Genomic DNA, 72089 nt, shown 5'->3' on the forward strand with positions numbered 1-72089 from the left:
ACTGTAGCAAGTAAAAAATAATTGATAGCTTATATGTGCAAATCCAGACACTGAAATGCACTTTTATTAATCTTACGTTCCAATAATAATAAAGAAGCCAATGTGATTAGGAATTTTATGTAAATTATATCAGACAACATCAGCTCCAGTGTATTTGTTGCTTATAAGAAATCTTGCTTTAATATTTTGTAAGTTGGCCTGAATCACCTGTGTGTAAATTGGGAAGGAGGGGTGGAACTCTAGTTTTACTGGACTAGAAAGAGAATGAATATGTTTTAACTGCAGCAATCCAGGGTAAGTATAGTACATAGAAAAAATTGTAAATGATTTCTGCATATCTTTATTACTTTTGACTACAGGTAGCCCTTGACTTACAATCAATTATTTAGTGATTACATTACTGAAAATAGTGACTTACGACTGGTTCTTAAACTTACATTGTAATATTGAAATAGTCATGTGTTTAGAATTATAAAAATACTGTATGCTATTGAATTTTAGAGCAAAAGCTTCTTATGTTATATCTGTAACTATTGAAAAAAGTTGAAATTACTTTTTTTTTTTTTACTTTTTTCCTCATTTTTTGGATTTTTCCTTTTTTATTTTACCTTTTGTGGAAATTTAATAAAGTAACACACACATACACATACACAGTCACTGCAAGGAGATTGGTTGCCATATAAATTATATACATAAACCAACAAATTATATATGACAAGGAGAAATAAAATTTGAACCAGTTTGGTCTAGTGGTTAAGGCTAGAAACCAGTAGTCGGAGTTCTAGTCCTGCTTTAGGCATGAAAGCCGGTTGAGTGACTGGGTCACTCACTCTCTCTCAGCCCAATTCACTTCACAGAGTTGTGGGGAAAATTGAAGAAGGGAATATTAAGTATGTTCATCGCCTTGACTTGTTTATAAAAATAAGAAATGTGGAATAAAGAAAAAAAATCTACAACAGTGCTGCCCAATTTTTAATTAAAGAAACCTACCATCTACAGGAATATATTCAGTGCTTTTAAGATGGACAATTAACAATTACCTGAATTTGATGAAAATCTAAATCAATGTAGTACTGTTCCTTTAATATGAAGGGTCAAGACAATGATAAAACCAACAGGATTAGTCTATGTCCTGCAAAAAAAAACCCAACAACTTTGATATATTTATTGAGATGGGCAGCCATATATATTGAGTAAATAGATAAAAACATAAAAAGCATGGGTTGAAAATATATATATTTTTGGTACAATACTTTTTAAGTAGTTAATATAAATTTTCAGTATCATTTAGTCAGAATAGGGCAGGCACACCTATTGGTCTCTGTTATTTGATAAACTCAACTGTGCAACCCAATACTTCAAGGTTACTGAGGAATACAAAAATCAAGCTACAGCATATATTTCTTTTCCTCCTGCTCTTTTGAGCCAAGACTCTTTGACAGTTCTTTTCTCAGCCTTGACATTGAAGTGTACCTGTTCCACGTTTACATAATGATTCTGTCTGACTAAAAACAGCTCAAATGTGAGTCAATAATCTGGGTAGTTCATGCTGGAGAGGAGGAGTCCAGATTTGAACAATTTCTCCTCAAATGTACAAGCTCATGCCTGTGACTTTGGGAGCGTTTTTTTGCAGATCAGTAAAACAAAAAGTAAAAGAAAGGAGTTATAGAATTAGACCATATTTCATTCTGTTCAACATTAACTCATTTTATCATTTTCCATTTTTTATTTTTTCACAGGCAAAAATTATAAACTTGATTCATTTAAAATACACACACACACCACGCACAGCACAATCTAGGCAAGAAATATTCTAATTATTTTATTGGAAATTTAAGCTAGCTCTTATTTCTTTTAAAATAAATGCAAAATATCCACATTATATTGCAATTTCCTTTTAAAATATCTCAAATCACTTTTAAAAATGTGATTCCAAAAATTACTAAATGTCATGAATATAAACTAAGTCAGACCAGGAAACAGAAAAATGAGCCCAATAACTCACATCTAGTTTATTCTGTATGTAAAGAAAAAGTGGAGATGCTAAAAAAACTGAGTAATGCAAAATAAACAGCTTTGTCACTTATTTTAATGACACCTTAATTAAGGGTATATTCAGTTTAATAGTTAATATTGTCTATTTTGTAACACAAGTGCTGGATTATGTTAATACTATTGAAATATTTTTAAAGATGTTTCAAAATAAGTTGGAAGTAGATTGGGATGGTTATGTTTTAGTGAACCTTTAGAACTATTGACATACAATGATTTAATTTCTATTTTTACCTCATGCAGTGATTGACTGGCAGTGCTGTTCATTGTGACAGGCATCTGACTTAAATTTGTCACCAAAAATCAGGTTAGGGACTTGTTTAATATCACAGCAGCACTGTCATGGCAATTTCCCTAAGCACATTGAGTCTTCCATTATAGTATGCATTAGAGTGGTTGCTCTTACAACTATCTAACAGAAAACAGCTTGCCTGAAAGCATTGAGGTCTGGCCTTATTACATTATGGCTCGCCTATTTCAATCTGGTGTTACAAATCTGCATTATTTCTCAAATACTGGTGTTTTTTTTAAATGTAAACTCTTTGAAGTATAACAAAACTTTGTAGTAAAGTGATATTTAAAGTTATCAGGAAGGCTGTAGATAAATGTTTGTTCTTTAGAGGGAATGGGAAGATTAGTATTGTACAAAGAATTTCGTTCCCATGGTGACTGCTAAACAGAGCATACACCCCCAAGGGTTGTGAATGCCCACAAACATATGCTGCCAGAAGGCAGTGGGCTGTTCTTTGCCCATTCTTATGCTGGAAGCTGTTCTTATGGACATAAACTGCTTTCTTTTGTCTAGGCTTATTAATGTATATTATGTATATTGCAGGCAATACAAAATATCACTACAAATGATACACATATAAAAACAATGCTCACTTATTGTTCCAACGCATTCATTGGGTATGAAGTACATAAATACATAATTCATAGCAATTATGTTATGAACCATCATTGGCAGGCATACATGATGGCATGTATATTTTAAAACTCAATGAGAAAATAAACAATGGATTACAAATCATTATTGAATTTGAAAGATGGGAATGTACTGTTTTATCAAAAATATCTTTAATAAAAGGCAACACAAGTTCTCTTACAGCATTCATTACAGGCCAATCACCAAAGTGGCATCTTTATTTAACAAGATATAATACAAAATGAATCTGTACATTTCTCTATTAACAGATTTTGTTTACAGCTATATTACACTTTTCCAACCTTTATACTGCATCATCTTAAATACAAAAGAAAATTTACAAAACCCCTTATACACACTTAACAATTTATCCTTTTGCCAATGCATGTCAATCCAAGTCACACAGATTTATTTCCTCTCTGCAAATGCATTCATTCAAATCATACACATTCTTTGAAATAAAATTGTTTATTGTGCTGTTTAAAATATTAAAAGACTAGAAGAACCTGACACGGGGATCATTACAAATAGCAAGCGGAGCATTTTGGCTCAAGTCCAGCTTCAGATAGCCAGGACTTGCAGCATGTTTCTATCAATATTAATTTGCACTAAAGCCTTGTGTTCAGACAAATGCACCAAGCTTTCCACTCGTATCAATTGAATCATTTACACCAGGGATCTGTGGCATAGAGGTACATGGTCTTAGTATAATAGTGTTGCATATGCAAGTGCTTGCACCTGCTTGAAACCTTACAGATTCAGCTATTGGATCTAACAGTGATGGCTACACCTTTAGTCGGAGTGTGGTACATTTGATTTCTTAAAATGCAGAAAAACTTGCTCTCAGGTTTCTTACCACTATTAAGGAACAGAATTAATACACTGGAATACATTCTCATAGATCAATATTCATCCTCATGCACAGCCACATTACAAATTCTAGATTAAGATGCATTTATATTACAGAGGAGGAATGCAGATCCTAACAACCTCACCAATGTGGTAAAATGTTTGCCATAATTTCAAATACTTTTGACTAAATCCTCAAAACAGTTTGGCCTACACAGAATAAATTTTGCCATACATATGCATAGCATGTTAATGCAGCTAACAATCTGAACTGTAATGTTCAAACAGTATATAATTATATTCCCCAAAACATTCTTCTGATATTTTCATTTGGTAAAATAAAGAATATTTTTTTTAAAAGAAAGGTTGGGTAAGAAAAATTACGAAGTTTAAACAGAACTTTAATGCCTACTATAAACCAATTCTATGTTCTAATCCTATTTGGCCTGCTATAGCCATTTTGTTTTTGTAGTAACAGCCTTTAAATTCCAGTAAGTTTAGAAGAATGCCTTTCAATTATAACAATTTGTATTCAGAAAGTTGATTCCTGTCAACTAGCCTATTTAGATTAAGTTTAATTCACCCTCTTTCAGAAAGTAAGTGGGTTGCTTTCTAAACTACTGCATATTAAAATGAACTAAAGTACTTCTATTCTGGTAGTGTTCATTTTAATTAAAAATAAATGGTAAAAGTTCAATTAGAATAGATCAGAATAATCAAAGATACAATTGTCTAGGCAAACAACCTGAAAATCTACAAATTCTTAAATCCCTGAGTTAGCCTGATGCTTTTCAAAAAGCACATACAACTTAAATCAATATTTTTATATTGATGAGGCAACACTAAAAACAGGAAGCATGAATATTGCTTAACCTGACTTTTGAAAGCAAAAAGTCAAAAGGGTGTAAAATGTGGCAATTTTGTATTTTCTTTCAAGTGCTAGAAGCAGGATATTACATTAAGTGAAATTTAAGCATATAGAATCCATTGTTACATTCCTGTAATTAAGCAGCAGAAATAATAGCTCATCATAGTAATTAAAAGTAATGTCAGAAGGAAAAGTCATTGGAAATTTTTCATCATTTTGAAAAATTACTTATATTTCAGAAAAAAACAATTTCAGTATGATTTGGATTTTATTTATGTTAATAAATGTTTCTGGAGTTCATCACCAAAGAGTTTATACACAATATACACAAGGGCAGACCATTATTCAAACTAAAGACTTGGGACATTTTTTCCATTTGCACCTTTTATTAGAGAAGAGGCAAGGTTTCTTGAGACAAGGTTTTTTTTCTTCTGAAATAGCTAAGTTTTCCACAAATTATTTAAAAAAAACTACAGCCCAAATATCTGAACAGATTTTTGTTTCCTTTTTTTTGACATCTTATATTCATTGCAAGAAATGTTTCATCTTATCCAATGTGTACAATAGAAAGTTCTGTCTACACAACTACCTTTAGTAATACTGCTGCTAAGACACATGCCTTGCTGTTAAAACAGCTTCCTGTAGATATAATCAAGCCTGTTAAAAATATCCTTGTATTTTAGATTTATATAAACTCAATTTCTGTCTCCCCACTTTCATTATAAGGGGACTTTTGTTGTTCCTGTCATGTACTCTAAACTTACACAAGGGAGCCTACTGATATATACAGAAGTTGCATACTTCTTAAATGCACTTAATGAGGTTTAGTTTCCAGAGAACAGCATTTAATTATATTTTTCTAGGGTACTCCAGATTATATAATGATGCACTAGTAGCAAAAAGTATTTTTTTAAAATTAGGCCTTCAGCTAAAATCTGTTGTTTTCCTAGTATAGTACTTAAAATCTTCATAAATTAATATTACAGCAAAAATAATGTTATTTTCATGACATTGCAAGGGAAATTTTGGGATTAGATTTTCTACTGCAACTCATATAACTCATCACTGTTTTGAAAATGTCCATGTTTCAATCCTAGCCATGCGTTCTATCCCTATTTTGCAAAAGTTTAAAAATCACATGCATTCTACCCAAATCTGGTATAGCTGTAAGGTTGTTATAAAACAACACTGTTAGGATAGCCTACCATATGCATACTCACTGACTAGTTCTCAAAGAGCCATGTGCAGTATAACAGAGTGCATATTTTAAAGAGATATGTAGATAGCAGTTACATTAATAACACTTACTTGCACAATCTTCTACCCAAATAAGTCTGAATCATAAGAATATATTATGATGGACTGAAAAGCAAACCAATGATATCCAATGAGAAAATACTTCAGAAAAAAACCACTGAAATAAAGAGGTTGATTAACACTGGTTGTTTTTTCAGCCCATTGCTTGGATAACCTTGGCATACTTGTGAAACAATAAAAAAAAGGAAGACTAAACAAGCCGCCTTGTATACTTGGGAAAAGATATACCAGAAAGATTGAGTGTGCATAATTCAAGCAAGTCTGAATGCTAAACAAAAAGGTTTCATCTTATTTAAATAGTCATTGCACAAATGTAGTTCGTATTTTAAACCTGACCTCTAGAAAGAGTAGCCCATGAATATATATTTATTTATAAGTGGTCATTCTAAGTTAAAGCATCCAGACCCTCATGGCTGATGCCATTACAGAGGTTTATGTTGGTTTCAAAATAATTGGGAGAACCATAAAATAATCACAATCACAAACATCTGGAAAAGACAACAACCATTTACTATAAAGAGCACAAGGTCTAATGTTCTCATATTAAACCTCATAATATTTTTGAACAATCAAAAGACAGTTGAAAAGGGCACTGAATGAACTAAATATAGTAGGCATCACTTTTGAAGTAGCACACTTCTTTTTCACAAAATCTGTTATTCCATTGGCACTGAAATAACATTCCACTCCATTTAAAAAAAGATGCATATCCCTGAAAAAAGGCATAATTCTAAACTGCTTTCTCAATTCAATACTTTTCTGAATCTTGTGTGCATGTATCTATTTGATCTGAGTGGGACCTTTGTCATATGATCACAAAAAGAGTCCTAGCTAGAAATTCCAGTTCACTTTGTTGAATCTCCAGCTGCTACTATTGGGGTGGCTGGGGTTCTGGAGCAGGTTCTTGAGGAGGTACCGCTGGTCGTGGCCCCGCAGGCCTTGGGACTCCTTGATGTTGCCTCTGCCTGTAAGCTATTACTGTGCCCAAAAGTAAAGCAATGATGGTCATGAGGTAAAGGTCCCACTCAGGGCCGAAGAGTTGGTCCATGTCCAGGTGTGAGAATATCTCCTTGACCTAAATAGAAATATGAAAGGGGGGCAGTGGGGAGACACAATTAATTATTATAGTGTAACCACAATGTGTATGAAATTCCTCATGGTTTCAGCATCTTTCTAAATGACAAGAGTGCTATGTTTGATGGATAATAACAGTGCAGACATAGACATTTGATAAGGGACTCACTTTTACAAACATGTGAGAAAATAAAATAAAAAAGCATTATTTGAAAAGACCAAACTGGATCTCACCTATGGAAGCTATATTATATCCAAATACAAGGGACATTAAAAAATGATTAGATATAAAGAATTGGTAGATGAACAGGGGAATTAAAAACACTGGATAAACTAAAAGAACAAGAGATAATATTAGACTGGTGGGTATATTTGCAAATTCAAACTAAATTTAAGAAAGTTGTAAAGGAGCTAGGGATAAAGATTTACAAAAATTGGACCAAATCTTGACAGTCAAGGATATAAAAATTATAACACGAACATATAATTATTTACTGGAGGTAAAACTAGAGGAGGAAATTGTTAAGGGACCAATGATTGCCTGGGTGAGAAATGTGGGTCATAATATAAATTTGGATGAGTTGGGAAAAAACTTGGACCGAGAACTGGAAGCTGACTTTGTTGACGGAATTCAAAGAAAATCAATATAAAATGTTTTGTAGATGGCACTTAGCACCGGCACAACTGGTGAAAATGTATCCAACCTTGAAACCAGAATGCTGGAAGTGCAAACAAAAGAAAGGAACATTTTTCCATATGTGGTGGCAATGTATAGAGGTCAAAAAATACTGGAAGAAAATACAGAGATGGCTTTTTGAGATTACAAAATATAAATTGAATTTGGAACCCGAAATATTTTTATTAAGTATGATCAAAGGAAATTTGAGTAAAGATAAAAGATACCTTATTGTACACATCTTAACTGCAGCAAAAATCACGTTAACACAAAATTGGAAGAGTGATAAAATATCACCAGATGAAGTTTTGATTCAAAAAATAATGGACTGTGCTGAACTAGATAAATTCACTATGGAACTCAAAGGCAAAGAGGATCAAGAATACTATGCGACATGGGAGAGGTGGTACGAATGGGTGAAGGATAAGGATAAAAATAATGTATAGTCACAAAATAAGAAACATGTATATACAATGACACAATAACTGTTAATAGAAATGAGATTTTTGTATTTTTCTGTTTTTAAAGAATATTTTTTTAAAAAAAACAGTGCAGCAGAAATAATTCAATCCTGGTACGTTTGATGCAGGAAAATATTTAGTTTCAAATTAAGAACAAACCTAATAAATGAGTTCAGATCAGTCACAGTTAGGTGCAACTGATGCCCAGAATGTTTTGATTGTTCCAGATTTGGGATAAAACATCTGAAAGAGGTGAGACATGTGCACATGGCCTTCTCTTTTCTCTACAGAGCAGCTGCCCGAGCAGTGTAGGCCTAGTGTTCTCAGTATATCTCCAAGTTTTCCTTCAACTGCCACCATGGCTCATGGACAGCCTGCACATACGTCTGCGCATATGTCTGCACATATGCACTTCCCTTAACACTAAGGAAGCTTCCACTACAGCTGATCTCATTTGCTGGTCATCCCCTTCCTCTCTTCCACTGATTTATGTGCCTGTCTGCCTATTCTTCATGCTGATACTTCTGTTGATAAAAATGGGCTCCTACAATGGCATATTGCATTTTCCTTTAATTTCCCTCCCTCTCTTTGGCTGTCAGTATCCTTGGCTTTTTCCCCATTTCACCCAAGCCGCTTGTGCCTAAAAGAAATGACACACTTGTTTCCTTCTGTGGACAGGCTAAAATATGCTATTTTGCTAAAGCTTAATAGCATTCTATTTTCATGCTCACAGACATCCTGAATGTCTTCTGGAAGGATATACTGGACTAGATGCAATTTTCATACTCTGTGCTTTGATGGTAGGAAAAGTCTCAGCTGAGAACTTCCTTCTCAATATATTCTGAGGCTAGACAATTTTTGCAATACTTGGAATAGCATGTTTGGGTATCAGAAAAGTTTCTCACAAGGATTAATTAGAACAGCCAGTTTTGTGCAGTACAAGTAGTCCTTGGTTAAGGACCATTTGTTGAATGACTATTCCAAGGCACAACAGTGCTGAACAAGCGGTACTTACAATTGGTCCTTGAAGTTCTGGCTAAACTGAATTGAAATCAAAAGCATTACATCTGACCAAGAAATACAGATTTCACACCATTACCATAGAAATGGAAATAAAATTCAAAATATTTTCTCAGGCCAATCCTAGAAACTGTTCTGTTAAAAACCATTTATATTTTAGGTGTGTGTGTGTGTGTGTGTGTGTGTATGTGTGTGTGAAAGAAAAGCTATCACTACTACACAGATTACCTTAAATAACACCATTTTCTTCATCATTACTTACATTGGTTTCCTGCACATACTGGAAGGCATAAATAATTCCTAACTTGCAAAGTGCAAGGAAGACAGGAACCTGAGCATCAGGACTAGCATCAGCTGCCATATCATAGAAGCGTTTTGCAAGGTGAATGTCCTACAACATATACAATACATGAAATTTGCAAAAACAGAGCTAACCAAATCATATGAATATGAATACAGGGAATCTCTTTTCTTCCTTTGGTGTATATCTCACAAGAATTACTTACGTGAGTTAATGGGATAAAATTTAATATTGTTTTTTTATAATGCTTATGACAGTACAATAAAAAGTTAACAAGAACTTTGGAAATTATGGTTTGAAATTGTTATACCTTGTGATTTTGGCTGCCATTACCATTTTGCAATTTTATCCATCAAAATAATCTCTACTTGAAGAATAATATAATAATTTGATTATTTTGTTCAAATGTCTGAAATGATTACTTGCAGAATCTTCTGAAGCTTGGTTGAAAACCATATGTTTATTATACTCTTGTTTAAAAGCAGAGGATTCTGAAAGTCTTTTGAAACCTGTTTGTGTTATTCCAAAATATGGGAATAACTATGCACTTGCTTACCTGCTTAATCCCAAGTCCTTTTTCATGCATGTATCCTAGGTTGAACATGGCTTGGGCACTGTGCTGTTGCTCTGTTGCCAGGCGGTAATGAATAAATGCAGTCTCATAATCAACTTCGGTGCCAAAGCCGTAGAAATGATAATCACCAAGTTTTAGTCTAGCAGCAGTGTAACCTATCAAGAAAATAAACTCTATGAAAGGACTTGTGAGTAATACTGCTTATTTTCCATTCCTTTCAAGATGTTCTGATTAATGCGGAGAGAACAGACTTGCCCTGAAGACAGAATTTGTATCTGCCTCCAATTCCTATTATTTAGAATGTGATTTCTAGGTTGAATTACTTCAAAAATGATGTTTTCACTTCAAATTGACTATGGCAACTAGTACAACGAGCATATGGATGCAGAAGCAGCCTCTGATACCCCAAATCTATCAAATATATTTAGATTCAGTTTTCTATTAAAAGATGTGACACATTTCAATCAAGATCTACTTTCAGCTGTTAAACAAATACTACAACACACCTTAGTATAATAAAAAATCATCCATAACTGTTCAGTTCTTGCTATTGCTAGGAAACTGGACTAAATTCTGAAATGACTGACCTTGTGAGGCTGCTCTGTTCCAGTGTAATAAGGCTCTGGGATAGGTTTCATTCTCTTCTATTATGCTGGCTTCTTCTGTAGTGTGAGGAGAAAAAAGTGAGTCAGTAAAGGTCCAAGTTATTTCTTTTCCTGTCATTTAGTATTAATCATGTAACCCATTTTGCTGTTCTTCCAATGAGCAACACAAGAATAGGAGATGAACAGAACTTGAACCTGAATTACCTAAACATGGAATCAATACCCTTGTTTGCAAGCATGTTAATTAGTTGAGGGATTGTGGTCATCACTTGATTAAAACCCAGTAAAATCAGAGCTCACTAGTTGTCTCAGATGCCTGGACAGAGGATTTATCATCATCCTATTTTATTATGAGAAAAGGCCAAAAACACAAAATAAAAATAATAGGCCCGAAGTTCATAAACTGAATTCTTGGATGGAGCAAACAAAAACTTCCAGAAGTTTTTGTATATTTAAAAAGAAATGTGGAAAGGGAAATTATTGAATATGTGACTGGAGAGTTATCTTGGTAAGGTTATGTAATTCTAATTAAGTAGTAAAAAAAGTAAGTGAAATCTAATTTGGTTTCTGACTTTACCCTTAGGTCTCAACTGCCATTTAATGGTGAAATATAACTTTCAGCTTGGCAAAAGGTTGTGGATCCTGAATTTTAGGCATTTTGTCAAATGTATACAAAAACCAATTGCAATCCAGAAAATAATATTTTGGGCACATCTGAAATACACATTGGATTTAAGAAGGAATACCCTTCATTTCTACTCTAGTGAAGAAATGCAGAAATGCTTGTTCTTATACAAACTGTTTGGGCCCTTGTTGTCTGTGAATTTAATTTATATTAGCACTGCCTTGCTCATATAAGTCATGCAAAAACCATATCGCCACTGAAGTCGGTTATGAGATTAACTTTCATAAATTGAATGGGATAGAATGAATTTAGAAGCTGATGCAATATTAGATAACTGGCTAAACAGGTTTTTTTATTTTTTTGCAAATATAAAGTTATCTAGGCTACTTAAATTTGACCTAAAGGTTTACAGCACTAAATTTCAGCATTGCTAATAGACTCTGCAAACATAACTATTAGTTTTTGTTGCACGTAGGATGGTAGATACTGATAAGCAAAAAACAGAGGAGATGAATTCAAAAATATATGCATGTTAATTGATACCTTAATGTGTTTTGGATGAAATCTATTATTAAGGGGATAAGCAGAAAATTTACATTGGCTGAATCAGTTCAGTAGAGTTTGCTGTCTGTTAACAATGTTAAACATCATCTGTTTATGTATTTTCAACCATTCATTATTCAGTACTGGGAAGAAGTATTAATTATTAACTCTTGGTTATTTTTATATAGTTAAAAGTCTACAAATTTATGTTATTCAATTTTATTAAAATAAAACTTGATTTATAATTAGTAATTGATGTATTGACATCATCTATATATATGCATATACACATAATTGAAAAAGGAAATAAAATGAATGTTTTCATTTTGAAATGGCATTTAAATAGAATTTTTCACTTGAGGCTAAGAGTGTAATTGAGCAATCAAAGGGGAAAAAAGAAATATTTATAGTTTATAGTTCTAGAGTACTAATTTCAGGATTCTATTGAATTTTTCATTTTTTTTTTCATGGGGTTATGACTGTGTGGATTTATGCTTCATTCATAATTCATATGAATATTACACTGATATATCACATGCATTTGTGCATAGGCAAAAACAGCTAAGCAAAAGTAAGAATTGGATGCTAAAAATTACCACTGCATTATACTAGACCAATAACTCAAGGAACTATTTAATCCTTACTTTGATCAAGAATGAAAGCAGCATTGCTTTGTGCAACCTCATAGCCTTGTTCTGCCAAAAGGAGATACTGAACAACCGCAGAATTCGTATTGCCATCTTTATAGCTGTTGTAAGCAGTCATGAGTCTCTCAGACCAACGGCCCCGTTCACACACATTTTTAAACAGCTACAGGGGGGGAAAAGGTAATTTTAATTGCTTTAGTGGTTATTTGGAAATATATTGTAGTTGTAGAAACAATTATCTTGTTCATAGATTCTGCACCAACATTCAACAGTGATGCAAGAATGAGTAAGAATAATTCAAGCATTAGATAGAAAGATTATCAAACCTGTTTAAGAACTCACTCAACAGCACAAACTCCCAACAAAACTTATTTTAATGTTTCTAGATTACATTAAATTTTATAGCATTGAACTTTTTCAAACAAGTTCCACAGGTTCATTCTTGAGAAGCCATCAAAGGTCCAGAGTTTGGTGCATTTAGGGAAGAAGAGCGAATAGATTTCATCAGTAGATGCTGCTGTTTTAGTAAGCTAATTCTGTTGTTCGAATTCCTCTTAGAATTCATCTTACTTTATGTGAAACTTTAAAGAACTTGGAATAGCTCATGTTAATAAGCTGGCTGAAATTTAAGCCTTTTGTTATCCAAATCAACAGCAGAGACTTCAAATTTCTAGGTTCTATCATATCTCAAGACACCTAACATCAAAAACGTCAATGGACACCTAACATCAAAAACGTCATCAAAAAAGCACAACAAAGAATGTTCTTTCTGCGCCAACTCAGAAAGCTCAAACTGCCCAAGGAGCTGCTGATACAGTTCTACAGAGGAATTATTGAGTCTATCATCTGCACCTCTATAACTGTCTGGTTTGGTTCTGCAACCCAACAAGACAGACACAAACTTCAGAGGTTAATTAGGATTGCAGAAAAAACAATTGCTACCAACCTGCCTTCCCCTTAGGACATGTATCCTGTACGAGTCAAAAAGAGGGCTGTGAAAATATTTACAGACCCCCTCACATCCCGGACATACACTGTTTCAACTCCTACCCTCAAAACAATTTTACAGAGCACTGCACGCCAGAACAATTAAGACACAAGAACAGTTTTTTTCCTAAACGCCATCACTCTTTTTAAACAAATAATTCCCTCAACACTGTCCAACAATTTACGAAGTCTGCACTACTATTACTATTAATCTTCTCATCACTCCTTATCACCCATCCCCTCCCACTTGTAACTGTATAACTGTAACTTTGTTGCTTGTATACTTACAATTTATACTGACTGTTTCCTAGTATGATTTGATTGCTTATTTGTACCCTAAGACTATCATTAAGTGTTATATCTTATTATTCTTGATGAATGTATCTTATCTTTTTATGTACACTGAGAGCACATGCACAAAGACAAATTCCTTGTGTGTCTAATCACACTTGGCCAATAAAGAATTCTTTCATTCAAATAGATGACTTCATTCTTTAAACAGAAAACTGTATTCTTCATAGAAAGCCAAGCCCTGCATTTCATTTGAATATATTCCAATTAAAGTATTTCCATAGTAATACTAAATTATTTGAAACAGTTCATTGCCATTGTACATACTTATGTGGCCCCAAGGATGACCCACCTTAACACAGCATTCAGAATTTCATTAAAACAAGTGCAACACTGTCTATTGATTGTCCCTGCATTTAGGAAAACAACCGATTCTTACCTCAACAGCAGTATGACAGGACCGCATGACTCCAGTGCCAGTGGCATGCATCTGTGCTAAATTATAGAACGCCAGAATATGACCCCCTTGAGAAGCCAGGTTAAAATATTTATAGGCTTGCTTATAGTCTTTCTTGACACCAATGCCATCTACAAATAGAAAAGAATCAGCAGGAGTAATTGAACTGATGTCTTTTGATCTGTACACTCTAAATTTGATCAATGTTGCTATTTCATTTAGTTGACAATAATAAGATTCACCAGTTCAGTCTGAAATTAAAATACATAATACTAAATGAATTTATGAACCATTCAGTTTCCTATAATTTAATAATGAGTTTGATGCAAACCTGAAATCTTGCTTTCTGCTTGACACATTATATTTGGTGTCCTAAGTTACAGTTCAACTTAAAAGAGCTCAGCTTCCTGATCCACTTCCTGGATCAATATAATCAAAAGCAGTAAAGAAAGACTTTAGGTTACCAAATAAAACTTGTCAATTTCAGTCTATGAAAATATGAATTGTGGCTTCCATTTGCTTTGTAATAATTTTCCCATACTATTTATGAATGAGTTTTATTCTTAATATCTTCATTAACTTCATAATCTGTCCAAAGAGTTTCATTTATTAGGCAGTTCAGAAATAAAATCGTACATAATACCCCTCAAATAGCTATACACTTATATTTATTTTTCCAATTGTGAAACAGAGATACACTCTGATCTGTTATTTAACATTATTTAAGGATACATGTTAAAAGATCAATAATACACAGGCAAAGGAAACTGATTCAACAGTGATACTTTTTAAAATGACATGCTTTAAAGATTAATAACCTACATTATCGGCTATTTTTATGAGATGAAAGTTATAAATATTTCATTCTTAAAAAAGAAAACCAAACTCAATTATTCAATTACTTCTAACATCTTCCTATAAGAAAATGACATATCCAGTTCCAAAATGTAAATTCTGAATATAAGAAAGGTCTCTTACTATAGTACATGGAGCCCAATTGAAGCTGTCCATCGACCCATCCTTGCTCTGCTGCCTTCTGGAAATATTTCAGGGCCAGTTCATAATTCTAAAGGGGAACACAGATGATGGAGGATCAGTCAGGATTCTACACTGAAGTACAGTAAAAATCTTCACTATAGTCCTAAATCTCTTTTATTATATTTTAATGTGAACACATGTATTGATTTTAAGTGATGAGTAAAATATGAATCTGACTATGCATTTCATAGCTTCCATTTTCTTACACTTTCATTTGATCCCATGTTGTTTATTCTGCCAACTTTGCCACCCTCAAACATCCAAAATGTTCTTGGATACATTTCTTCTTTGCTACCTCTTATACTTGGAATTGTTTACCTGAACATTTCCACCCACCTAAAAGTATATTTTTTTTTCTAATTTCCATTTCAAATGGAACTTTTCTTTTTATACATTTAAGTGTAATGCCAAGGGCTATATAAACAATATGATTCTAATATTGCAAAACCACCCTCCTCTTTTTTTAACAGAGTTGTTACTGCCATTTTCCTAAGCAGACTTACCACTGGAACACCTCTTCCATATAAATAAGCCATTCCCAGACCACTCTGTCCTACTGGATTGCCCTGAAATACAAGAATGTGATTAAAATCTAACTCAAAACTAGTAACTTGTAAAGAGAGGATGGGAAATAAATATTCCAATCCTGAAAAGAAGTTTTTAAGTTCAAAACAATGTCATGTTTCCTAGGTTTTATTTTAATGTGTATTTGTTAAACTAGAAACCCCTTTTCCCAGGCTTGCCAATTATATTATTTGCAGTGGGAAATTTAAAACTGTTTGAAAAACTTCTCCAAGCTCCCTGAGGTTAAATTCATGAAATGTTTTGAGTTTTGTTCCATATAACAGGGGTCCTCAACCACCGGGCCGCGGACCGGTCCCGGTCCGTGGAGCACTCTGTACCGGGCCGCAAAGAAAAAATAAAATAAAAAAATGGCGGCTTTCTTCGCCTTCGGTGAATGCTGCTGGGATCGGGGATCAAGGACACAAATGAAAGAAGGGGAGGGAGGAAACAACCGAAGCCTGTCCTGCTCTCTGGCTCAGCAGCTTCGGTTTCCTCCCGCCTCGTTCCTGTCTCAGTCGCTCTCTCGCTGCTCCACCAGCCCAGGAAGAAACTGCTTCAAAGAAGCCGGGGGGTGGCTTTTCCTGTCACCGCAGCTCCTCCGAAGCGCCCGTTTACCCCCACCCCGCCCGCCCGCGTGCGCTTCAATTCAGTGCTCCGTTCTGCCTGCCTGTGTGGTTGTTTGGGAGCAGCTTCGGCTGAAAATAATAACTATTTGCCTCTTTTTATCAGCCGAAGCTGCTCCGAAACGAAGGCAGGCAGGCAGGCAGGCAGGCAGAATGGAGCACTGGGTTGAACCACGCGCGGGCAGGCGGGGTGGGGTAAACAGGCGCTCGGAGGAGCTGCGGCGACAGGAAAAGCCACACCCCCGGCTTCTTTGAAGCAGTTTCTTCCTGGGCTGGTGGAGCAGTGAGAGAGCGACTGAGAGAGGAACGAGGCAGACACCTGAGGGAGGGAGGGAGACACCTGAGGGATGGGGCTGAGGGAGGCAGGGCCGAGGCGCTCCCTGAACTTGGTGGTTTGCTGTCAGACGTTTTATTACCCGACTAGGTAACAACATCAGATGTTACCTAGTCAGGTAATGAAACGTCTGCAAGCAAACCACCAAACTCGGATTCCCCCCGTCCTTGAAAAGTGTTTGTGCTTGAAACTGGTCCCTGGTACAAAAAAGGTTGGGGACCACTGCCATATAAAACATAAAATATGCAAGATACTGAATCAATGGGGCAGTTTTGCCTTGAGCAGAAGACAAACATTCTCAATTTTGTTCACTTCATTACTAAATTGAAGAATGTCCAGTCTTAGCCTATCTTTAGTCCGGTAATACAACTATCATTAAAATAGTATGTCAGGACAAATTGGACATAAAGCCCTTGAAGAAAATAATCAAACTTGCACAAACAAATTATACTGTGTGGGACAAATGACAGACACCACGGTCACTCACATGTCTTACACATATGAGTAATCATCATGGGAAGACAATAGGAGAAACCACTTAGCTGGTTTAGTAATTAATGTGGAAGGTCATAAATAGAGAGTACTGAACGTTTGTGATTTTTGAAAAAATCATTTTTTATCTGGATTTTCTGAATATGTCAGAAACAACAATTTTCCTCAAAAACAAATACATTATGTGTTTGTTGTGTGTAGAACACTTCATTTCAAAATGATTGGCTTCCAGAAATGCGGTTGTATACATTTGAGTTCTTGTAACCAAGATTTCAGCAACCTACCATGTCAGCAGCTTTCTTAAAGTACTGAAGGGCTGTTTCATTGCTTTGAGGTACAATATCACTTCCTTCTGAATACATCTATAAAAACAAAACATAACTTAAAGTTATTAAGAGTCTAATTTTATAAAAAAATATTTATTCTTTGGCATAAGATCTGGCCCATTTAACGCAGAACTTCTTTTAATTATACTGAGATTAATAAAAACCATAATAATTTCATTTAAAAGTTGTTTAAATGTAAAACAATTTTGTATAATTGTTTTAGTTGATCAATGCATGTATCATTACAGGATCTTAGAAGAAAGATCCTTCTTTCGAGAGAAAGAACAGCCTATTGTCCTTTCTGCTAAGATTCCTTTTGGCTTGATCTAATGGAGACATCCAATAATGGACTAATATTCCCCTCTCATTCTGGAAGCAAGATTTGCATGATCCAGATTTGCCTCTAGGATCGGTTTTCCTAGTCTAACAACTTTTATTTTGTGATGGGAAAAAACAAGTGAAGGGTCCATTAAAAAAGAAAGAGAAGGGAGAAAAATCTCCTTTCAACCCATGTCTCAAAAACTACAGTGCAGAAGAAACAGCATCTCTGTATCTATGTACACTTTCCTGCAATTGTTAAAGGTCAGCCAGCCATTGATATTTTAAGATGTAATTCTGAACACCTGTTTCATCAAACTAATAGAATTCTACAATAAATGTGCAATATTCTTCTCTCAATTTAGTATAAGAAAGTATCCAATAATAAGATGTACCTAGGTAAATCTCAACTCTTGGGAAGTGGCTGAAAATACTATGGAGAAAAGTATGTCAGATTTTCTCCAGGAAAATTGTCTTAATCACAATTAGACAATGTGTGACTTATTTGATAGACCAGTAAAATCTGAAGATACGTGAAGGTTTCTACCATAACAGCAGCATAAAATTGACTCCTATGGTTAAATTAGCAGTCTTTTTCTCAATAAAGTAATCCTTTCAATCCTCTTTTAGAGTCTAAAAGAAATTATGAATAAAATTAAGTGTATCAGAGTCATGAAAGTAAAGTAAGCTTAGCAGACACAGTACCAGAGGTGGTATTCAGCAGGTTCTGACCAGTTCTGGAGAACCGGTAACGGAAATTTTGAGTAGTTTGGAGAACCGGGAAATACCACCTCTGACTGGAGAGTTTACAGTATCCTTCCCCTGCCATACCCACCAAGCCCACAGAATCAGTAGTAAAAAAATTTGAATCCCACCACTGCACAGTACCCCCTGCCCCAATGGTGGTTGGTTGTTCTCTGTGGGACATACCCATCTTGTGGTCTGAACACCTTAACTGGTTTACATAACCTCACTAATCCTGCAAAGCTCAGTAATGGCAGACCTAATTGATACTTATGAGGACTGCAGACCATTCATAGCAGCATTGAAAAGAAATTCCAGAACAACTTGTGAACTATTTCTGTATTTTTGTCAAGAAAACTATTTGAAGGTGACTATGAAGTCATACAAGTTGAGCTTGACATGAAAGTAAGGTTAGTTTTCAAGGTTTTAAAAAGGAATTACACACAAGTCAGAAGCAATAACATTGATATTTCCATCCCAAACTGAGGTCCTAGATTATGCAAGTAGATTGTGAAAAGGTTGGGTTCCCCCATTTCATACCCTCATTACATAAATGGATAATTTATGCATATATAAAACTGTGAATGTGGGTTAAGTACAGAAATCTACTGCGTAGATTTTGTCGATTATATCTGGTTTTGTCCATTATACCTGAATTTTGATAAACTGAAGTACAGAGTTTAGTGTGAAGTTTTGAAGAGGGATCTTGACTATCTCCTGAATAATAATGTATGTGGCAACTATAGTCAGGACAGATAGGATTTGTAATTTGTAATTATATTATTTTGGTTTACTTGGACTTTGTATAAAATACCAATTCTAGAAAAATGTTTATGGCAGCTAAAGCTGTTCCCTAGATGGCCTAAGAAGGTTTAAGCCTTCTTCATTCTCTGTTGAAGTTATAATATCAGACACTGCTTTTCACAGGAATATTTAAATAGACAACCAGACTGACATTTAGCCATTTCTTATTTTCTATAGCAATAAATCCTTTGACTGTAGTAGTAAAACAAAAGGTAATTTCCAAACACACAACTCAAAGACAATTGTGCCTTACCTTCCCCAAAAATGCCATTGCATGTGAGTTGCCAGCATTAGCTGCTTGGTTGAAGTATTCAAAAGCTCTCTGGAAGAGAAAAAGAGTAGAAATATAAATATGTGACAATAATTTTTAATATAACACCTGACATTCATTCATTTGTTTAAAAATCTGCATTAGATTTGCATTAGAGCAAATCTAATCTAATTCGTTTAAAATCTGCATTAGAGCAATAGATACTGTATACCAGTTTTATATAGCTGAATATACTAAAATGTGCACATTCAATAATTATTTCACTTTTTACATGCTAGGGAAGTATCGTTTGTTTGATAGCCTATCCATATCCTGAGTTATTTGAAAGCAATTCCACTGTGATAAATAGTGCTTAATTCCAAGTAGGCATATCTTCAATGCACAATTTTTGATCCATCAAAATCATGACTTGAAATCTTCATTTTAATTAGCTGAAGAGTGTAAATTATGACTATTACACCATTTTACAACATGATTTTATGAACCCTTGGTATCAGTTTAGCAGAGTAGGCCTGGCCAACACACTATGAGAATGAAGGATGTAGAGGAACAAGAAGGTGTTATTCTATTTCAGAGGTATTATTTTTAAATGTTCTTCAATAGAAGCAATTCCTATTGGTACAGTAGCAATGCAAGGGGAATGAGAGCTGACAAGAAGCTGTTTGCTTTATTACTAACTATAAGTTTATAGTAAATAAATTTAATAGAATTATGTTAAACAATATATTTAAAGTTATCATCTTAGAACTGTATTATATTTTAAAAATACCTTAGTTTATTTTAGTTGCTTTACTGAGATTTTGATTGCATCATTCCAGTAGCATTTCTCAAATTTGATAGCTTTAAGACATGTAGTCTTCAACTTCCAGATTTCTGGGATTTAAGGTACATGTATCTTAAAGTTCCAAGGTTGAGAAACACTGCTTTACTTAATGTAGAATTTATTTATTAAATTTCTGGCCACAGGCATAGTCTATACCTCCTTATTTAATATCAAAATCGAATTTTTCTCTTATGTGAATTGGTCATCTTGAATTCCTACCAGCATTGTTAATAACTTTTGCTGCTTATTCAAGCAAGTGAACATCATCTTCTACCCTTCTGCATAAACTTTTCAACATAAGTCCATACAGAACAAGTTGCAACAGGCAATATGGGATGTATTCGTGAGCTGCAGTAAATGCATGCAGATCAATGTCAGGTATGAAGTATGCAATACAAGACATTTGTAACTAACTGGAATTTGGCTCCTTGTGCATTGACCACACTAAACACTGAAATACCTTCTAGATCTCTCCTGTTACATTAAGAAGACAGCTCTTGCAATAAATAACTTTTCAATTACAATTTCATTTTACAAGTTAAATGTACCAACATCTTATGTATTGCCCTACAGATACCTGATGATTTTGCTCTACTCCTCTTCCTCCATGCAGGTGCAATTGTCCAAGTCCTACCTGCAACAGTAGTTCAAACATGTTATTCAGCTTCCTATCAAGAAAGCATGAAGCATACTCTGAAGAAAAGGAGTATTAGAATGTACACAATAAAGGGACAACCTCCAAATCAAGAGGTGAAGGAAATATTTTAAAGAAAAACTGCCCTATTGCAATTTTTAAAAAAACAGTAATTTCATCTCAAGATTGATGAGATTCAATCCTTGCTAGGTTTTGTAAAAACTAATGGCGACAGGGCTTTGACACCGTCAGGTGGCAAATAAATGTAATAAATACATATCAGCCCAGGCTGTCTCCTCAGATTATTAATCAGGCTCTGCAAAAGGGTACTTTAGAACAATCAGACTGCTCATGAGATGCTTGTCACCAAATGCATCTTTTTTTCCTGAACTGTACTATAACTATGGCAGGCAACCACACAATTGGGAGAAAAGATACAACTGCCTTAAATTGCCTAAAAGTACATGATCTTCCAGTGTAATGAAGAACATTTTCCCCTCAGATCCAAAGTACAGCACAGCCATGCATCCACATGAAATTACCCCCTGTATAGTAAAAAATAATCAGGAAAAAAATCCTTACATTTATCCCAAACATCTAATTTTTTGCTGATTAACATTTCTTTATAACAATCCAAAACAATAAAAGGTGGGCAATGAGAACAAGGCAACACTCTGTACTCCAAAAATAATCAAAAGCTGATGAGCAATACTGGTTGTTATCATGAGAGTTCTCTAATAATATTTCATAAGGTATTGCTCATTACAGTGTTCTGAAATGTTGATTTGGAAATCATGTCTTTGCTAGCCTGTGTAAAATAATGCCATGCAACCACAGCTCACTATATTAAGTTTCAGGACAGAGAATGCACAAATTAGTTTTAGCAAAAACTAAATCGAAATGACTCATAGAAGTACTCCTAGAATTTTGTAGAAAGGAAAGGAAAATACTCTCCCAGCTTTATTTTGAAAATATAGTATGCTCTACAACCAACCAAGCTGCCTTTTTAAAAACTTTGGAGGAACTCACATTCTTCAAAAAGCTCCTTTAAAAAATGTTATATCTAAAGAGTATAGTTGAGTATTCCCTAATTTGCCTTCTGATAAACTCTCACCATTCCAAAAATATGGGGGGGAGAGGGAGAGGGAGAGAGAATTAGATTAGTTCATGTTGTTATTCTTCAGTATCTTATCACCATTACTATCGTGCTTAACTGACATATACCCTATTATTTTCAAGACCCTTAGTTTGATCTGATTACTTGCATCATTCTCTCAGTAACTTTATTGTTGATTTTAAGAAGAGCCCTGTTATAAAATTCTAGGTTACCTGAAGAACCATCTCATCCTGCTAGGTCAGGAGCGGCCCACTCGTGCTGACAGAGAGGGCCTACCACGGATCCTATCAGTCAAAGTCTGGCTGTTGGATCCAGAAGAGCCTTCTTGCTATAGCACCTGCCCTCTGGAACAGTGATCCCCAACCTTTTTTATGCCGCGGCCCGGTACCGGCATCAGCTGGGCGCCGCGGCCCGGTACCGGCATCAACTGGGCGCCGCCATCTTTTTTTGATGAAAAAGTGCTTCCGGTGACCTCACCGGAAGCACTTTTTCATCAAAAAAGATGGCGGCGCCAGCGCTTCCGGTGAGCTTTTCCGGGTAGAAATGGCTTTCTACCCGGAAAAGCTCACCGGAAGCACTTTTTTATCAAAAAAAGATGGCGGCGCCCAGCAACCAGTAAGACTTGTTCCGTGGACCGGTCTCGGTCCGCGGACCGGTGGTTGGGGACCCCTGCTCTAGAACATCCTATCCTCCCTCCCATGGGTGAGATCTGCTCCCACCTTCCGCTCCTTCCACAACAGCCTGAAAACCTGGCTCTGCCATTTGGCCTGGGGACCCAATGTGGGAGTATCAAACTAGAGGTGGCTGTTAGATTGATAGCAAACCCCACCTCTCCTCCTGCATTCCCTGCTTCTCCCTGCCCATCTTTTAATCGCATATTATTGTATTTCATTGTTTATTTTGTTGTGTCATTATATTGTTATTGTTACCTTAACCTTTCTTTTCATTTCTCTGTTTTTCTGTTGTAAGCTGCCTACAGTAATCCCATGGTGATAGATGGCAAATAAATTTAACATAACAACAAACAAATACAGGTAGTCCTCGTGTTACAACAGTTCATTTAATGATTCTTTAAAGATACAAAGGCACTGAAAAAAAGTAACCTTTGACCATTTTTTACATTTATGACTGTTGCAGCATTTCCATGGTCACCATCAAAATTCAGACGCTTGGCAACTGGCATGTATTTATGATGATTGCAGTATTCTGGGGTCATGTGATCACATTTTTTGCAACCTTTTGACAAAATCAAATGGTGAATCAAAAGTGGGGAAGCCAGATTCACTTAACAACCATTTTACTAACTTAATAACTGCAGCAATTCACTTAACAATAGTGGCAAGAAAGATTGTGAAATGGGGCAAAATTCACTTAACTGTCTCAATTAGCAACAAAAATTTTGGGCTCAATTGTGATCGTAAGTCGAGAACTACCTATAAATTCACTTGTTTTGTTTCTGGAGATGGGCAGTCAGAGTGCTTCTCTCTGTTGCATTCCCATCTTTATTTCTCCTTCTGTCTGCTCCAGTTGTAAACTTTCAAGTGTCTCTTCTCTGTTTCCAGAGACTAAACTGCAAGAATGTACCTCCACTCACTAGCTAATTAGTAAATCAGCTGCAACTGTAAGTCTCACCCCTCAGACAGTGAAGAAAGCAAGCAAACACAATGCAATTGAAAGAATAAAACTTTTACTAATTAGGCAAAGAAGCCTTCTTCGGTGAAGCTATTCAACTCCAAAAACTGGCCAAATTCCTTATTCCTGTTCACTCAAGTCTAAATGGAGCTCCCTAAATCACCTTTCTCTTTGCCCTCTTAGTTTGACGATTAAAGTACCTGTGCTTGAACATCTCCTTTTTCAGCTAAGAACTGATAGTATTGTATTAAATCTTCCTCCAACATTCCACTAGCCATTCCTGGATTTTCTATTTCATCTGGCAGACGAATTCTCTGAACCACTGTGCCTCCAGTCAGAGAGATATCACTAGCCACTAGAGAGAAAGAACGGCAGAAACATTTAATATTATCTTTATATAATTCAAGATCTAGTGCATATCATACTTTTCATACACTGAATCACTAAAAGGAATCTTCACCTGTTCTAAATGCCCTTTAAATAACTGACACACACATATTTATAAGCAAACTTATGTTTTTCATTGTCATGTGATTCTGTGAAAGTATATAGAAATTGCTACAAGATGAAAAGCACCCCCCCCCCCTCAAGATTACCTCTAAATTATGGATAATTTCCACAAAGAAAAATGTTCTAGGGATTTGTAAATGAAATGTATAGGGGGAGGGGGGAAGAGAAAAAAAATCTGGAATTTGTAAATTAAATTTAGGAGGGGAAGACACAACACTACCATGGGACAACTAATTTAATAAGTTTGAAGAGGTTCTGGCTGCAATTTCTTTATATAAATATTTGTGGTGCCAGCTAGGTCTCCTAATAAGAGGGTTAAACAAAACCAATAAGTTAAAGCAAGAATACCCATTATTGCAAAAATAACAAGTAAACCTGCAAAATCTAAGATAATATCGTATCAAAGAAAAACATTCATTATATGCTTACAATTCTATTATTTCTTATGGAAAACTAAATAGCAGAATTCTGTTTGCATAAGATTTTTTCCCATCTCTTCCCCAAATGTGCTGCAAGATACCTGAATGTTCCAGAGCAAATTTACACCATGTAAGGGATATTGAAATGTTCCCCCTTCTAGATCTTGTGACAAAACCTGTTATGTCAATTGAAACAAGCATCAGATTCCAAGCTTTGCTTTTAGCATGAGCTGGTTACTAGCCATCATATAATCTATATAACCAACCACATTTCTATTTAAAGGGAATGAACTACTCCAGTTTAATGACACAAAATTATTCTGTGTATATATTAGCTAATGGAAATGTATAGATCTACCTCTCCATCTAACTGATGTATATAAATATACGTACATACCGTGGTTAGCTACTAGGCGATAATGCGTAAGTGCAGATTCACAGCTCTGAAGGACACCTATTCCAGCCCAGTACCGGTAGCCCTGGAAAGAAGCAACTTCTGTCATAAAGCAAGTACCGCTTTCTTAGATTTGAAAATATTCAAAACAGACATAATGTGTTTTTGTTAAATCATTAGCAACATCTTGTTTCAATGAACTTCAGCATAGAATGCAGTAAGTAAAAACAATAAAACTGAGCAATTCCAAAACCTTATACATAAAATTACAATATTCCTTTCTAAAGGCCAATAAATAAATTTATCTCTTCAAGGTAAATTTCTGTGTTCATTGGGATAAATTCTCAATAAGTACAAAACATAGCTATAAAACCTAGAAGGCAAGATTGATATCAGAATTTTGCTGTTTTGTATCATTACTTGTATGGTTGAAAAAAACTCTTACTTACCAAAATCATGTGTGCTATTAAATTTCCTCCAAGGGCACCGAAAGTATAATAAACTAATGCCTACAAAAACAAAGTGCAGCTAATTAATTGTATTGTTCTCAATGGCATACTAACAGAAACAGACAAAAGGTGGTGGCTTTGCATTACCTTCGCCTGGCTGGAATCAACACCAAGACCGGAAGCATATAGAAATCCAAGGGCCTGAAAGAAACATTTTAAAAAATGGCATTTTTACAAGATTACTTTCATTAGGTATGTTTTCAGAATCCAAATTAAATAGATAATAGCATTATATCCATATAAAAGGTGAACTAGTACCACCACACAATTCAGAGGAAACCATTCCATCTGACCTTTTTTTTGGCATAGTGTGTGAGCTGCGATGATGATGGAGAAGTCCATAACAAGTGCCACACAGATAATTCCTGTGTGATTTTTTTTTTTTTTAAAAAAAGACCACAGAAATCTGCATGGTAGGTTTTGTTTTGAAACAGATACAGATAATTTGACACAAAATAGCAACAGCAATAGAATAGCACTTAAGACTTATATACTGCTTCATAGTGCTTTACAGCCGTCTCTAAGCGATGTTACAGAATCAGCACATTGCCCCAAACAATCTAGGTCCTCATTTTTCCAACCTTGAAAGGATGGAAGGCTGAGTCAACCTTGAGCTGGTCAGAATCCTGGCAGTCGGCAGATTTAGCCTGCAATACTGCATTCTAACTCGTGCACCCCCACAGCTTTTGTAAGGAATCCCCCTTATATCTCTTTCATGAATAATTTTATGTGCTTATTTAGTGGTGCTAATACACTGCTCTAATGTAAAAGATATATTGGGACATTATAATTTTACTTAATCGCAAATGTCAATAAACAATACAAAAACAAGCAGTAGAATAGACTACTACCTTGCTTGGGACCAGTTATCTGCAAGGCCATCACTTATTCAAAATGAAATTTGTTCACCAAGAAGTGCTTATAGAGAATGCTTACTGACAGTCCCCATTATGACAGGACTGCAGGAGCTCCACTCCTATAAAATGCCCTCTTCTCAATATAAGATCAGCACCTGAACTTTTAGTATTCAGGAAACTTTAAAAAAGTTTTTCTAATATGAATTTAAAACACAGACACAAGTGTTTAGACACACCTGGGTGTAATACTAGATTTTTCTTGAAGATACTTGAGACTATGTTTTATGAGAAGATGATAATTTATTATTTATTAAACCTGTATGGAATCTGACTCTTAATGACTCTGGGTCACTTGATTTCACAGTTTTATCCAGAAATATTAGCAGTATCTGAAACATCTAAAGTATTGCCCATATTGTATTAGAATGTGTTTTGGATGATTTCAGATCTAGTCTTTTTTAATAAAATATATTGCAAGGCTAATAGTTTTTGGCTACAATTCTTGGATAAAATGTTGGAATTTCTCACGTTAACAGATCAATGTCTTAAAATAATAATCAATTTTGTATAATCTTAAGATAAAAACAATGCAACTTTCAAAATGCTTATTAAAAATAGAAACTGTTTAAAAGGGGCTAGCTATCAATCTATGTTGGAAATATAACATATGAAATTGGTTTGTTTCCTTATTGTTCCTTTAGACTTTGTAAGTTAATGAATATAATTTCATATATGACTATGATAATGATCTATCACTATTGTTGTATGTACACTGAGAGTTTATGCACCACAAATTCCTTGTGTCTAATCACACTTGACCAATAAAGAATTCTAATTTTATATAGATGAATTTTATATAGATGAATATGATTTAAAAAGTGAGCATACTTTTCAATTATATACAACCTCATGCTTCAGAACTTTTCATAATAAGAATGACAGATCTATGGACCTTGAGAAAAAAAAGTTATACATACTGTTTGACCTTTAGGAGATCCTTCTTCAGTCAGTTTCTCAAACAGTTCTTTAGCTGATTGAATATTTTGTTTCAAGTAGTCACCAAACAATAATGTGTAAGACACTCTTTCCATTGCCTTAGTATGATTCATGTCAGCTGCTCTCAAAAAATACTGATAAGCCCTTAAAGAAGAAAAAATGCATGCTGTTATTCTTTTAAGCATAAATGCTGTTCCAGAAATACATGCGTAGATGATGTGCAAATTCTCCAGCTGATGGCTGCACGAGCTCTTTGAATAAGTATTGTTAAAACCAAATTGGATTTCATTTGATCAACTTTTACAATGAATATAATTATTGTCTCATTATGTATTAACAATGTTCCTCTATTATTACATTAACAACTTTCTAAAAACTTTTGGAAGTTTCTGGGAGATACATCCAACTTTGGACAGACCTCAAATCTTTTCCCTAAAAGTTAGCACATTTATCTTATGTGATACATAGTGTAAAATGTGAATGTAATGTCATAACAGAAATACAAGGCCTCATATACTGAAAATTAATAGCAAAAACACTAAGCCAAACATTTTTATTGCTGGGGTAGAATTGAAATGCCAACGTTATTTTTTCCAGTTTGTTAGGTGGGGTGGTTATGACAAAAAAATATGTATTGAGCCTACCAAATATTTAATAATTTGGGGAGCAGGAAGCCACATCATGCTAGTGATGTGGGCTTGGGAGCTTATTGATTCGCAGAAATAGGCACTTGTCTACTTCTATCTTAAGTTTTAACTAATAGGTAGCATTTATCTGATAAGCTGTATCTTGTAAAATACATTTGCTGAATACAGTACTGGCAGAAACTGACATATAGGTGTCATTATTAAAGGCTATTGATATCCTTCACTCCAGGAGATATGAGCTACAGAAAGAAGACAACTCACTCTTTCTTCTGGGCCTTTTTCCTGCTCTCATTAAGAATTTTCATCCCTGTTTGGTAAACATCTTCGGCTTCCTGCATTTGTTTTCTCTTATGAGACTCCTCTTCAGCTAATAAAAAGATTTTTAAAAAGGTTAATTAATACTCACTACAATGTTGATCATTTTATCCTGAGACCATGTATAACAGGCTTTTTTGTTAAACTATTGTGTTTTGCCATTTTTCTTATACTGTGGCAATCAAATTACTAAAGGCTCTGGAAAAAACCCCAATCATATATTAAAATAGAGTATATCTATTATAGATTGATGGTATTCTTAGAAGTCAGTCTTCATTATACATTTGATGATTTTTTTTATTTAAAAAAAGCAGTATTTTTTATTTTAAAAAGCAGGTTTTTTTTTAAATGTAAAAACCCCCACTGATGCCAGTTATTAGGGGATATGCAAGGCATTTTGTGGTATTTTTAGAGTAAAAAATATTGAAACATACTTCCCCCCACCCTCCAAATGAGCTGTTTGGAGCACTTCCCTAGTTCCAAACCATCCTATTTTATACTGAAAACACATTTTGCATAGAAATCAGAATATTTTATGAAATTTTATATCTGACAGATTTTAAAAGTAAACATTCTGTGTAACTGCTACATTTTTAATTTAAAATAAATGGAAATTAAGCTTTGATTAACTCTAATGATAGAAATCTGTCTAGTGATCAGCGAGTTTTGTATTTCAGCATAGAAAATAGATCATATTACCCAGAACGATATATTATTTTAAGCAAAAAGCTGACCCAGTAGTTGAAATCATGAATAAAGTAAAAAAAAAAAATGCTTCTTTATGTTTACTGTTTATTCAGGATTATTCTTCTATAGTTTCCAAAGCTTTGTAAGTGTGTGGATAAAATATTCACATATTCAAATTACCCATATATTGCTTTTTTTCTGAAGCATTAACTGTATTAAATGCCAGCATCTGAACTTTAAATCTAAGTTCTGCTATGAAAAACCAAGCACATGAGTAATGTATTAAAAGTTCTAAAATATAAAAAGTAAAAATTGAGCAGGGAGTTAATAGCCAAATGTACATTAGGCTAAAGAAAAAAAGGGAGTTATTTCATTTCGCTGCTTAATTTAATTCCTGCAAAAATACAAAAGGTATGTTTTTGGGTCCTGAAAAATACCGTATTTGCCGGTGTATAAGACGACTTTTTTGCCCCAAAAACATGCCTCCAAGGGGGGTCGCCTTATACGCCGGTATATCCACTGCCGGCTGGATGCTTGTTGACGCAGCGAAGGCGCCTGGCTTCCCGGATCCCCTGCGCCGCTCCGCTTCATCCCGCCGCCCGCTCCGCCCGAGGCTGCAGCCTTCCTGCTCTTCCCACGGCCCTGGCACTCCGCCCTGCCGCTGCAGCCCCGGGATTTCTGGAGGGCGTTTGGTGGTGGTGGGGGTCGCCTTATACGCCGGGTCGCCTTATACGCCGGCAACACGGTAACTTTGGGAGATCTGCTTGTAAGCAATACTTGTATTGGCAACAGCTCCCATGCTAATAGTATGCATTTATCAGAATGTACAAACACAATTTTTCACATTCATTTGTATCTGTCCCTTACTGAATAACATCCATTAATTTAAATTCATGAAGTCTGAAAACTGCATTTCTTACAAAAGCCATACTTACTTTCACAAAACCCCCACTTTTGATCAGTCTTGTAGTCATAGGTTGTGGCACACCATAGTCTCCCATCTTCTCTCCCATCTGCAGTACATTCAGAGTATTCTTTCTCCATAAAGAGAAAGGGGAACCGACATAATTCACCATCTGCAGTTCCTCCAATAGCTGTCAAAACTAAAACAAACAACCCATTTGAAACACCCTGAAGTTACAATGCCTATCAAGTCAGCAACTGTTGGTAAATGTTAACATAGTTTTATTTCTTATAGCTTTCCTATGTAAATATATACATTTTAAGGCATTTCAGGGAGCTTATAAACATTTTCATCATAACGGATATGCAGATTCAGAAGAACAAGAAATTGAAATAGATAACAGAATCACATATGAATTGTCAAAAATTTTGCCAGTCAGAAAATTCTCTACAGAACAAAATGCATGAAAAATTATCCCCATGTTGTATAGCTGAAAGCCAACACTACAGTCATAAAATCTAATCAATTAAGAGAAAATAAACACAATGAAATTGTCTAATTCAATTATTTAAGGTAGAATCTGATTAAATCTGTTGATACAGTACCCATGTTCATTTTAATGCTGCAATATTTCTGTAATAAATTAGTTAGTCTTTAAACTTAATTAAAAATGGATTAGGGTTTGAGAAGAATATGATCTCTTTACAAGGTGAAATGCAATTTTGAAATTTACATAAAACTAGGAAATGCAACTTGACGTGGCATTTGAAGAGAACTGAAGTCAGAGAGCATGTGCTACATCTATGATACAGCACTGAAAGAGAGCAAGAATCACTTTGTGCTTTCTTTCAGTGTTATAATTAGATGTGTGAAAAGTTTCATAATGATTAAGGACTTCAGATGTTCCTTTCCTTAATTTTTCAAAATATTTGATCTTAAAATCTATTGGGACATTTCAAATTGCAAATGCTTATCGTATCATAAAGATTGTCTGCTTATATTCAAATAAAACTATATGGTAACTAAGTACAATAATAGCTTATCTGTAACTCTTTCTCTACCATATGCATTGCAATGACAGATTCCTACAAGCTAAGATTCAAATAATCCACTTTATGATTTAGAATTATATGTGAATTCAGATAGAGTTCTAATCAACAAACAAAATTCAAGGATTTATTGCACTGAAACAGACAAGATATCATGAAAGATAATACCGCTTCTCTCTTTCAAAATACATATTGCAATTCCTATTCAGATTTGCTTCTCATCTTATTTATCTAGATTAATGTTCTGAAACCTGCCCCCCTTGTCTACCAGTAATTCCTGTGCAAGTGAACAGCATAGCTGTCTTTTCAGATAACCTATTAGGAAAGATAAGCATGCAGTCATGCAAATTAATTCAGAATAAGGTTTATTCCCACAAAAAGCTGTAGGCAAATATTTTAAAAGCTCTCATCCTGCGGCTGAACCATAATTGACTCAAAACAGCCTGCAGAACTCACAGAGCTCAGCAGTTTGTTTAGGGTTAGAAACAAAGCATTTTCCATTTTGTGAGTAGTCTTGTTTTCAGTGCATTAATATGCATACGGTTTCCTATTTTTAAGTCTAAGTTCTCATATATACTGACTAATCATATCTGAGTATTCTCTTTGACAAACTTGCTTTCATTGAATAATGTTACTATGAGATATACTATATAACCCACACAATCACCTGCTTTTTCTGCTTCTACTTCTTCCAAGTCTTTATTTAATAAGGCAGACAATTCTAAAGAGCTTAAGCGCTCCATAGTCCTTTCCTTGTCCTCTTCTCCAAAACCATCTCCATCTTCAGCTAGAGCCTCTGGATCTTCAGAATCAATAAAGATCTGACCTGCTACCACTTGGGCTCCTGCTGAATGATCTTTGACTTGTTCTTCAGAAGGCAAGGTTGACTACAAAATAAATAGGGGGAAAAACATAGTTTTTGTTATGAAATACAGCAAAGTTGGTGTTTCTATTTTATGACAATTGCATGCAAGAAGTCAAAAGACATAAATAACCTTTAGGATAATGTAAACTGCTTTGTTACAGATTCCAATTTATCACATTTTCTTCCAGAATCTGCTTTTTGTTTTAAAAATATGTCTATTCTCTACTACCAGCAACATATCTTTCATTATATCTCATTAGATATGACTTCCACCAGCTTCAACCAATGCAGCTAATGGACAGTGCAACCAATAGTCTCACTGGAAATTAGCTGACAATATTTTCCATTTCAATTCTGAAATGACCTGTGTAGAAATAATTAAATAATCTAAGATATTTCAAAATAATAATCACTGAAATAAAAATATTTTTCTCTCATTTAAGGTTTTATTCATCCATGAAACTTAGGTAAAGAATTTTTCATGGTAATTATATATTGTACCAAAAATTCATAGCAATTCTCCACTATGAGAAAGGAATACCAGACAAAAGACTAGTCACCTTTGATTCAAAAGACTCCTCTTGAGCAGCTTCTTCATCTACAAAATTAAAGAGGATGATTTTAACAGTAAAATTTGTGAATAAATCATGTTCTTAACAAGTGGCATTAATTTTATCTCAAAGCTTCTGATGATAAATACGCAACTATTAACCTACACTTATGAAATTACTTCATGCACAAATGCAACATGTACCCAAAGTTGTACAATGATGTGCTTGAGATACACCAAGAAATGAATGTATATGTAATTATAATTCATAGGTTATTTGCAAATCAATAATCCAAATCAGGAAGGATTATAAAGCATAGGTCGTCTTTAGTGAAAAAATGAACGGTAGATATATTTCTTATTACTTCTTTCCTTCTCCACTAACTAAAAATATCACAGGACTATCTAGAATAGTGGCAATTGGAGCATAAAACACAGATTGTTTCAGTAAAGAAAGAAATCTTACATTTGCAAAAGGCAATCTGGAATTAACTATGTAAATAAAACACAGTTTAAAGATAAACTGCTCAATCTAATTCAATCAGTTATTCCAAATTAGTCAATATGCTAAAAACTTATAAAAGATATTAAATTTTTCTTTCTCTTGCTGTAAGATGCGAGTTTACTTCTTTATTTTGAATAGTCATCAAGCACTGACACAGTTATTCCAAATTAGTCAATATGCTAAAAACTTATAAAAGATATTAAATTTTTCTTTCTCTTGCTGTAAGATGCGAGTTTACTTCTTTATTTTGAATAGTCATCAAGCACTGACACATTGCAATAACAATGTGACTGATATTTATTTCTATTTACAGTATGTCTATTTTAAAAAATTTAGATCAGCTAGAATCCTTAGGCAGGAGGGAAAAATGCTTTAGACGAAACAGAATATAAGAAAATAAAATAGTGATACATGGAAAGAGCCAAAAATAAGGAACTGAATGGAGCAGAGACAGGTGGTCTTCTAATTCAGGGGTCCCCAACCACCGGTCCCCGGACCGGTACCGGTCCGTGGATCATTTTTTACCAGGCCGCAAAGCTTGGGCGCCGCGAGGGGGAGAGAGGGAGAAAAGAGCGCTACGGTATGCCCAGCACTAGTCTCCCTTTTCCTCTCCTTCTCCGTCAACCACACACACGCATGCGCGCAGATAAAGCTGTTGCTGTTGCACCACGACCCGGAGAAACAGACTGAGCACAGGCGCTGAATGAGCGCCACGACGTCCGTCGCCAGAGCGCAAAGAAGCAGCAGCAGCTGCGGCGGTGGCGGCTGCGCCTCCGACTTTCCCAGGGAAGGTCATTCCCTGACCAGTCCCGCTTCCCGGCCCACTTCACTTGCACCCCTCGCCCCCCCTGCCGCCCACTTCCTCGCAGGCGGAGGCGGGAAGCTGCGAGGAATTCGGGTGTGCTTTCTAGCCAGCTATGCCAAGTCTTTTTTTTTTTTTTGCCCGAGGCTGGAAAGAAGAAGGGCGACGGGTCACTGAGGAAGGTGAGAGAGACTGAGAAGGGAGAGAGAAGCCAGGCTAAAGCAGCTCCACGCTGCTTTAGGGACTAGTAGTAGAAGGTACCAGTCCGTGGAAGAATAATCGTAAAACCGGTCCCTGGTTCAAAAAAGGTTGGAGGCCACTGTTCTAATTGGAGCTTCACACAGCAAAGTTTATAAATAAAAGAAAAAAAATCTATAATAAATTTTGAGCAATGTTGTAATACAGAAAATAGATTAGAAATCACTCTTTAAGAACTAATGTTTCATAAAATTTCCAGCCTAGTAATATAGACTCTAACTTGATTTATTCAGAAAAAGCAGCATATTTAGCATCTGTAATGAGAAAATCATTGTAATCAGTATCAAAAAGACGGTGATACTTGAAAACAATTCAAATAAAAAGCAGATACTAATATTTTAGTGATCCCGATAAATCACAAGGTGTCTGTTTACCTTAGTATTATGTGTGAAATATACTATTTTAATCTAAACCCATTAAACTATCAAACCAATAAATGTATTGAAATGATTTGTATCTTTAAAGTGAAGCAAATTGGCTGTATTTCATTCTCATTGCATCATGTTAACATCTCTCTGAAGGAACAAGCTCTATATTAAGTTGCAGGCAAACACATTGTTGACTGTCAGCAGATAAGATGTTCTTTCCAAAGCAATGTATCATAAGGAAAACAGGTTCTGTTTGTTTAGCTGTCTTTTCCTTTTCAGCTGGTAAAGATTTTGTAGAAAAAAATGCCAGCAGAGAAGTCTTAGCCTAGGTTCATTGTATTTCAAGGACTCAACAAAAAATAAGTAGATTTTAAAAATCAGAAACCCTGTTGGGGTAAATATTCAGGTTTGGTTTTTTAAAAGCTTACGCTGAGTGTATACTAAAAACACAGGCACATGCTAATTATTGATTCCCATGAGGAAAAAATAAGGATTATTAACAATTCCATATCAATTAACTGAATTGTTTTTCTAATATGAAAACTCAAGAGTTTGCCAAAGGTGTGACTCTTGTTATTCAGAATGGTTCCATTCCAACATAAAAGTACAGTCAATAACACTGCAATTTACAAGACTTTGAGTCTTGGAATATTATATCCAAAGCCTATTCCATTCTCTTCTTTTTGTTAGAAATTCTTCAACAGTGATTTTATATGCAATCTACTGATATTTACAAATGGATCAATTTAGTCATATGGCTTCAAGTGGCTTCGTCTTGTCCTTTCACTGATGCCACTTGGTTCTCCTACCATAGTTATTCTGCTCTGAGAGTTTCTTCCTAATCTCGGCTTCTCAATTGCATTGCTGGATGTTAATATTGAATGAAAGCTCTGATTGGGCTAATTTCCTCCATAACCAACTGAGCAAGTACCTCTCAAGGTGACTGGTTACTGTAACAAGTCTTCTGCTCCAGGTGACCTATCACATGTTCTTTCTCATGCACAAAAGTTTGTGACGTGCAACAAGTAATAAAAAAACTAGTGTAAAACCAAAGCTAAGCAAAAAATCTTTCTATATATTGTATACTGGGGTCTCACCTCTATTTGTCCATGGTAAATATGTAAAACTACTGATAATGAGACATTCAAACAGGGCACCTGTAGTAATTTCTACAAACCCATCAGCTAAATTAAAGCACACAAACAAAAAAAATTTATAATACATTTTTTAGAAAGTATCTGGTAGGATATTAATCCAGGAACAAACTAGAAATTGCAAATAATGTTCAGTTAACTGCAGAAAAAAACCTTAGAAATAAAAACAATTGATCCATGATATTAATATAATTTTCAGCAAACTTTAGAGAAGTTTCCCCAGGTAATGGTGATAAACATGTTGGACTAGGATGGATTCAAGTCTACTCCCAGCAACGAAATACTCTGACTTTGAACTGAATACAATCTCTCAACCTGCTCCACAAGGCCATTATGGTAAAAATAGTCCTAGGTGGGCCATCTTGAGCTTCCAGAAGGAAAGGAAAAGCAAGAGGTAAATCTAATTTTGGGGTGGTGGGTGGTGGGGAGGAATGATCTTTTTAAACTTTTAAAAATTCTGCAATATGGCCAATTCTGAAGTTAAAATCTAGAAATCTGCAGGGCAATAACTTAACAGAAGGATGCTTCAATGGTTTCCTATACCACAAAATATTATATCCCCAACATTAAAGTAAATCTAATGTTCAGGAACCTAGTAAGTCTGGAATAGGATTTTTTTTAGTTCTGTATATCCATGAGCCCAGAAATGTTTTCCATGGCAATGTTAATAAAGCTGGCAATGACCTATACTTAAAAGTAGAGCCAATGATCTTGAAATAATCCAATCCTATTTGCAGAAATTCCTGAATACCTTGGTTTTTAGGTATGAATAAGAGATAAATTAGTCAACATTTTGATTGAAACATTAAATTTTACTAGGGCAGTTAATTTTTAATGGTAGAATTATCCGCTTTATTCCCTTAGTCAAACCCGTTAACTGACTTTACAATCTCAGCTATTAAAGTACGATGGGAACAAGGCAGAACAGAAGTAATCATATATACAGAATCCATGTAATTATAAGTAAAAGTTATATGGGAATATGGCAGTGGCTTCCTAATTGGATGTCCAATTCAGCTATCCAGGCAATTGCCTCTGGTGCTGCTTCATGAAGATCTTCTAGGGAACCAAAGAATACATGTCATGGGAAATCTTGCACAATAAGTTTAATAGTATGTGTATCAGCACCACAATCGCAACAAGAAGAATCTTTCCATTCCCACTGATACAGGGCTGTGGCACTTCTTCCAGTATCACATCTAATTCTGATCAATTTTGATCAGATAAAGCAATGCAGGACAAAATCAGAAGATCTGGTAGAGGGATCACTATTGGTCAGACCACAAGAAGGTACCTTGTACCATTCCTCTCTCCAGGCATTCTTGGGAATAATAATATAAATCCATCTCTACTGCTTTTCTTTTTACATATTATGACAACTTTCTCAGACATTCAAGGCAGTGGATGTCCATTAATACCATGAACCTCCCTATCTGCTGATTTGCTTCATTGCTTACTTGCTAATTTCATTTATTCATTTATATATTTCAACTCCTTCCTATTCCACACTGCAGAAATGAGCTCATATATTTCACAAAATAAGCATCACCATCTGGCATCTTGTGCTTTCCAGAGCATTCTGGCCACCCAGACAATGAATATAGATTTCTAGAGTAGAGAAATATCAAGGAAAAGCTTTGGGAGGTATGGCAAACTAATCAGTCTTTGAAAAAGACAGATAACTGAAGAATCATCAAGGACAAGATAGGAGCTTTACCCAATGTAATACAGGATGGATGCTCCTCATGAGATGACAGCAGGATCGCAATCTCCCACAGGTTGGAGTACCAGGAGAGGAAAGGCTCAACCATCATGCTCACAGCCACTATGGGGTTTTTTAAAGGACACTGACTTTGCTAACCTCACCTTCTAGTCACTTTCAGAAGTGACTGCTTATTTAACTATCTTAAGGCTATTAGAGAACTGAAAAACTACCTGATGAGGTTAGTCATTTTTGAACAGAAGAAAATTTAACCATACATTAAAAAACTTAAAACATAGGAAATAAACAGCAAAAGTAATAGATTTTTATCTAAGAAAGTAATAAATTAAGGGTTTAGGCGAATTTGGAATATTGTGCCTGTTACTTTGAAAATAATTACACTAAAACAGCTTTTTGTGGGAATTTTTTGTGTTTGTAACCTTATGGGAAGGCAAAGAGATATCAAATTTGCATATTATTGTGATGAAGTTTGGAAGTCATTCCTTTATATATTTCTCCCCCCCCCTTTTCCTCTATTTCTCTTTCTAAGTTTAGTTTGTAACAATATAATGTAATAATCAGTAAATATTTGGTAGAAGCTTTTGAAATTTTGATAATGTAACATATTACAATAAATTAGTATTCCTTGGGGGGGGGATTGTTATCAAGAAATGGCTTTTCTGATGCAAAAAGACAAATGTGTACCTTATCAGCAAAATATGAGAACATGTCTGGTACAGTGCGTTTTAATGTGCATTAATGGCTTCAGCTGCAGACATAGATCATATTTACAAGCTTGCACAGGCAAAAGGAAATCATAGTCACTGCCTTGAGTTTTTATAAGAAAGATGGGATATAAATATAACAAATAAGTGCCAAACACCTATTATTTATGCACTTGTTTAGGTATTTATAGACTTGTACAGTATGTTATGGGGGGGTGGAGTCAAAACCTTTAACATTTAGTAAAGCCCTTAATAAACAAACCTTTCCACTCCTCCTTTAGCAGATCATTCCTCGTTGTGCTCTACAAAAAGTCCCCCCCCCACACCTTACAACAGGTGTTGGGGGGAACATCTTTTCTGCTCTGGGGTAACCCCCCCAAGTCTTAGCTTTACATAAATTGCAGAGCAAGTGCCTTTAAACACAAAGGGGCCCATACGAAGATTTATTCCTCCGCCCTGGATTAACTGGATGTTCGCCGCCTTGAGTTACTTATAAAAAAACGACAAAGGAGAGATATGAATTTTAAAAAAACCCGATTAGATATAGTACTGAAGGGAGGGGCTGCAAATGCTAAACGTAAAAGCTAAAAGAGAGGCTAATCTGCAATGATTATATACCCTTTTTGGGAGGATGGGGAGAAAGGACCACTAAAAGCAACTATTTATTCCAACGCAGTTGACCCGGTTCTCGACTGGCCGCCTCTCTTAACCCTACTGGCTTTCGGCCTTCTGCTTCACCCCCACCTCTCCCACCCCCACCCCCCTCTCAATCAGGGTCTCCCCTCGCAAACTCGCCCCCCGTCCACAAAGTAAGGCCCACCGGAAACGCTCGTACTGACCGGCAGCAGCCAAGCTGATGGACGCTAGCAACAGGAACAGCGGCAACCCCACCGCCGCCCGTGGCAGGAACCACCGTGGCCCAGCCCGCGAGAAAATACCCATCCCGCTGAAGACGAAAGCGACTCCGCCGCGGCGCTACGAGAAAACCCGGAGAGCTGCCTCCTGCGCTCCGTCCCTCAACCGCATGACGGCCAATCAGGGCACCCGCTCCGGCGCTTCCAATAGCGGCTCGACGCTGGAGACGGCGTGTTTTCATTGGCTCGCGTGTTTTCTGACATGGCCTCTCTGAATTGGCCGGTAAAGACTCCGTTGCCAATGGCGGAGCGACGCGTCAATGTCAGTGTCGCGGCCAATCAAAAGCCGGAGAGGCGGGCGATCTATTAAGACACTTCTGAGTTCTGGTTATTGAGGAATTACAAACGCGGAAGGAAAGGAGGGTGGAGGATTAACGGCCTTCATTGCAGGATGCAAGGATTCCCTCACGTGGGAGTCTGTTGGGATTTAAAAGTTTTATTCTGCAAGGAAAGAGGGGTGTAGACTAGTGTTCTGTCAACCGCAGAAGTTTTAAGAGGTGCGGACTTCCAGAATTCCCCAGTTAGCAATCAGTACAATAATGTATGTTTAGGCAAGCTCCGGTGGCCTAGAGGTGGAGCTCTCGCTTCACCATCAGGAGCTTTTGTGAGTTCGATCCTAGGTTAGAGGCTAATGGGTGGAATAGACTCTCCTGCTTGAGCAGGGGGTTGGGACTAGATGACCTCCAAGGTCCCTTCCAACTCTGTTATTCTATGTAAGTTCAATGCATGTGCTGAGAAATCGGCCGGAAGGACTATACAAAGACCAGGAGACATTGCAAAATGAAATCCAATTCAAACCTCTGAGGTCAGGATCGGCCTCACAATTGTTGCTAATCACAATTATACATTGTAACGACAAGCAAGAATTTCTGATTTCTTTGAACATTATTCTCTCTCTCTCTCTCTCTCACACACACACGCACGCACACGAGATAACCGTGTGTTGCAGTGTGTAATTTTCCTTTGCCCCTCTTTAATTTCAGCATTAGACAACTAAACCTATAAATGACATCCCTTTCTGTTTGCAATAGTAGAGGGAAGAGGAGGGAATAATTACTCTGCAGACGGGTGACATTTATATCGCTAAAGCCTAACATAATTTACTTGGCTTACATTACAAATTCCTTGTGTCTATGCACACACAGCCAATAAAGTATTATATTTTGTAAATTTATTTCATTTACATCCTGCCTTCTTGCTTAAGTAAACAAACAGCGTTTTTGGAAAGATCTGTTTGCAGGTTCGGGAGTGGTACAAACCCGAGCAGGATACACATTCATCATTTCCTATTGAAGATATACTTTTATTAGAGTAAAGAAGTGCATTGCATTTCAAAAGAAAGGGTTTTTTTTTTCATTTTCTGCTTATTTACAAGAAGCTTCTTTAGTCTGTGGCTGTTATTTCTGCTATCTTAATCTTGGAAAGCTGATGGCTTCATGTAGTAGAGAATTATTGAAGTTATGAAACTTTATTTTAAAAAGTATTCTTGAGGAATCTAAAACTTGCATGAAAGAAAAAAAATCAAGCTTCAGTTAGGAAATAGCATAATGATAGAAAGTTAATTCTATCGCCAAAAACTTGCACGAACTACTAAAATTACGGAAGGGAGAAGATTGAACTGAGACAGGAAATGGCGATTGCTCTGAAAGTATCAGTCTATCTGACAATCCATGGTTTATAGAGCCCCACAAGAAAGGAGATAAAAGGGCAGAATCCCGCTGAAAACTATAGCCCCTATGTGTCAAGAAATTTAATAGGTACCAGAAGCCACTCCAGGCCAAATTGGATTCCAACCATAACTCATATTCTCTACTTTCTTTTTACTTCCTTACTTTCCCTTTAATGTTTTGCTTGTAGTTTTTGTTTTTGTTTCCTTTATTTTCTACCAGATGCCTGCAAGATGAATCCTCTTGAGCCCTCTTCTGACTTACCAGTTGCTGCCAGGCTCCCACACCTAACCCAAACACTTGAATCACTAAGAATAGGCCCACAGGTCACCAGTGGTAGATCCAGTATAGGCATTTTCCTTGCCCTGGGTCTACTCTGTCACAAATCCAAAACTTTTTTGTAAAAAAGTAATTATTCTTTACAATCTTGCTGAAGATAAGTGAAAGAAAGCCATGTTATATATTACCCATGTAATATGTCATCACTTAGGAGGCATGCAGGGCAGATTGTATCTTTGAAACACTTTTGCTTTTTAATCTAAAGCTAGTACTAAAATCAAACATGGATATTTTTCTATTCTACAGCAGACTTATGACCACAATGGAACCCAAAATTTCTGTTACTAAGTGAGACAGTTAAGTGAATTTTGCGACCATTTTATGACCTTGTCACAGTTGTTAAGTAACATACAGATGAAACTCGAAAAATTAGAATATCGTGCAAAAGTTCATTTATTTCAGTAATGCAGCTTAAAAGATGAAACTAATATATGTGATAGACTCATTACATGCAAAGGAAGATAGTTCAAGCTGTGATGTGGCATAATTGAGATGATTATGGCTTACAGCTCATGAAAACCCCAAATCCACAATCTCAGAAAAGTAGAATATTGTGAAAAGGTTCAATATTCTAGGCTCAAAATGTCCCACTCTAATCAGCTAATTAAGCCATAACACCTGCAAAGGGTTCCTGAGCCTTTAAATGGTCTCTCAGTCAGGAGGGGTTTGGGGTGTTGCAGACCCCCTCCCCGGCCGGCAGAACCCCTTTCCCAAGACGGTGTAGCGGCGGTCTGCAATGGCCGCCACAAAGAAGCCGGCAGCTGGGCAAGTATGCGCAGGAGGAAGAGGAGAAAGCTTTTGAGAGTGAAAGTTTTCTTGGTTGATCCAGGACTCTAAGATACATTTAATATAATTCCTGGAAATGATGGCTTTTTGGATGATTCTTTCCACAAGAGAAAATAAGCGGCAATTTTGAGGTGCTGAAAGGAAAGTTTATTCTCCTCCCGACGGAATTAGTAAGTGGATATTGAGAAACCTGTTTTTTTAGGTAAAACTAGCTTTATGGGATAAGTCGGAAGGGAGAGGACAAAAATATATTCATCTGGTTTGATTTTGTTGGAGGAGATGCCTTAAGGATTTGAAGACAGAAATATAACTCCAATAAGGCTTCAAAATACAGATTTGGACTTTCTTTTTCTTTTGTCTGATACTACCCCTGGAAGAGAAAGGGAGAATTTTGTCTTGGCTTGGATTGATTGAGGATTGTGGATTTTGGGATTGTTTTACTTTTTTGAAATATCTTGGTTGGTGTAAGAAGAAAGAGGGGAAAAAGAAAAGAAAAGATCTATAATGTCTTTTTCTTTTGAGGAACTGAGGGAAGAATATGAGCAAACAAAAGCAGCCGGTAAAGATGGTATGGAAAAGCCTTCCTATTTTTAGAAATGGCGTTGGTTAACTATCAACAAACAATACAACAGATGGAGGCAGAAGAACAAGAAGAAGAAGAAGACAAAGACGCCATCTTTAATGAATTCCAAAATTTAACTAAGAAAGAAGGAAGGAAGAAAGCGAGGAAAATGAAGGACTTAAGATCTAAAAAACATTTAAGAAAGAGAAAAATAAGATGCAAAATAAATATAATGATAGTAAACAAAAGAAAAAGGGAACACAACAGAGAAGGGATGCCAGCAAGGCAGAGGCTAGGAGAAGGGGGTAGGAAGATTTGGTGGGGGAAGAAAGAAAGGGGAAAGGCGGAGAAAAGCCACAAAGTTTTGAAATTAGATGGGAAAAGAGGATTTTTTTAGGGACAAAGGGTAAAGTACAATTTCTTAAAAAGATTTTGCAAGGTACATAAGATGGTATTGTAACATCTGTATTAGAAATAGAAAATTAGAATGGCTTAAGAGTTAATAAGAAATTAAAATGTTGAAATGTTTAATAATGATTGATTTTAAAATGTAATAAAATATTAAAGGGAAAGGCAATGGGAATGTTATAAGATTTAATATTTAGATTTATTACTTAACTATGTATTTAATCATTTTGGATTTATTACTCTGTTTTTATTGTTATTAAAAGAAAAAAATTAGTAGATCGAATGTACCAAGCAGAATCAGATTGGGTATTAGGTGTTATTTTAAATGTTAATTTAATTAATTTAGGGGAGGATAGAAAGGCATCAATTACTCTGATTAGTGATTTCAGGAGAAATTCTTTTTTTTTTCATTATAAGGAATGAGATAGAGGGATAATAAAGAATGGGCAAAAGATACAAATATAATGATTTAAATTAAGATGGATTAAATAAGATAGAATTATGAAGAGTGAAATGTGTGGAGAAGTTTATATAGAAGATATAGAATGGTAAACAAAATAGGTAATGATATGTAAGATGAGCATGAATATAATTGAAGCCCATATAAAGAGAGGTACCTGGGGCCAAGTTACTTTCCTAAAAGATTTTTATATGTTTGTTTGTTGTGTGTTTATGTTTTTGAGAGTATTAATAAAACCTTGTAGAAATACAGAATGAGAATAATGGTAATCAAGTCAGAAAGAAATAGATGAAATAATAATAGTGAAATTGAATAAGAGTAAAGAGAAGTAAAGAGAAATTGGATAAGAGGTATTTTTATGCTCATATGGAAATGGCTTAAAATAGAATTGTATTGTATAAAATAAGGTTTTATCTGACTTGTAAAATTTATAATGGAAAAAGGTTCAAATATGTAATGGTTGATGATGATTTGTTTGTCTTTGAAATTAATAAAATTTGCTTTAAAAAAAAAGGTCTCTCAGTCAGGTTCAGTAAAAATCACAATCATGGGAAAGACTGCTGACCTGACAGTTGTGCAGAAAACCATCCTTGACACCCTCCATAAGGAGGGAAAGCCTCAAAAGGCAATTGCAAAAGAAGTTGGATGTTCCCAAAGTGCTGTATCAAAGCACATTAATAGAAAGTTATGTGGAAGGGAAAAGTGTGGAAGAAAAAGGTGCACAAGCAGCAGGGATGACCGCAGCCTGGAGAGGATTGTCAGGAAAAGGCCATTCAAAATTGTTGGGGACTTTCACAAGGAGTGGACGAGGCTGGAGTCAGTGCATCAAGAGCCACAACACAGACAGATCCTGGACATGGGCTTCAAATGTCGTATTCTTCTTGTCAAGTTGCTCGTGAACAACTAACGCCAGAAGCCTCTTACCTGGGCTAAAGAAAAACAGAATTGGTCTGTTGCTCAGTGGTCCAAAGTCCTCTTTTCTGGTGAGAGCAACTTTTGCATCTCATTTGGAAACCAAGGACCCAGAGTCTGGAGAAAGAATGGAGAGGCACACACTGCAAGATGCTTGAAGTCCAGTGTGAAGTTTCCACAGTCTGTGTTGATTTGGGGAGCCTTGTCATCTGCTGGTGTTGGTCCACTGTGCTTCATTAAGTCCAGGGTCAACGCAGCCATCTACCAGGATATTTTGGAACACTTCATGCTTCCTTCTGCAGATGAGCTTTATGGGGATGCTGACTTCATTTTCCAGCAGGGCTTGGCACCTGCCCACACTGCCAAAAGCACCAAAACCTGGTTCAATGACCGTGGGATTACTGTGCTTGATTGGCCAGCAAACTTGCCTGACCTGAACCCCATAGAGAATCTTGCCAAGAGAAAGATGAGAGACATGAGACTGAACAATGCAGAAGAGCTGAAGGATGCTATTGAAGCATCCTGGTCTTCCATAACATCTCAGCAGTGTCACAGGCAGATAGCTTCCATGCCATGCCGCATTGAGGCAGTAATTGATGCAAAAGGGGCCCAAACCAAGTACTGAGTACATATGCATGCTTATACTTGTTCTATGTACAATCCTTGTTTTATTGATTGCATGTAATATTCTAATTTTTTGAGATTGTAGATTTGGGGTTTTCATGAGCTGTAAGCCATAATCATCACAATTATGCCAAATCACGGCTTGAACTATCTTGCTTTGCATGTAATGAGTCTATCTCATATATTAGTTTCATCTTTTAAGTTGCATTACTGAAATAAATTAACTTTTGCACGATATTCTAATTTTTCAAGTTTCACCTGTAGTTGTTAAGTGAATCTGGCTTCCTCATTGACTTTGCTTGTCAGAAGATCACAAAAGATGATCACATGATCTCAGGACACTGCAACGGTCATAAATATAAGCTAATTGCCAAGTGTCAAAATTTTGATCACATGACGACAGCAATGCAATGGTCGTAAGTATGAAAAATGGTCATAAATCATTTTTTCCACTGCCATTATAACTTAGAACAGTCACTAAATGAACTGTTGTAAGTTGTAAACTTTTCTCATCAATTTTTCTCCTGCTACACATTTGATTTTGGCTTAACTTTCTATGTGAAGCCAGTGGTTGTGATTTATATAAACCTAGTTAATTGGGTTTTATTCAAAAATAGTTAAAGCCACACATGATCAATATTCCTAACATGATTGGTGATCGATATTCCTAACTTGACCAGTAAAATAAAATTACTTTTTCAGCATTACATTTTTTTTGGCTAGGAAAAACCTATCTTTTTGTTAATTAATAAATTAATATCTCATTGCCTTTAAAAAAAACCCTGTTAAATATTTATCTTGATGTTCTGGGTCCTTTCACTGGTAGTAGATAGTTTATTATACTGGGATTTCTGAATATTCTGAGGATATTGAACATATATACAGGAGGTGTCCCACCCCCAAGCCAAGAATTAAAAGTTCGATCATGTGTACATGAGCCTGTAAATTTTGTTCGCTCAATGGCAATAGCTGAATAGCTCTTAAATGACCAGATTTATAAATACCCTAGAAAAAAAAAAAGCTGAATAAGCCACAATATAATTGAACATAATTTTTGGGCGTATAAAATACTAAGGGCAGTTGAGAATAATACAGCTAAATACAACACGTTTAGGGTAGTTTGGTCTTCTGCAGATTAAATTTTAGTCCCAGATTTTTATTGTTATGGATTTTCTTTACTAGAACTTGCAGAGTTAGATATAGGTTTCTCACTAGGACAAAGAGATGCTATGCAGATTCCCATCTGTCTAAGGCATTGTTCAGCTTGATAACACAATTGAAAGATTTTCAAAATCAGTTAAACATATACTGTATTGATTTCTTTTTTTTTTGTACTCTGGTTTTCTTATCTAATGTGCATCTTCAATAATGCCTCTTGTTGTCAGCCATTTCTAAAATCATATTGAACTTCTGGCATCTCCTTTGTCATGTAGTACTCTAATCTGTCACTTTATATTGTCTGTCTTTCTGGTTTTCTCAGCAAAATGCAAGAGTAGTTTATCATTGCTTTCTCCTGCACAATATAAATCAATGCTTTTGAAGACTGCAAAAAATGGGAGGCAATGTCATGTGCACCTCTGGTATACAGGTAATCCTTGATTTATGACCACAGTTGAGCCCAACATTTCTGTGGCTAAGTGAGGCATTTGTTAAGTGAGTTTTGCCCCAATTTACAACCTTGTTTGCCACAGTTGTTAAGTGAATCACTGCAGATGTTAAGTTAGTAACGTGATTGTTAAGTAAATTTAGCTTTCCCATTGACTTTGCTTGTCAGAAGGTCACAAAAGGTGATCACAGGACTGTGGAACACTGAAACCATCATAAATATGTGTCAGCTGCCAAGCATCTGAATTTCGATCATTTGACCGTGGAGATGATCAGACATGTGGATGATGCAACTGTCATGAATGTGGAAAAGTAGTCATAAGTCACTATTTTCAGTGTCTCTGTAACTTTGAACCATCATTAAACAAACAGTTGTAAGTTGAGGACTACCTGTATTGACTAGCATTGGTGGCTTGAGGATTTCAAAAATCTGATATCCAGATTAATTTTCTATATTTTCTCTGATCATTATTATGCTGACTTTTAGACAAGCTTTTGCTTTCTGTTTGTTCGATAAGAATTATTTATTTATTTATTTACTTATTTACTTACTTCCCACCTTTATTCTTACAAATGACTCAAGACAGTGAATATATCCAACACAACTTCCTCCTCCTAATTTTCCCATAACAACCGCCCTGTGAGGTGGATTTGGACTGAGAAAGACTAACTCGCCCAAGGTCACCCAGCTGGCTTTCAGGGCTAAGGAATTGCATTCAGTACATTGATGCATAGTAGGAAAATCTCCAGGTTACATATAATGGAAATGCTTTTTAAATAGGAAATTATCACTATGGGAGGTGGGGGAAATATACAGCAATCAAGCTACATAGAACAAGATAGAATATTTATTGAAAAGTGTAGCAAGGACTTTTGTAGATAACACACTGTGCTTTTAAATAGACTGGATTCCTATAAAACTGCATATTAAATTGAGAGAAATTAATACCCACTATACCTAAATTTATTCATAACTAGGGTTAAATTAAGAAGCTCAAAAATCAGTGAATCTCTCAATAGCGGTATCAACATAGATACCCATAATTACTACTTTAATTGTGGGTATCTATGGATCAATACTCCCTGTCTCTTCTGGAATTCTGAAGGTTGCAATCCCAATTTACTTGGATGAAGCTGAGTTACAAAAAAGAACATTTAGACTAAAATGATGTTGGCTGAATAATATTTAGGAAATCTTTGTCTCATCATCAGCTTGAGTGTGACTAAATCACAATATGTGCTAACCACAAGGTTGCTCTATGTCTATGACCTTGATTAGTACCTTCCAGGACTGGCTTGCACTCCTGCCTGAAATTGACAAAACCTTAACCAGTTATTCCCTGAAGGCTTTTTTTTTTGGGCCTCTGAACAGGTTATAACGCATTCTTACAACTAAAAAAATAGTCTTTCTGATGCTGGAAAGTATAATTCCATATATATGTAGTTACATGATTTTTGGGTAATTTTTTGCTGTAATATTTGTTATGGATGTCAAGAAATTTAAAAAGTATGTCTTTCTTTTTGCTCCATTGTTCTCTTTTCAGTTATCCGTGTTCTCCATTGCCTGGTATCCCTGTCCAAGTCCCAAAGTAACATCAAAAATATCTATTTTAAAAGTATTTAAAGTTGATTAAGAATGTATGCATCAGACAAAAATAAGAGTGTTGATGCAACAGATTGTGCTTTGAATGATGAAGCTCAAACAAAAGAATAAAAGGCAGATCTATCAACCTGAGAGAACAATGTGTTCTAAAGGAATAGGGAGTTAACTTTGAGCACAAATTCTTATACCATTTCCTTGGTTATTCACTGCACTTAGAAATCTGGGTACACTGGCTAACTTCCTTCAGGAAAAAGGATTTGATTATAGTATCTTTTGGGGTGTGGAGTGGGTGGATGGAGCCATATCAGCTAATTCAAAAGGACAAAATTTCTCAGTAAGTTTAATCTCAAAACAAGGATACTTTACCTTTAAGTAGGCATTTAATTCTAGAAAAGTCTGAGGCAACAAATTTGCAGCAATGATTTTATAAATTTATATATATTAGGCAATAACTTTCTAGCTTGACTGTTTTTGTCTGGTATGTTTCGCACTATGGCACCAATATATGATGTTGGATGTGGATGATGGGACTTGCAGTCAAATTATCTAAGGTGCTGTCTTAAAATTGTGCATTTTAACAAGAGAGTAACTTAATAATTGTTTACCATAAAAGCACAATGTAAATGTTCTCTTGATTCAAGCTGCCACAATTAATTCTTGTGTTCCAACTAATCCATTAAAATATATTCAGGACTTATTACTGTCTTCCTAATGGATAAAGCCCATACCATTAAATGCTCACATTTTCCCCCATCTCATTATTTTTTTCAGCACAGAGCAGACTACTGTAATTTTCTCTGTTAATATCTTTTCCCATCTCCAGCAACATTTTTCAACTGTAATTTTAGTTAAAACTAAAGTCATAGTTTAAAAATGGTTTAAACACAATGTCAAGCTTTGGAGTAAGGCCAGAAAGAGAAGTCAGTTTATGCTTAGGCATAAGACTGGATGGATAATTAACACAGTTTCTTTGGTGTTAATTGTGCAGAGAATAGATTGCATCCCTGGAAAGGAGAGAAATTGTAGGAAATGTTGGGATTACTTCATAAGCTATAGTTTTAGGTATTTTGTTTAAATTAGATTAATCGTAAGCATGGATCACACAGAAACTATTATCAGGGAAGCAAGATTAATTGGAACTCGATGTTGAATTTTGGAGCAAATAAAAGGATGGGATAAAATTACAAATTTTGGGGAACCCAGAGTGGGTTGAAACCATAACAATCTGGGTACTCATTTTACTCACTTCAGAAGGATGGAAGGTTGAGTCAACCTTGAGCCTGTGAGATTTGAACTGCTAAATTGCAGGCAACTGCTGATCAGCAGAAGTAGCCTGTAGTACTGCAGTACTGCACTCTAACCACGATGACAGTAAAAGTCACTTGAATCAGAGTGCAAATAGGTGTGATGCTAGGAAAAGGACATAAGACCAGCTCAAAAAGTATGCACTCTCCTAACCATTTCAATAGGCTCCAAATCGATTGGCAATCTCCATTTTATGCTCTGAATTCCTGGAAAGCTAACCCTAACCCTAAGTGGGTTTTTCCAAATGGGATTTTCCCATGTATTTTGCCAGGATATGTACATAAATCCAGATCAAATGGTATGCACCCTCCTAAACATAACGATGGGCTCCAAATCCATTGGTGATCTCCATTTTACTGTCTGAATTCATGGAGAGCTTACCCTAAGTGGATTTTTGGCAAATTAGATTTTCCCATGTATTTTGCCAGGAAATGAACATGTCCGGATCCAAAGATATGCACTCTCCTATCCATACCGATGTGCTCTGAATCCATTGGTGGTGTCCATTTCTCTGTCCGAATTCATGGAGAGCTAATCCTAACCCTAAATGAATTTTTCCCAAATGGGATTTTCCCATGTATTTTGCCAGAAAATGTACATAAGTCCAGATCAAAAGGTATGCGCCCTCCTAAACATAACGATGGGTTCGAATTCATTGGCGATGTCCTTTTACTGTGTTAATTCATGGAAAGCTAACCCTAACCCTAAGTGGATTTTTCCCAAGTGGGATTTTCCCATGTATTTTGCCAGAAAATGTACATAAGTCCAGATCAAAAGGTATGCGCCCTCCTAAACATAACGATGGGTTCCGAATTCATTGGCGATGTCCTTTTTACTGTGTTAATTCATGGAAAGCTAACCCTAACCCTAAGTGGATTTTTCCCAAGTGGGATTTTCCCATGTATTTTGCCAGGAAATGTACATAAGTCAGAATCCAAAGGTATGCACCCTCCTAAATATAATAATGGACTCCGAATCCATTGGCGATGTCCATTTTACTTTGTTAATTCATGGAGAGTGGCTGGATGGAGTCACTGAAGCAGTAGGCGTGAGCTTAAATGGACTCTGGAGATGGTAGAGAGCCTGGAGGAATGTTGTCCATGGGATTGCAATGGGTCGGACATGACTTCATAACTGACAACAACAAATACTATACTATTAGGATAGTAACTTTTTATTTGCGATCCGATTATATGAGATTTTCTGCATGTTTCCCTTGTTTTTAAAACAATAAAATAGGATTTATTTAATAAAGCCTGTGTATACATTCCATTTAAAGAAATGGAGTTACAGTAGTTATCATCTGTATAAGACGTAATAAACTGGGCAGGTCCATATATATAAAAGAACAGAAATATATTTGTAATTTCTCATTGTCAAAATATTTTTTTCAAAAAATATGGACTTTATTCACCTTGCTAGTTGTGTTAAAATTTGTTTTTAAAAACAGTTTACCTCCAGTATACAGTATATCTACTGAGCAAAAAACTAAAAAGTTTTATCAGAGTGACCATCTCTACTATACTGGAAGTGTGAATCCAGTGCATTGACTTTCCAGAAATTCATGACCTACTATCTCAAATGGACAATGAACTATAAATACGGAATCAAAGATTTATTCTTTGTCTGTCACTTTGCTAAAAAAATATCAATCTTGGGTCACATCTTTCTGCTTTTCTTCCATGTTAGTTTACTTCCTGGCAGTTGTAATTAGTGAGGTGTTAGGTTTTCTCTATCCCTATCATGCATTTTCTTAAATAAAGCTTCTGTTATATTTAGAAAAAAACATATCACTAATCAATGTTTAGGTCAGAATCTTTGTCTAAGAAATGTTTTTCGTACACTTAGATTTCTTATATGTATCCATTTCATGTATTCATAACTATGTTTATACTTATATCTGTTATCTTATAATCTTATAATACTTATACCTGTTATCTTATAATCGCTTGACAAAATAACATAAAATAAAATAAATCCAACTTACAAAATACTATGCTAAACATGTGTGCTTTGTAGTGGAGATGGTTTATAAAACAACAGAGATTGTTATAATTCGAAATGCTTTACACATTTAATGCACGAACTTTCCTAAATGAAAGAACTCCATTAAACTATTTTACAAATGTGTTTCATGTTCAAAATATATTTCAGAGTGCCATAAAGTTGTTTCTGATTTTTCTATAATAAGTATAGATGGTATTATGCAGGTAAAGATTGCAAGTAGCTTCATGTCAAGTACTTCCTTCTCTTTTTCTACAGACTAGTTCAATTTCTGCCATGCATTTTATCATAGGATTAAAAAAATAATAATAATCACAGCAAAGCTGGGAATAATTAGAACTGTAGAAAAAACAATTGCTACTAATTTGCCTTCCATCGAGGACCTATATACTACATGAGCCAGAAAGAGGGCTGTGAAAATATCTACAGACCCCTAGCATCCTGGACATAAACAGTTTCAACTTCTACCCTCAAAATGATGCTATAGGCCACCACACATTAGAACAACTAGACACAAGGACAGTTTTCCCCCCATGCCATTTCTCTGCTAAACAACTAATTCCCACAACACTGTCAAACTATCTAGAAAGGCAGTATTTCCATCATTATTCTCATCTTCCCTATTCCCTATCACCTTATCTTCTTATGACTACAGCTTATAGCTTGTATCATATGATTTAAATTGTTTAATTAGTATCCTAGTATGATTTATGTTGATTGCTTGTTTAGTATCCATGACTATCACTAAATGCTGTATCTAATGTTTTATGATGAATGTATTTTTACAATGACTATGATAATCTATCACTATTGTTGTATGTACAATGAGACCTTATGCACCACAGACAAATTCCTTGTGTGTCTAATCACATTCGGGCAATAAAGAATTCTAATTCTAATTCATACATTGACTCAGGGCCAAGCAAAATAATCCAAAAGTTTGAGAAATCTTTTGAGTCCTCCAAGCACTGTTTATCAGGAAAGATGTTACTTTAAAAAGAAGAAGAAAAAGAGGAAGTGTTCTGACCAAGCTCCCCAAACACAACAAACCCTCTGACGTGAACGCAAAAAAAATCCTTTATTAGGAATGCCGGCAGCTCTGGCAAAAAGTTTCTCTCGCAGGCTTACAAGTCAATCCGGCTGGAAGATGAATAGTTGTCTGCCACACTTATTCATCTCTGCCCCCTGCCTTTTATCCCCAAGCCTCTCTAGCAGGATGGCTCTTCCTTCTCCAGGATCGGCACACGGCTTTCCACTGCTGTCCTCTTCTCTACCTTCTGCACAGCGGCATGTCAGACACTGGACCCAGCTGTTCTTCCTCTTCTTCATCAACCACCACCAGACCTGGGGGCTGTTGACTTTCCATCTGAAGGCTGATGGATGGCCCAGGCTCTGCCTCTGCCCCTCTCTCTCTCTCTCTCTCTCTCTCTCTCTCTCTCTCTCCCCGCTAGGTCCATTCCCTCTTTCCCCTTGGAGCTCCCAGATTGCCTCCCTGACTCCCATGCCTCCTCTTCTAGTTCAGCTGCTGGAGTGGCCAGTGGCTGACAGGCCACAACAGGAAGCAAGAAAATTGAAAACTTAGTCCAACATATTTAAATCATGAGATCTGCAGTGCATAGTTAATATTAAGTATAACTGGTATCAGATAATATCCAATTGTCAGGGACAACAAATGGTTGCCTCTCCCTAGCTCTGAAAATGTATGTTATTCTTTACCATAGCACTTTGAGCAGCAACTTTCTGTTCTTTGAAATGCACAGCTATGTTCCAACAAAACAATTATCTGACAGCAATACATATTGACCAGGCATAAATCTAATAAAATGTATTATGGGATTTTCTACAGTTTTTTGATACAGTGGGCAGATGATTGCTGGAGAGTCATACCAGCAATTCACAAATTTTGGACATGTGATCAGCTACAAAACAAAATTTATCAAAGTACTATTTGTCAGTTCATTCTAAATCGAATGTAGGATATTCCTACCCACACCTGTTTAATTTGAGGGTTTTCCCATAAAATTGGTGGACTTCCAAGCAAAGCACTGGGCTGTAACATTTCATCATTTTTTTTATTTTCCAAGGAAGCTTATATTCAGGCATGGCACAGCTCTAAAAAGTTTTTAATTTGTTTTGAAAGCATTCCTATGGAGCATAGTTACTTCAATGAACCATTCCCACTAGATGGCACTCCAACATTAACAGTGACATTCTTTCCCATTAATTGAAAACTGTTGGAGCTTAACAGCTGAAATGCTTGAAAGACCATTGTACAAGCTTCATTTATTGTCCCATGCTTTCAATTTAATAAGGACTTTTGTTGAAAAACAAAACCAAAGTAAAACAATGAAATTCCAAACTTAAAACGTGAGAGATTTATTTTTTGATGGCTGTATATATCGTCTATATATGTTGGGACTTCAACTCTGAAAATTCATAGGCAATTATGCAATGGTTATCATTAAAAAATATTTATTATTGAAATGGTTATATGACTGGCTAGCTCAATTGTAGTGACTATTCTAAATGCTAAATGTCCAATTTTGCTTGAAAAGGGATTTTTAAAAAGATAATTGGACTAATTGTGGCTGAATGCATAGTTAAGATTGAGTATAACTGGTATCAGGTACCAGTTATAGACCAGACTGACTCTGAGGGATAGGAGGAACAGTCAACAGGGAGTGGAAGTGTGGCTCTGGAGGTTGTGGAAGGGCAGAAGCCGGCTGGGCAGTCAGAGGAGGACCCAGGGCCATCCCCTCTCCATCCTAGGGCACTCAGAGGGAGAAGAGGGTAAGGGAGAGACATGGTCTACTGCGGAGGAGAGGGCCTTGATCCTCTTCATGGGCTGCAGCTGTGACAACTGGCTAAAAGGACGGACATGCATACAGGCGAGTGCTGGAAAGAAAGCGTGGAAATATCTCTAGTTTATTGTTCCTCTCTGAGTTTGGTGTCCTTCCCAGTGTGTTGTGTTCTGATATCTGTGGACATCTTCAAGCCCTTATCTTGCCTGGTTTGTGTTGTTTTTTGCCTGGTTTTGTGTTGTTTTTCTTTATAATTTAAACGGCATTTCCTCCTTTTTGTAACTGCTTGTGTGAGAGTTTTTTGTCTCCCGGCAAGGGTATTTATAGCTTGGAAGCAAAGTGAAGGAATAAAAGGGGCTTCACCTGTTTTTGTGTGACTGTTTATTTTGTATCCCACCCTGAGTCATCACAGGTACCAGTTTACTGTACCTTTATGCTAGGGTCATTTTAAAAGGATTTTTTTTCTCAAAATTCATCATTTTAAAAGGATTTAAGGGTACAATTTTACTCTTTAATTGTTGCCTTAAGAATTCTCTCAGAAGGTGAGATAACCATATTTAATGATAATAGTTTAAGTGTTTTTTGTTGCCATGTTTTTATCTGGAGAAGTTAGCATCATATTATTCTACCAGTAATTCCTGCAGATCAAGTTGGAGAATATGTCACCTGTTGAGCCCAATTTGAAAAAATAAACGGTGCCACTTCAAGTTTAAACAAAAAAGGTCTTTTTTTTTTGATAAAGAAATCCACCCCAGATTTTCCAATATAGGTGGAAAAACATTTGCTACTCTTGCTGTTCTGCTGATGGTCTTCTGTTCTTGAATTAGCTAGAGTCATATTTCTGGACTGTAAAAAAAACAGACAACTACTAGATAGAAGGAAAAAGAAAACTCACAAATTCACACCAAAATCTGTTTAAAATAATATCTACAACTAATTAGGAAACATAGAAAAAACTTGGGTGTCAAGTTTAAAGAAAGGAATAAGGCTTTAGAAATGTGACGGATAAAGAATAAAGGATAAGGATAGGAATAAAATCAAATCCAACATTCCTTCTCTAGCAACACATTCTATCTTGAAAGTTATCTACTGTAAGTAGGCTTCCTACATTATAGAAAATGTCACCCACAACTTGTGGTTGTGGCAACTTAGATTTCTTTCTTTCCTAATAGGTACCTGCTGTTCCCTGGGAAATTCATAAGCATGAAAAGTCATCAGCAAACTGCTCTCTTACTATTTACTTTCTATTTACTTTCAAGTGAAAATTGTTCTTGCTCAGGGTTATTTGGTCTTCATAGACTTCCCATACTAGATTTAGAAAGAATTATTCTACAGCTCAACTAAGGGTTGCATTCTGGGCTTACCAGAATCCCAGATGATTCTACCCTATCTTGACTATTGGTGTTGCTCCCTAACCCTGATGGAAGTGGTGAAAAGATGGTGGGATAACAAATAACTCCAGAAACAAAATCTATTAAAAATATAAAGCTTTGTTAGTTTAAGGGAGACTTCTCCAGTATAGTAGTCTCCAGAAGTTTTGAACTATATCTTCCAACTGTTCTTGGTATGGCCCATGGACATGAATTATAGAAATTATAATTTACTGTCTAACCATTTTTATTGTTGAGAAAGATTGAAATGAAGGATCATTTTTGTTTTAGATAGTTTAAATACTTCAAATGGAATATCATATATAATAATTTTCTAGGGAAGGAGGAAATTCATCTCTTTGTGAGAACTTTTAGACGATGCCCTTGAGAACTACCTGAATTGATATTTAAATACCATTGGCCATAAACTATGAGTCAGTCATATCAGGTTATGCCCTATGCATGTGTTTGCCACAGTTCTGAGAAGGATTTTAACTCTATTAAAATTTTATTTTTTTTTAAAAAAAATCCAAATGTCTCCCTCTGCCCCTGCCTTCATCATCTTTAATTGGATTTTAGTGGTTGGTATTAATATATTTTATATACATATACTGTACATATACATATACAGATTTTAAGCTGTCCAGAGTTACCCTGTGGTAAGATGGGCAGCCAATAAATTTTACAAACAAACAAAAATATGAATGGTTTTGCGATTAGGTAGCTTTGGTGGGAGGAGATAGCTTTCTTCTTCCTATTTCGTGGAGGGGTCCCTTCCTATTTGGGAGACTGGATAAGCCTTGGAAACCCTAGTTCCAGCTATCCTGGAAATAGTTTTGCAAATACAGTTTTCTTCTGAAGCTATGAGGCAGGACGTTCCTCAGTGGCAGGAAATCCCAACCCATCACCCTCTGTTGTAGTCGCCATCCCCATCGCTTGCAGCCATAACAAGGGACAGATGTACAAGTTGCTGCTTGTTGCTCTTAGCATTCCCCCTTCACAATGAAATTAGCAGTTCCCCATTAGCAGCTGGAGAAGCTGCTAGTCAGCAACATGGAAGAGAAGAATACCAGCATAAGACCCTTGTGCAGCATGATAACTCAGCAAATGGCTGTGTAAACACTCTCTATATCAGGGGTGTCAAACAGGATTTCTTCAAGGGCCAGATCAGCATTGTAGTTCTCCGCAGGCTGGCTGGGGGGATAGATGCCTCCTGCAGCGCTCTGCTGGACAAAATTGGGTGTGGGGGTCCATTTTTGGCCCCTTTTCTGGTTGTTTTTCAGCCCATTTTCAGGCTGTTTTTCAGCCGGTGTTCGGCCAGGTTTTTGGTCCATTTTTTGGTCCCCTTTTTAGGCCATTTTTGGGGTGTTTTTCAGGGTGCTGCAGGAGGACATGGAGGGTGAAAATGAGGCACGCCCACCCCACATGCAACCCATTTTAACCACCAGAGGCACTATGGGCCGATCCTTTGATAGTAACAGGCTGGCCCCATGGCAGTATTTAAGCACCTCGCGGGCTGGATCCAGCCCACAGGCCTTGAGTTTGACACCTCTGCTCTATATCATACTTCTCTCTCCAAAGTGGCAGAATTTGGTGGAACAGAAACCTACTTAAAGCCCCTTTAAGTGCTATATTGTAGTCTTAGCTTTCTGTCTTTCATCCACTGGAGTTTACATTTTGCTTACAGAGACTGTTCTTTTGACAGAAATCTGCATGACTTTTCTTGTTTCACACATTCTTGCAATATTTCATGTCTTTTGCCTTGACTTTCCAGGTGGGAGCTTAATTTGGTATACCAGCCATGGTGGCCTCAGTTGCTTGGCTTCAGCTGTTGAAGAAGCATTTCATATTTGCAGAATTTGTTAACTGGGGTTCCATTTGAAATAATTATTTATTAAATAGCAATTAGCCAGCCAAAGGAAAAGGTGTGGAAAATGACACTCACATTTTTTTCTTCGTTCAAGCTATGCCTGAGACATCTGCTAGGCAAAATCCAGGCAGCTTTTGAGCCATATGCTGTACATTTCTGGCATGCACAGCACCAGCCAAAGCAGCACAAAACATTTTGGGAGTAATATACTTCCCAAGATCACTGTCACAATGAAAGGGACTCAAGGGAACTCTCCATTGTATCGAACCTCATTCAATATAAGCACAGACACTCCCAATAGGCAGGCAACTGAGGCTGTTTTCAGTACCCTCTGAATTCCTCTTTATAAAACTAGCTAGTGAGGCTGACAATGGCATTAAAGAGATAGGCTGAACGTGCTTCTTTCATCATTATCCTCAGACAGAACAGTTATTTTCCAACTTCTTGGAAAGGACTAGCTGTGGCACAATCCAGAATTTGCATTGGTGAGAGGAAGGTGACTTGTTTGAATGATTGAAAAAAAAAAATCCCTTTGGCTTGATAGCATTTTTCCCCCGGTGCTTCAGCTGTCTCTTGTTTTCATTATACATTTACCTTAATTGCACAGAAGTGAAAGGAAGAACTTGTATATAGGAGTTTGATGAATTGTCCTGCAACAAGTTTGTCCTGTGGTGAGTTGTCCTGTGGTGAGTTATCTGCAGTGAGTTGTCACATTGCACCTGCTAGTTGCTCTTGGATGGTAACTCTCATCATCTCTAGCCTGTGACCATTCTGCCTAGAGAGCCACATGTTTTTCCTACATCCCAATGATATCACCCACTGGATTGGGGCTGAAAAGGTGAAAGTGGAAGCAGTATCCTCCATCCCATATTTGGGTAGACCAGGTTGCCTTGATAGACTGGTCTCACAGGGAAAAAACACTTAATCTCTCCCCTGGTATAGCTGACAAAGTGAGGATAGCCCGCGAGGAGAGGTTAATATATCTACCTAATAGGAAGATATATTTTAAATATGTATGGCTGAGCCGCGGTGGCACAGTGGTTAGAATGCAGTAGTGCAGGCTACTTCTGCTGACTTCCACCTGCCTGCAATTTGGCAGTTCAAATCTCACCAGGCTCAAGGTTGAGTCAGCTCTCCATCCTTCTGAGGTTGGTAAAATGAGGACCCAGATTGTTAAAGGCAATATGCTGACTCTGTAAACCACTTAGAGAGGGCTGTAAAAGTACTGTAAAGCAGTATATAAGTCTAAGTGCCATTGCTATTTCTAATATGTAAGAAGCCTGGGTTTGAATTCCAGAAGGGTATGGCTAGTTGACAAGAGTTAAATAGCTTGAAACAGATCTATACTAGTCTCCCTTTATTTCTTTGTTGGTAAATATAAATTAAACACAAAAATAGTTTGTTGCAAAAGCAACTGCCTGTGAAGGAGCTAAAGGTGAAAGAGGAAGCATCCCATATTTGGGTAGACCAGGTTGCCTTGATAGACCGATCTCACCAGAAAAAAACACTTAATCCCAACTTAACATTTGGTACATGAAGACTTCTGTCCTGCCATGCTTGCTTTTGCTTCATCTCAGCTATCCCCTCCATCCAAGGAATCACTGCCTGCATCAATGCTCTGCCTCCTCCACTGGTTCCTCCCCAACAAGGTCCAGAAAGCTTCCTTTTGGCAAACAAGTCTCTGCCACCCTGCCATCCTTGTTGTGGACATCCCAGGACTATGCCCTCACCCAGCACATGGAATACAGGCCAGCAGCAGAAGGGAGAAGATGGCAAAAGTCAGCCAGGGCTGGGAGGGGTAGGTGGCAGCTGCAGAGTGCAGATGGCCAGAAGGGCAGCATTGGGGAGACATAGCTGGGGGGAAGTTGAAGTGCATGTTATGTTTATAAATCTGGGCTGATTGATAATTTCACTAAATTTGTAAATACATCCTTTTCCCAGAAATCTCATGTTGGGGTACAAATTATATCTTCAGAGGTGCAATTAAGTCTTCCAATTTTACCTTACACCACCTAATACGGTCAACCTGAAATGAGATTTGAACCAAAGGGTTCCTAGGATATATTCTTAACTAGCCCCAACTCCATCTATCCATCTAGATCAGCAGTCACCAACTGGTGGGCTGCAGCCCACTGGTGGGCCGTGAGAAAATTTTGTTAGGCCGCAGAAATCTCACTCCCAGAGAATCCCCCAAAGCAATTAATCCAGGATGCGCAGAAACACAAGGCTGCTCAGCCCACATGGCCCGCGGGAACCCTCCCTGCCCACTCACTCCTTACCCAGCAAACTTGTCTGCTAAGTTGCTATTTTTCCTTTTTCCGACCATCATCTGTTCTGCTGTGCTGGGAGATTTAGATTAGCTAGGAAGCAGGAAATGGTTGGATTTCTTGCTTTCTAGCTAAGCAGAGCTGAACCTTCTTTAGGACTGAAGGTTTGCTTGCAAGCAAATTCAGTGCAGACTCACGGCAAGCAAATTTGAGACTGAGCTAGCCAATGGCAGATAGATAGATCACTCAATGATTTTGTGAGCAACTCAATCTGCCTGCTTTGCCTGATTTTGGATAAAAGTTGCTTTTTTAAATAAAAAATTCAATATTTACATACATGGTGTGTTGTGAGTTAATTTTGTGAGTTTGCTTGCTAGCAAATTTTATGAGTTTGCTTGCAAGCAAATTTTGTGTGACAGACTGAGCTAGCCAATGGCAGAAAGATAGATTTCTGAATGAATCTGTGATTCTGCGAGCAACTCAATCTGCCTGCCTGCTTTGCCTGATTTTGGGTAAAAGTTGCTCTTTTTTATATAAAACATTCAATATTTATATAAATATTTATAATATTTACATACAAGCCATGCCCAACCAGTCACATGACCACCAAGCCACACCCACAAATTAGACCACACCCACACAACTGGTTAATGGTCCCTGGGATTTAAAATTATGAGTTTGGTGGTCCCTGAGGTCCAAAAGGCTGGTGACCCCTGATCTAGATAACAGATAACAGACAATCAGAGTTCGAAGGGACCTTGTAGGTCAACTACTCCAACCCCCCACCCAAGCAGGAGACCCTATACCATTTCTGACAGATGGGAGTCCAATCTCTTCTTGAAAGTTTCAAGTGATGGCACTTCTACATCTTCTGAGGGCAAGCTGTTCCATTGGTTGATTGTTCTCACTATCAGCAAGTTTCTCCTTATTTCCAGGTTAAATCTCTCCTTGTTCAGTTGCCATCCATTGTTCCTTTATGGCCTACAGGTGCTTTAATAAAGCTTGACCCTCTCCTCTCTGTGGCAGCCCCTCAAATATTGGAACACTGCTATCATGTCTCTCCTGGTCCTTCTCTTCACTAGACTAGCCATGCCCAGTTCCTGTAACCGTTCTTTATATGTTTTAGTCTCCAGTCCCCTAATCATCCTGGTTGTTCTTCTCTGTACTTTTTCTAGAGTCTCAACATCTTTTTTATAGTGTGGTGACCAAAACTGGATGCAGTACTCTAGGTGTGGTCTTACTAAGGCTTTATAAAGTGGTATTAGTACACCATCCATCCATCCATCGATCCATCGATCCATCGATCCATCGATCCATCCATCCATCCATCCATCCATCCATCCATCCATCCATCCATCCATCTATCTATCTATCTATCTATCTATCTATCTATCTATCTATCTATCTATCTATCTATCTAATTTATGCCCTACTGTTCATTCAGGGATTCAGTGTGACATACATATTTCCCCCCTCCTCCAAATTTTCCTCAGAAGAACCACCTGTTGAAGTCATTTCAGCTAAGAGTACCTTGCTCAGAATGATCAAGGAGAGAGTTAAAACTGGATATTCTTAGTCTCTGATATCAAGAATAACATTTTAAAAAGTGAACTTTGAAGGTAATACAAAGAACTGACATGGCAAGAGCAAGTATAATGAAATTAACAACATGCAGTTAATATGATTACTTTTTGAGATCACAATCCCATTTATAAAAAGGTTTGTTTTCAACTATTTTTCATTTTTATCAGAAAGCAATGATTCTTCTATAGAAGTTTGCAGTGTCTAGTCAGAAAGAAAACGATGAGCGAAGTGCAAGTATGTATGATAGCAATTCACAGATTGCATTCAATAATATTAATCAAAATTAGATTTGGGGGCCTTTTTAGAAGAGGGGTTACTGTGTGCAAATATTTTCTGTTGTATTGACTCTTAGACAACTCTGAGCCAGATGAGAAGTTTTTAAGGCAAAAATCTCAGTATTATTTCCCTTGTGAGTAACCAAAGAACAGCTTCACTTTTCTCCAGGCCGGTACTGTTACAGAAAATGGCTGATTAAGGCTGAACAGAAACTTAGCCTAGACTAGTCTTTGAAGATTTTGTCTGGCTTTTAGAGATCTCAGTTGGACTCTGTGGAACTGAGTCTCATCTTATGACAAATTTCTTTTCTTTGCAACTCTCTTGGATTGAGTCTCTGGTGATCAACTAACTCAAACTCTTGTTGCAATTTAATCTTTCAGATGAAAGCAAATTAAATTAAAATCATCAAGGGGAACCATAACTCTTCTTAACGAAAACTTTCATTAAATTCCTATGAGCCACAGATAGTTTTGGCAGGATTTGTTCCTCTTTTGATTAGCCTTAGAGAGAGTCCGCTTATCCTCTCTCCCACTTCAAAGGCAAAAAGGGCCGTTCATTGACATGTATCATTTTGAAAAGAGGTGTACTCCTTACAATACAGTATCTTTCTTTCACAGATCAATGCTTTTCATTCAGGGTTGGAGTTGTCTGACACATTTTTGTCACTGACATTTGCACACACATTTCTTCAATCATAATGTGCAAAAATAGAGAAGACAGTCTGCTGTTCAGAAAGAAAGGTAAATTCTCCACTGCAAATTGCTGGAAGGGCCACACTCAAGGGAAAAGAGTATGGAGGATCACAATAATTGCAAAGTAGTAATGATATTAATTACTGCTACAGCTACTCATTTCATCTACAAGATCCAATTACATACATCTTTCTACACAGCCTATTTACGAAGTCTTAAGATAGTAAAATAAAAACAAGTTAAAAAAATAAAGCGATTTCTTTTGAAATACCACCTTTATCTGATGAAAGTTCAGAAGTGATATTTTAGTTGGAATTTATGAAATTGAGCTGTTGCCCAAAGGGAGAGCTTTTATGGGTCACAACTATTATAATCAAGATCCAAACTGGTAAAACATTTAGGAATTAACAATTTTTCATTGGAAGTGAATATTATGAATTACTCCCACAGAATTTCTTCCGGAGAACTCTGACAGAAACTGCCTATTTTGTAGTTTTATAAATCAGTCCTATCTGTTTGACCATCCATCCATCCATCCATCCATCCATCCATCCTGTTTTATGGTTGAAAGCAGCAGTGAAGCACTAATGGATCTGAGGGAAATTGTAACATGTGTCAAATAAAAACCAGGTCAACATCTGTCAGAATCAAATATACCAGTTTGCCACACCACAGGGACGAGCATAGCAGATCTAATACATGTTTCAAGGTCAGAGCAAACAAGTGCAGGCACTGAAGAAAAAGTGTCAGGATTCAGTATGACTAAGAAAGAAACTACAGATCTTAGACACTCTGTAGAAATGAATGTTCATTTTTACATTCCCATATAGGAGAATGTCCCTCGAAGCCCAGCTGTCATTACTTCAACAAAGCTTCTACAAGCTTTCTGTTTCAAGTGTTCACTTCATCTTACTTCTTGCACTTTCATTTATCAATCTTATTTAGGACCTAGAAGAAGAAAAAACAAGATAAACTAAACACTTTTTCACCCTCCACACTTTTTTTTGAGAATATGTGGTGCAAACCTATCCCGAACCAGCAAAATATTTTATAGGGTTATTATATGTTACACTTTAAAGAGTCAGAGTTTATTAAGCACTTCATTTTGGTATCATTAAAGCAGTCTTTTTTCAGGCTTGCATATCATATTGTAGTTCAGAAGACACTACTTCTCTGATAATTCAGATAAACATTTTGTTAGAGGTATTGTATCTGGGCTGTGACAAACTGGACAATCACTAAATGGGCTACTAGCACTTTTCTGCTTGATGTTGCTCCAATCTAGTGATCATTCAGATTTTTTTTCAGCCCAGATATGTTAGTTCTATATGTTTCATATATATGCCTTAAAATACTTCTTTTAAAAAATTTGTACAGTACTAATACATTTTAGATAGAATTTTAGATTTAAAAATCTGAAATAAAATATACAATTGTTAAAAATAACAGGGACAGAAAGTAACAAAGACATCCATTTGATGGCAGCAGTGAGGATCAAGAAGAAACTAAACTTAACTTTTACCTCATTCCCTTAATGATTGATTGCAGGATGAATAGCTTGTTCCTCGTTACAAAAATGGCTAAGCAGTTAGTTCATGACCTAATTATGTTATGTTTGGATTATTGTAACAACCTGGTGGCTTGGTAACTCCAGACTTCACCCTTTGATTTGGGTTCAGAATCCTGCTGTTTGTAGTGTTTTTGCCCTCCTTTATTTTATTCCTACTTCTTTTATCACATGCCATTAAACTGCTAGATAGTTCTGAAATATCCTCAAATAAATTGACACAATGTCATCCATTTGAAAAAAAAACTGCTGGTAGCTCATGAACTTGTATGAGTAGGAAATGAGCAAGCTGAGCCCAGGTGGGGTCAAACACCACATCTTTCTCGAGTCCCTTTGCACCTACAAGAGATCTAAGTCCTGCCCACCTTGAATTCTGTTGACTTTTATCTACCGCCAAATCTCTTTGACTGTTAGTAGTTCAGATTCTTGTAGAGAACTGTACTCCGCACTGAACTCAAAAAATGTCTAGACAATGGAGAGAAGGACCTGTACATTGACTACCATGCTGACTGTATCAAAAGTAAGCCACACAACCCGCAACTCAGCTTTTAACCCTCAACCACAACCCTACCTCAACCGATCCACCATCACCCAAGACTAGGCATGCACGCCCTAACTACTTCAATTCCAACTACTGCTGGCCTTAAATGCAAACTACTCAATGCAAGAAGCCTCGTGAATAAAATACCTGAATTTTTCCTCTTACTAAATATGGCTAAATTGACATTATATTTGTCTGTGAAACATGGCTCAATGCATCTCTCCCTGACTCCATTACCACAGTAAGAGACTATCATGTTTACCGATCAGATCGTGAAATTCGTAGAGGAGGTGGTGTTGCTATCTTCTATAAAAAGTCCTTACATCTAAAAATATCCAAGTTACCCAGGAGCTTGCTCTTCCTGAGACCATCATCTGTGAACTATCCTTAAATATCACAATTCAATTCTTACTATGTTACAGAGCACCTGATTATAACATCGAACATGTAAACAAGCTAAATACATTACTAACATGGGCTGCATCCTGCCCATACCCTTTTATCTTTCTTGGTGATTTCAATCTACCTCATATTGACTGGACCCTAAATGATTGTACAACTGAAATCATACACACAACCTTCTACAATGCTATTACAAATCTGGGACTGGAACAACTAGTAACCAACAACACTAGACTAAACAACTGCCTCGATCTCATCTTCTGCAATAGTTTGAATTTAATTTACGGAATACAAACTAAAGAACCCTTTTCCAGCAGTGACCACAATATGATTGACTTTTGTCTCAACATACGCCCACACAAAAATCACCACAATGATGTAATCCCCAATTGTAACTTCAAAAAGGCAACTATGATCTTATAGACAACGATCTCTCATCCCTTGATTGGCAATCTCTATTCACTGGATGCAATACTGTTGAAGACCATTACAACATATTTTTACTTGAAGTCAAAAGAGTCATCAAACTATATGTACCAACAACAACTCCCAAAACAAAACAAAAAGCAGATTACCCATAACAATAAGGAAACTTCAATCAAAAAGAGATCACTCTGGCGGAAAAACAAATCTGGTCACGTTGCCAATTTCAAAAGCCGATACAAAAATTTATGCCACCAGATAAAGACCGAATGCACCAATTATCACATTAAACAAGAGGAAAACCTTCTAAGCACCAATTCCACACGTGCTTTTTACAATTTTGTAAACAACAAACTAAAAGACTCAAGGTCTACCCCACCCTTGATAGGACCTGATGGTAAAGACTGCAACGACGACACCATTAAAGCCAACATCTTTAACACATTCTTCGGCTCAGTATTTGTAAACAGCAATGGATCATGCCCAGTATTTCCTAGCCGTACCACAGATAACAACAATGATCTAATACATATCGATTTTACAGAAGACAATGTTGAAAGAGCACTACGCAATCTAAAACCATCTCTATCTATTGGACCGGATGGGATATGTGCCTACTTCTTAAAAAAGCTATCCACTGCCATAGCCAAACCTCTAAGCATAATCCTTGAAAAATCTTTCAGGACCAGCTCCTTGCCTAACCTATGGTCACAAGCCACAGTCATCCCCATCTTCAAAAAGGGAGATCCAAGCCTAGTTGAAAATTACAGACCAATCTCCTTATGCTGCGTCACCTGTAAAGTCATGGAATCAATTATTAACCAATCCACCATCCTCCACTTAGAGACAAACAACCTACTCTCCAACAAACAATTTGGTTTCAGAAAAAAACTATCCTGTAATCTGCAACTCTTACACTGCAAAAACATATGGACGACACAACTCGACCAGGGCAAAGCAATAGATGCAATCTACATAGACTTCTGTAAAGCCTTTGATTCAGTGGTACACGACAAACTACTCCTAAAAATAAAATCCTATGGTATCTCTGGACAACTGAATAACTGGATAGAAGCATTCCTGGCAAACAGACAACAAATGGTCAAAATTGGGAGCGTCCTATCAAATTCTGTACCTGTCAATAGTGGTGTCCCCCAAGGCAGTGTTCTAGGACCAACTCTCTTCATACTCTACATAAATGACCTCTGTGATCATATTAAGAGCAATTGCGTTCTTTTCGCTGATGATGTAAAGCTGTTCAATACCACAGACAATACTGCTACCCTACAAAAAGATCTTGACTATGTATCAGAATGGTCAAACAAATGGCAACTTCAAATCTCAACAAATAAATGCTCTGTCTTACATATTGGCAAAAAAATCAGAAAATAAAATACAAGCTGAATAGTCAAGATCTTGTTGATGACCCAAGCTCTGTAAAGGACCTTGGAATACTCACCTCTAATGATCTAAGTGCTAGAGCCCACTGCAACTACATAGCCAAAAAGGCATTAAGAGTTGTTAACCTAATCCTACGTAGCTTTTCTCTGGTAATATCACACTACTAACCAGAGCATACAAAACATTTGCTAGACCAATACTCGAATACAGTTCATCAGTCTGGAACCCACATTACATATCTGATATTAGCACAATTGAGAAAGTCCAGAAATATTTCACAAGAAGAGTTCTCCACTCCTCTACTCGTTGTAGAATACCTTATGCCACCAGACTTGAAATTCTAGAACTAGAAAACCTTGAATTACGCCGTCTTCGGTCTGATTTAAGCATGGTATATAAAATCATACATTGCAATGTCCTACCTGTCAATGAATACTTCAGCTTCAACCATAACAACACAAGAGCACACAATAGATACAAACTCAAAGTTAACCGCACCAAACTTGATTGCAGGAAATACGACTTCAGCAATAGAGTGGTCAATGTCTGGAATACTCTACCCTACTCTGTAGTTTCTTCCCAAACCCCAAAAACTTTAACCTTAGACTGTCTACTATTGACCTCACCCCTTTCCTAAGAGGTCTGTAGGGGCGTGCATAAGCGCACCAACGTGCCTACTGTCCCTGTCCTATTGTTTCTCTTATTCTTCTTTTATTTTTCTTATATGTACCCATTTCATGTATTCACAACTATGTATACACTTATACTTATTATCTTGTAAACAATTGGCAATCAAATAAATAAAATAAAAAATAAAATAAAATATTCATTTGAACTGGCTGGTTTCCTGAATTCCTGTTCTTGATAGTATGTGTCAAGCGCCAGGGAAATCAGGAGATTCAGACAGTTCAAATGAGTATAAAGATTTATTGCAAGCTTAGCTGTCCTCAAGAATCTGGCCAAGTGATCATTAAGGGAATGCATGGCAGTTAAGAAAGGAATTCAAGATGGGCTGGACTTGACATGTTTGACCCCTCCTTTGGCTCAGCCTGGTCATTTCCCACGTCATGTTGGATTCAAACACCAAGTCAAGGTCCAGTGATTCCCTCACATTCTAGAAAAGTCATGTCCCCTGTGAGAATTTTCCCCCACCTGCCACAGTTCTTTGGAACTGATTCTGACCAGAATTATGGTTGGAGTGAATTTTTTTTTACATTTTAAAAAAATAAAGGATATTTAAGTTTTCCAGTCCTGCTCCAGTTAAATGTCTTCACTCAACTCCCCTCCCCCCACATATTGATGATTGTTATCAATCCTTTCTAATATTACCAAGAATTTATTGTGACCCAAGAGGACCCCCATTTAAATCGGGTGATAACTGAGCTACTGGATCTTCTAAAGACCCCTCAGTATGCCCTGACATCAGCTGAGTTTCCTAATGCACTCTAAGACAGTTGTAACACCCTTACCTAAGAGTTCCACCAGCATCTAATTCAGAGTAACAGTGTACCTTTGAAACAAAGATGCCATCACTCCAGTCCAAACTTTGGTTTGACATGACAAGCCATGTTATTAATTCCCCAAAAGCTCTTGCTACCATTTACCAATGTATTCAATTTATATTGACAGCCCCACAGGATCTGCCCAAGCAGCAAATATACTATAAACAACTGCTGCGTGCAAGAAAAAGGGAGCCATGAAAGACAACTGAACATGATTCATTCAAGTAGAATTTTCTACTTAAAGAAAAGTATGATGGAATGTAGTCAGGAGGTAGATCACCAGGGGAGAGGGAGTGCATTCCTGGGGAGTAAGAGACAACTCAGTCAGATATTATGTGTGAGAAAAAGATGGTGAAGACAGCTCCTCCCTAACTGTTCACAGAGTATATTGTAGAATGCAGATAATAGAGTCCTCAATCTGTTAAGACTTTATCTATAAGTGTGAAACAATAAGGAGATCAAGCTTAGAAAAATTGCCATGTATCATTTTTGGTTTGGGGTCTGACCAAAGAATACATCCAGTTTACCATATATGTTCCTTATAACATACATTTCTTCTCATATTTTTCATTTTTTAAAATAAAAGTTTTATTTAAGTTTTCACAAAACATACAAATAAAATATCTTTTTTTGAGAACAGCGTGACCCTGGGTTATCACTTCTCCTTACAGACACAAACTCAATACTTATTTATCTTATACATTCGAATCCATATCTTATAACTATTTTTTCATTTTTTTCAATAGCTTTTCCCTTTCTTTACTTCCTATAGCCTTATTTTAAATTATCTCGTTCCTTTCTTAATTCAATTACATATCTTTTTATAATTTTTAAAATCTTTCTAATCAATGCTTTTATACTTTTGTCTGTCCTGTTTACAATTTCATATTATCTTTTCTCATAAAACAAATTTTCCCCTGTAATTATTAGACTGGAGTGTAACACCTTTATATCTTTTTTCAAATCTTGTTTAAAAGTTTAAGTTACACCTTTACAGTTATAACATTCATTTTTAACCTCTATTTTATAACAGATACCTATTTTCAATTGAATTCTGCTTGGTACGTTCCCTTAAAAATACACACTAAATTCCTAAAAGAAAAAAGTACATATGTATATGTATATATGTGTATATATGTATAACAATAGTAAATGGAATAATTATTCTATTCAAGTACAGCTCTGCCATTAATATTAATAACAATCTTTTACATTTCTATTTCTTTTAACAAACATTAAATAATAATAATTTAATAGTAATATCAGATGTCTTTCACTTTAATCATCTATATTTCATATTTTACTTATTACTGTTTTTAAATAAAAAATAAAACAATAGTTATTAACAGTAGTCAATAAACTTATTATTCTTATTCAAATTCATCTTGTGAACTGATAAAAATCTTCCATGTTTCTTTTCATTTTTTTAACTTTCTTTTTAAATCATTGTGAAATGCCTTATTCTCTTTACAAACAAATATTCCATTACACATCAATACAAATTTTTTCTATCACTTTAATCATCTAAACATATTTTCTAACCCTTTTCTATTTCTAATATAACAATGCTATCCCATGCACCCTTGCAGAATCCTCTCCTTAAGTTAAATTTAACCATTGTCTCTGTGTCTTTTAAATAGGTTTATACCTTTAATTCTTGTATGCTTTTCCTGTACCTTTATATCTTTCCTGTACCTTTATACCTTGTTTTTGTCTTTTGTAGCTTCTTTTCCTTTCCCTCTTCCCTCTCTTCTACTCCCTCCACTTTTTATCCCCTTTTCTATCTGATTCTCCCTTCTGTGATCCTCCCTTCTGCTTCTTCTTGATATTATGATTGCTTTTCAAATTACTCTTTTTTTGGTTGTTGCTTCAATGCTTAAGTTTTTAACTCCCTTTCCCCCCCCTTTCTCTTTTTTACCCCACTTAAAGTTACTTGGTCATTAAAGATGGCTTCTTCTTTATCCCGCCCTTCTTGTTCTGCCAGCGTTTCTTGTTGTTTTTCATAGTTCAAAATCTCCATTTCTAAAAATTGAAATATGAAGCCAAAAGATCCTCTTCCCTCTTGTGCGTCTTCTTTTTGTTCTTTAAGTCTCATTTTTAACTCTTCAAGGAGTGATGCCATTTTAAAATTTTTTAAACAACCCCCAATTCAGGGGTGCCTTTCTACTGGTCTGTCCACCTCTGTAGAACTGGTAGCTCTGAAGAGCAGCAGACATAGAACTGGTTTTATGTCTGCTGATGTTTTGGCCACCCACCCACCCAGGCTCTTACCTGATCTTTATTTCCTGATTTTTCAACTTCAGCTGCCGAACGAGGCACAGCTGCAGTTAGAAAAGCAAAAAAAGAGGGCTGTTTCAAAGGCTGCTGCTGATGACGATTTACAGGCGTGCAGCTCACAGCCTGCAGGGAAGCTCATAAATCCCAAACCAGTAGTTAACCCTGTCGTATCCCACCCCTGCCCCAATTGATTTTATTTTGTTTCATTAAGGATCCACCATCAAAAATTCCAGGAATCATCCAATAATCCAAAACTGTTTCTTGCTTCTTTTCTCACTTTCTCTTTCCAGGGGCTTTGCTATCTTGCAACAAAGTTTCAGCTACAACGTATCTTTTGCAAGCCTTGTTAGAATTCCACTATCGAATTTTTAAAGTTCCAGGGGGTCTCCTCCATTTTCCAGATTCCACCCTCTTGTTTCCTTTTTCCCCTCCTCTGCTTTCTTTCTTTTTTTAAGAAAATTTTTAAATTATCCAAGAATCTTTATCCCTTTGACACTTTATTTTCAGCTAGAAATAGCCTATTAATGTCAAAGTGGATTAGTATCAATTTCTTATTTGAATATCTTCTTAACGTTCCAAGTCAATTAAAACTGTCAATATGAGAGCAAAAAAAGATAATTCCCTTTCCTTTCTCTTTCGCCGCTTAAGATCTTTTTTAGGAATAGTATTAGTCTTTAAAATTCAGGTTCCAGGTACCTTAAATAGATGTTCTCCATTCAACCCAGTCAGTCAAACTTTCTCCTTTAAACTTCCTCCTGCACAATCTTATCTGGTCGAGTTCTTCTTTGAGGTGGCCATTTCTGACCACTGCTGCAACCGCCTTTGGGAAAGGGAGTAATGGCCAGCTGAGGAGGAGAGATGAGGCTCTCCTCAACCCCGCTGATGGCTCCCCCTTCTTCACCACCTCTATGGGGTGGCTTCAGACCCGAATCTGGGCAGCTCATGGTGCTCCAGCGATGAGCATGGATCAAAACTGTGCACGATCGTGGATTTTGGTTCATCGCCGAAGAAGCCCGAACTGGAAGTCCCTCATATTTTTCATTTTTGTCTGTGCATTTACTTATGTGAAGGTTCCCCAGTCTTTTGCTCTGAAAATAAATAGGTAATTATTCCATAAATCCCCAGCCATGGGGGGTATAACAGCTTTGCTTAGGAAAAGTTGTCTTATATTTTTGCTTGTCTGCTAGAAATAATTGTGTGTTCATTAATTTTGTTTTTGCCCCTGGAAATACAATATGGAAGCATACCAATGCTTCACTTAAACTTGGATGACTACTATCTGATTCTCTAACAATACACCCCTCTTTGACAGCATCATGTAGTTCTGAGCTTGATGTCAGAGGAGTCAAACAGGAGAGATAGTATAAATCAGAGGTCCCCAAACTTGGCTACTTTAAGACTTGTGGACTTCAATTCCCAGAATTCTCCAGCCAGTTATGTCCTCCACAAGTCTTAAAGTTGCCAAGTTTGGGGACCCCTGGTATAAATCTTGAGGTGGAAAGGTGCATTTGTATGGGAACCCAAAAGTGACAGGAAAAGCCCATCTAGGCTAGTATTAGGCATTACAGATAAAAATACTCCAGAGATTATTAATAAAATAAATACAATTAAAGAGGAAAAACAAGAGCTAGTTTGGTGTAATGGCTAAGTCCTCAAGCTAGAAATCAGGAGACAATGAGTTCTAATTTTGCTTAGGCATGAAGGTCAGCTGGGGGACCT

The 72089-nt window shown here is 36.4% G+C and overlaps 1 protein-coding gene across 1 annotated transcript; it reads right to left on the reverse strand.

The window, feature by feature from the left end:
- Positions 1–3162: 3162 nt before the first annotated feature.
- On the reverse strand, positions 3163–39177 carry SEL1L (SEL1L adaptor subunit of SYVN1 ubiquitin ligase). Its single transcript, XM_026664336.2, has 21 exons — positions 39048–39177; positions 32705–32742; positions 31947–32166; positions 30262–30429; positions 28586–28691; positions 27659–27821; positions 25912–25965; positions 25765–25824; positions 25319–25400; positions 24193–24347; positions 21187–21243; positions 19769–19837; positions 17608–17685; positions 15814–15876; positions 15251–15338; positions 14255–14403; positions 12535–12700; positions 10705–10779; positions 10100–10272; positions 9505–9633; positions 3163–7086 (listed from the first exon to the last, which is right to left on the reverse strand). The coding sequence occupies exons 1-21, from the start codon at positions 39148–39150 to the stop codon at positions 6883–6885; spliced, it is 2400 nt and encodes a 799-aa protein (XP_026520121.1). The 5' UTR covers positions 39151–39177; the 3' UTR covers positions 3163–6882.
- Between the last annotated feature and the right edge of the window lie 32912 nt (positions 39178–72089).

The sequence above is a fragment of the Notechis scutatus genome, chromosome 1, assembly GCF_049901735.1.
Source record: "Notechis scutatus isolate UNSWTSFEM ecotype Mainland chromosome 1, rNotScu1.2, whole genome shotgun sequence".
Lineage (NCBI taxonomy): Eukaryota > Metazoa > Chordata > Lepidosauria > Squamata > Elapidae > Notechis > Notechis scutatus.

Coding starts and splice junctions, on each gene's coding strand:
- SEL1L (XM_026664336.2), bottom strand. CDS start 39,150: ATGGGTATTTTCTCGCGGGCTGGGCCACGGTGGTTCCTGCCACGGGCG. Junction 25,966..27,658: donor GATCTCCTAAAGGTCAAACA/GTATGTATAACT, acceptor TGTTTCTTTCAG/GCCCTTGGATTTCTATATGC. Junction 7,087..9,504: donor AGTATGTGCAGGAAACCAAT/GTAAGTAATGAT, acceptor ATTTCTATTTAG/GTCAAGGAGATATTCTCACA.